The following is a 72,089-nucleotide window of genomic DNA, read 5'->3' as shown; positions in this document are numbered from 1 at the left end:
GAATCTGGGAAATTTTGACAGAAATATTATAATTCAGATCAGTACATTTACATATTTTTGTATCTATAAAAAGGAAGCTGACACACGCAAGACTTTATCAAAGGTGTGAGCATCACAGCAGATGCCTTTGTGTCAAAGTAGCTGAGGATAAAACACAGAAAAACATGAAGGTGATTTTCCTGGCCTGGGATTTTATAAAAATATTCTGCAGTACATCAAAAACGAAAGAAAACCATTAATCAACACATGATTGTAATCTGAAGTTACAGCAGTTTTATTAGAGACACGGCTAAGCATTTTGCATAATTTTAAAAAGTTTAAATTTGTTCAGTATTGAACCGCAGAAATTAGGTTTTCTTTTCGGAAGTATATAAAACGAAAAAAAAAAAACGTCGGCCGACAGCGCTGTAAACTGTAGTCTTGTGCATAACAAGTAAGCGAATAATGACGAAAACAGATTTTTAGACGGGAAACTGTTCTTGAAGGAGAGGGAGAGAGCTGTGCATCGTGGTCGAAGCAAAACAGTAAAAGTAAGAGTGAATACATGACAATGTTCATGTGAAGCATAGTTTGGATCTTCTTTTGCTGCTGGTTCGGTCAATATTGTTTGGAGAGACATCAAACTAGCAGCTTTAGAATCAGCACATAAAGGGCGTAAACACAAAGTGCGGACCCGCCGACAGATCAGAATCAGCAAGCTGTCGGCTTTCAGCCCCGACCGTGAGAAAGGCGACATCTAACTGATTCTGATCCGCGGGTCGCGCTGTGTGTTTAAGTCTTTGTGCAGAATCCGTGTTCCTGCTCTCATTTACTGTCTTAGCTGTTTGGTGGTGGTTGAAATTTTGTGAGATTTCACCAGAGATTTCGGGCAAAATAAATTTATATTAAAAAAATCGATTCAGGATTTTAATGAATCGATTTTACGTTATCCAAGCCAGAATCTTTTAATCGATAACTCGATTATAAAAACCCACCCCTACGCTATACAACATGTCACATTCACCCAATCGGGCCAAATGTGGCATGCCATCACATAAACAGTGCCATCTTACCATGCCAGAAGTCAGCCAGCAGTGCCGGCTTGACACCAGATCCAGGCAAGACCCGTCTGCTATGTGGGATGACTTGTTCTTTTGGCATTTTAGTTGTGGATTATGTTTGGGCTGTGTCTCTTGCCCTTTCAGTATTGTTTTCTTGTGCTTCTAAGTGTCCCTTTGTTTCTTTTTAGGTTATGTAGTATGGGTTAGAGATATTTTGTATGTTGTTTTTGTTTAATAAATCCGCCTTTTGGATTATTCCCTGATGTGCCTGAGTTCTGTTATTTAGTGTCACTTTGAAAGGACACACATCCAGCATTGGCATATAATTGTTCTTTCAATTTTTGATAAAGATTACAGTGAATTGAGATGAAACTTGGCCCAGAGATACAGTAGGGCGCCCAGAGTAAGAAAGTGTTGAAAGTTGGACCTCAACTACTATGGATGATTTTTAATGAATTTCTGAAATTTCCATAATTGTAGTGTATTGGCTGTATTGAATTGCATATAAATGTCCTTTAATTTTTGAGGAATTTTACAGTAAATCTGGATGAAACTTGGCACACAGGTAAGGTTGGGGACCGCTGGTCTAAGTGACTTATATATTACATTTAACCTGAGTAGCAAAAGACTGCGGTGATCTGAAAATGATGTGCTGGGAGTTGTGCCGGGAGTTGTGCCGTTCTCGGCGGCTTCAGTGACCCTCCAGCTCCCGAGCCGGTGGGTAGCAGATGTCTCCGAAAACGTCGAAGCACTTTTGCAAATATGCGATATCTTGATAAACCGAGCAGATATTTGATGTTAACACAGCTACATTCTCACCTGAAAATATCATAAAAGTTTATTTTGTGACCCAGAAAGATTAGTAAGAGTAATTTTAAAACTTAGTAGCTGCCACCATTATTGGAAATTGGAGTTTGGCTGGGCCACGCTATGAATTCTGGGATATGGTAGGCCACGAAGGACACACCCGACCCATCCTTCAAATTCGGGGAAAAGGAGGACGCATTTGTCGGCTGCATTCGGAGGATTCTACGAATTTGGACAGCCTTCAGCGCGTCGCTGTGACGCAATTGGTCTACAAATGCGTCTCAGGAGGATGCAGCCCATGAATTTGGACACGACCTTTATTTCAGCAAAGTAAGTATTCTAAATACCACCTTTTTAAATGGTAACTGTAACGGAATACAGTTACGTATTTAAAATACAAATGAGTAACAGTGGTACATGTATTCCGTTACTCCCCAAACACCACTCCTCCCACCTGCTGTACACTACGGCTGTGTCCAAATTGCATACTTCGATGGCCGCATTTGTGGGCAATGATGTCAAAGCAACGCGACAAAGGCTGTCAACGGATGTCCATCTGTATGGTGAACATGAGATATTTGTTATTGTGGGGTTGTGTTTTGTGACATTGTAACCAATACGTCTACTCACCAAAGAATGAGTGAAGCAATATGGATAACAGCAGAGGACAATTTATTTAGGGTCTGATGGCAATTTACCATCGGTGTCCAGCACTTTAAGGGATTGATGGACTGGAGCACATCTGTCCTTAACATACCCTCTTAAACATCAGCTTGACACTGATACATCAAAGGAAACTTAACAGACTAAGTGCAAATGTTTCAACCTGAACAACTTAAAACTTCTCTGGGATACAATGTAAACAAAGACAAGAAGAAGAAAAAATATTTCCATCAATAATCACTTCTCCTAACCAGGAGACAAGTGAATATATTATGTAGAGAGTCTTTTTTCTCAGTCCTGGGGTTGTAACACCACAACCTCCTCAGTCCGTAATCAGAGAGTGTCTATTTGACAATAACCAAAATGTCTTTGGATAGTCTTTGTGAATGCAAAAAGAAAAAAAAACAATGATGTTAGCTGGCCAGCAAAATAAAGAGACTGTATGGCACTGAGTGCGGGCGTGTGTGTGAGTACTTCAGTCCAAATAATTGAAGTCCGGATGGATGAATGGATGGCAGCCGCTTGTCCTTTAATGGCACCAGCGAGGCAGCACAGCAGTAAGGCATCTGGCAGGAGAACGAACAATAGTCTTTTTTAAGGCTACTGCAGAAGAAGATATTCCCCGCTAGCTCACCCAAGCTTGCTCTCTGGCACAGCTACAAGCCACGTGAGCTCATAGCCCCTCCCGCTAGGATGTACTACCACAGTCGACTGTCGTAAAGCAGCCGCAAACCAATAGCAATAAAAAAAAAAAAACCTCAAAATCATTGAAGAACATTTTATAACACCCAATATAGATATATACATATATACTGAATATCACACAATATCAGATAACCAAATTAACACTGGGTTAAACATCATCAGCAAATGTTAGTGCAAAAAGTGCAAGAAAGAAAAATACCATATCAGAGGTCGGCAGCCTATCTATATCATTCCTGCACTGTAAGAATCAGCAGGCTTTGAGGAACAATCAGGGAAAGTTTCAGGTCTTTTGTGAAAATCCATGTAGTAGATTGGAAATGAAGCAGTTTGTTCTCTTGTCTTGTTTTAAATCACTTTTTTTTCTTTAAGTTTTTTTTTTGAGGGGGGGGATGGGGGAAGCAAAGTTTGTGTGTGGATGTTTTGTTGTTGTTGTTTGTTCAGTTTATTTTGACAGTATGAGAAAACAAAGTGATATGAAGAGATTTTCTCTCACTCTTTGTACTTACAGTGCAAACAAGATGGAGAGAAGCGTTGTCTATTGCCTGCTTTGTAAAAAGCCCCAACAGTCCATTCGCACACACCTGAGCAGAGTGTGCTTGAAAGACTGCACACCACAGGAATGTGAGGAAGAAGCTTCCAGAGCCATTACTTCACAGAAGCTGTTTTCTACTGAAGGTAGTCTGGAACTTCTCAGAGCTCCAGGAGTACTGCAAGGATGAAGAATCTTGCATTAAACTCTGCACTCACCTTCAAACACGTGGCTTTATCATCACTGACAGTCCCCAAGCGTGCCCGACAGTCGTGCCAACAGCGAGGTATGTTGACCTTATTGCCACTTCCACATATTGGATGACACATACACACTTTCAATGATGTCTTACCTCTGTCACATTTGCAATAGGTCTGATAAGAAGGAAATTCTTGCCGTGACCAAGAAGGACATTGAATATTTCCACGCAAGGCTTTCAGGCGGTGATTGTATCCCCACATTTGCAATGACTACCTTCAGACAGTACCGCAAGGCCATCCTGATCCTACAACATGGACTGACAGCAAATGCTGTTCAAGAACTTTGTAAGTGCACCGCCAACAATAAAAGTGCACAATAAGTGAAATGACAGTTGATGCAAGTCTGTATTTCTTTAAGCCCCCCCCCCCACACACACAGGTAGAGGAATTGATTTTATGAGATATTTAGCATTGATTCCTTTTTTCTCTGGAGTTGTTGGACTGCTATTTTAAGAACATCCGTGCAGTGTCCTTGCAAAATCAAATTGCTGGCAGCGATGACAGGGGCAAGTTCTTGCTAGGAGAATGTGGGGTCCCACTGTCCAACCCAGTATTAGATGTACAATGCCTGAGAGCGAGGCGAGTGCTTGACTAGAGATGGCACGATACCACTTTTTTATGTCCGATACCGATATCATAAATTTGGATATCTGCCGATACCGATATGAATCCGATAGTGTTTTTTAATCAACAAAACTGTTTTTTAAATATCTTGCTGCATTTTGTATAAGTTCATACTCAAGTTTAAAACAACAACTACACTAAAGCTATTCTGTTATACCCCTATGCAAAAAAAAAAATATTTCATAGTTCAGCAATACTGATCAATCTAAAACTTAAACCTACACCATCCTCCCTATTCTGGTATTTTAAAGAGTACTTAGCATAAATATTAAGCAACCTAACTAATAGGGTTCCAACTCCCAGCAACAACAAAAATAAAAAAATAAAAAATAGGGAACCACCCCTCACGCTCCACCTCATGATGCTTAATCGACGTAATCAACCTTAATTTGATGAAGTGTGAAAAAAAATGCACAGAAATCAATTATTTTTCAAGAAATATTAAATAGATTCAACATCTTTCTTCAACAAAATTGCAGACTGCACAGATGGTACCTTCCCAAAGGAAAAAGTACTATAGCTTACTAGGGTATATATATTAGACTTAATAGTTACTATATACAATAATGGACTTCTATTCATTTTGCATCAAATTAAAACTTTGGGTGTCAGATAATTATTTATTAAAAGCTCGACATTTTAAATGAGAATAAGAAAGAAAAGTATGTCTTTGTGCCCCCTTTTCCCTGTTAATGCCCTATCGGCCCCCCTGGCTAAACTTTGCTAGATCCGCCTCTGCACAGTTACAGCCGTCAGCTGCGTAGAAAAAGATCCTGATGTAGAAAGTAATATTAAATAAATTCTAACAACAGCTGATCAAGCTTAAACGTGCTGCTGTTGTTCAGCCGCTGGTTTCCTCTTTCTGGTGCAAAGTGGGCCAAAAGCAAACAAGAGAGATGGACTCGCGACAGAAAAGCCGATCAGCTGATCGTTAAGCAGTTTCATGATTGAAGTAGCAGCAGGAGAGGCAGTCGCTTGTTAAGCTTAACGCAGGAATGCTTTACAAACATTCAGAGATGGACTTACACACTTGCTTTACTTCTCTCGGGATAACTTTGTTTGAGATGAAATGCCGGGTTGCTAGCGAAGCTCCAAATGCTATCCAGACCACCGACAGGTCCTACATGCCACAGCCGCTCTATCACGTGATGCATACTGCTCCGACGTGCTAACGTTCTGAGGTGAGTTACGGCGTGTTGCAAGTTTTGTGAGGTGCTTTCGTGATATTTAATGGATCGGATTACATTTTTTTATTTTTCTCCGATATCCGATCCAGTAATTTAGGTCAGTATCGGACCGATACCGATACGTAATATCGGATCGGTCCATCTCTATGCTTGACATAACTGGATCAAAAGCATATTAAGAAAGATTGTTTCTTTGATCTGACAGAGAAACCCTAACCCTGTACTCATAACAGTCAACCACATATGTTGCTGTATGTCAGAGATGTGGATAGAGGAGGAGACGGGATAGAGGAGGAGACGGTAAGTGACGGAAGTGACGAGTAAGGTAAGCGACCCATGTTGTAGGTGACGTCAGACGCCGGAGATTTGGCGGAAAAAAAGCGAATGGTAGCATAGAGTTTAACAAAGTTTTTTTCAAGCTTCAGTATTACCAAATATACTAATCAATTGTCATTTAACTAACAACATCTGTCCTATCATCTCTAACACCCTGGAGGACAACAGGGAGAGTTTAGACGCTCTCCAAGATTACATCGACCGCTGTTTTCAAGATTTAGTAATGAAGAAGGCCCAGAGTGCATCTTCCCCGGCCAAAATTGAGACGCCGTCATCGAAGAGATGTCGCCTGGCAGACTTCCCCGGTACAACATCGCCTGCCGGCAAAGACATCGCAGACATCCTGGAGTCAATCGACAAGCGATTGTCCACTTTCGATGTGAGGCTGTCCCTGGTGGAGATTTTACACCGGGAATTTAAATCTCTGAGAGAATCCCTGGAATTCAGCCAGCAGCAGGTGGAAACGCTTGCCGCTGAAAATGCCACACTACGGGAGTCGGTCAAATCTCTCACCGATAACGTGATCCAGCTAAACATTGAAAATAAAAAAATAAAAGAGTCCGTTATCGATCTACAAGCCCGTAGCATGAGAGATAATCTTGTGTTTTCTGGTATTCCAGAATCTGCCGGAGAGGACGCAGAGGCAACGGTGAAAAGCTTCATTAAAATCCACCTGAAGCTGCCAGAGGACACCGTAAAGAACATCGACTTCGATATAGTGCATCGCTTGGGGGGGCGTGCGGTCGCGGACCGGGAGACCACGGCCTATTATGGGCAAATTCGGTCAATTCAAACAGAAGGAACAGGTGAAGAGTCGCGGCAGAGAGCTGAAAGGAACGGACTTCAGCGTGAACGACCAGTTCCCCAAAGAGATCCTGGAACGACGCATGGTCCTGTTCCCAGTTCGACGTAGCTTCATCCAGAAAGGCTCCCGTGCTGTCATCGCCGTGGACCGGCTCTACGTGGACTGACAGCTCTACTGCGACCCCGGCACCACACCATGGTTATATTGACTGCACTCCAGATAAGAACCCGCTACACTCTTTTCTTATTCATTCACACTTTCTCCTTTAACATGGGTTTAACCTAGTAATATCAATATGATGTCATAGCAGATATAACACCGTCACCCTCCGTCATTACTTTAATTGGAATGTTTCCGTTTCGTTTCTTTTTTTGTTGTTGTGGCTCACAGTTCATGTGGTTTCTTTCTTTCTCTTGTCTTTCACTGCTGTGGTCACCTACTTCCCCACTCACCTACAAACAACACCCTCTATTTCTCCATATTTTCACACCACGATCACGCAAACACATCCGCTCAACGGCAGCACATTCACAACAGCCTCACAGCACGCACAGACTTGCAGGACACATAAGCAAGCCACGCTTGTTCATATTAGTGAATATTTACACACATAGTCAGACTTATGGAGCCTCTCACCACACTTTTTTTCCTCTTTCTATTTACAAACAAGGGATGTTTCCACATTCTCTCCACCTGTCTAAACGAAACACCCATCGTACATCATTAGACATACACACACAATTATGGGCATGCTGAGGTTTGTCACATGGAATGTAAATGGAGCTGGCTCCAGAGGAAAGAGGTTAAAGATATTTAACCAGCTTAAAAAAAAACTACAGGCAGATGTTGTTTTATTACAAGGAACTCACAGACCTGTCACAGGTTTAAACGAACTTAAAACACCTGAGTTTCCTAACGTGTTTGCAGCCGGTTATAATTCTAGACAAAGGGGAGTAGCAATTTTAATACATAAAAATGTTAATTTTACAGTACTCGATACAGTTATAGATCCAGAGGGTAGATTTCTAATTATTAAACTATCAATATTGAACAAAAAACTATGTATTGTAAGTATATATGGTCCAAATGTTGATGAACCCTCATTCTTCCACGGATTTTTTAGTGCACTCTCTGAACACCTCGATTGCACACTCATTCTTGGCGGCGACCTCAACCTTGGACTAAATGAAGAAATGGATAGGCTCAGCACAATTGGCAATCCACAAATAATCAAACAGTATAGGAGCGACTTTGGCCTTCGCGATGCATGGCGCTCCCTTCACCCCAACAGTAAGGAATATACTTTTTTCTCACATGTCCATCACTCCTACTCTCGTCTGGATTATTTTTTGGTCAGCAGCTCACTGCTGAGTGACATTTCAGACACTGAGATTCATCCTATAGCTGTCAGCGATCATGCTCCTGCATCTTTAACACTAATGCACAAGAATAATACTACGCCAAGTAAAAACTGGAGATTTAATACATCACTGCTTAAAGATGAAGACTTTATTAAATATTTTAAAAAGGAATGGACTTCATATTTAGACTTTAATGACACTCCCGGAATATCTGCTTCTGTTCTATGGGAAGCAGGGAAAGCTGTGATGAGAGGTAAAATAATTTCTTTCTCATCACACAAAAAGAAAGAAGAAAACAAAAATATTCAGGAATTAGAAAAAACTATCAAATCACTAGAAGAAGCCTACGCGTGCGACCAAGATCAGGAAACATTGAACAAAATACGCAAGACAAAACTAGAATTAAATGAAATTATTAATAAAAAAAAAAAAACCAATTCCTTATACAAAGACTTCACTTGCAGAATTTTGAACACAGTAACAAATCAGGTCGATTTCTAGCTAACCAGTTAAAAATAAAGAAAGAAAAAACAACTATATGTGCTGCTAAAGATTTATCGGGGAACACAATATATGACCCTGGAAGAATAAACAACATTTTTAGGGATTTCTATGAAACTTTATATTCACCACAAATAAACCCATCTAAAAATGAAATTGATTTGTTTCTTGACAACGTAACTCTTCCAAAATTACTAGACAGTCAAGCAATGGCACTGGATTCGCCACTGACGCCAGGTGAACTCCAGAAAGCCCTGATAAGTATGCCCAATAATGAGGCTCCAGGTCCAGACGGCTTCCCTGCAGAATTCTACAAAGAATTCTGGATAATTTTGGCACCAGTATTCCACGGAATGTTGCAGGAAATCGAGGAAAATGGCAGACTACCACCAAATATGAATTCTGCCAACATTAGTCTCCTGCTAAAACCAGGCAAAGACCCTTTTTTTCCCTCAAGCTATCGTCCAATTTTTCTTTTAAATGTAGACCTTAAAATAATCTGCAAAGCTCTCTCAAAGAGATTAGAGAAAATAACCCCCCTCTTAATTCATCCTGACCAAACTGGTTTCATAAAAGGTCGGCACTCATCAACAAATACACGTAGATTACTTAATTTAATAGACTACTCATACAATAAAAACATCGAAACCATAATATTATCTCTAGATGCAGAAAAAGCATTTGACAGAGTTAACTGGAAATTTTTATTCGCAACTTTACACAAATTTGGTTTTGGAAACTCTTTCATAAACTGGATAAGAATATTATACAATTCCCCAACAGCTCGTATCAGAACAAATGACCAGACATCCTCCAGCTTCTGTCTCCTGAGGGGCACCAGACAGGGATGCCCACTCTCCCCTTCACTTTTTGCAATTTTTATCGAACCTCTAGCAGCAGCATTTAGACAGGTTACAACAATTAAGGGCATAAAATGTAAGAACATAGAACATAAAATCAGTCTCTATGCGGATGATGTGTTGCTTTTTCTGCAAAACACACAAACCAACCTCTGAGGTAATTACTCTAATAAACTGGTTTTCAAGAGTTTCAGATTATTCAATTAACTGGCCAAAATCTACAGTTCTTCCCATTAACTGCTCCTTCCATTATTCTTCCTCTGCCCCACTACAATCTGGAAATATTAAATATTTAGGTATTAATGTTTCTCCTAAGCTTTCAGACTTAACTAAATTAAACCACATCCCACTTCTAAAGAAAGTAGAAGGCGATCTGACTAGATGGAAATCTTTACCCATATCACTCATGGGAAGGGTCGCCACTATAAAAATGATGATCTTGCCAAAAATAAATTACTTATTTTTGATGATCCCTAACAAACCATCACAAGATTGGAAATATATGAATCCAGAGATCTGAACCAAATTCCTTTGGAAAGATAAACCCTCGCTTATCAGCTTAAAAACGCTACAAAGAACCAAGGATAGAGGAGGATTAGATCTGCCTAATTTTCACCAATACTTCTTAGCCAACAGGCTTCAGTTCATCTCAGAATGGTTAAAACATACCTTCTTAGATGAGCCCTGGCTAGATGTTGAACAGGCACTATGCAAGGATCTAGAGATTTCAGACCTACCATTTATTAGCTCAAACATCAAAAGACATGAATGCTTTAAAAGTATCAACATCAGCTTCTCTCTGACAGCATGGTGGGAGTTTCTAAAAATAACAGTCTTCATTAATCCCAAATGTACACCTATCTGGAATAACCCTGACATATTACAAAACAATAATATGATTAATTTCCCAGAATGGAGTTGTAAAGGAATTAAATACTTCGAACATATATTAGAGGGAACAGAATTTATTCCATTTGACAGACTAGTTGCACAATATGGGATCAACAAGAAAAGATTTTTAGAATATCAACAAATTAAATCCATAGTAAAAAAGAAATTTAACCTCAGTCAAGTTGAATTACAAACACCACTAAGTGCGGCACATTTTCTTACTCTTAAATCCCCCAAATTATTATCTAAAATATACAGAACACTTTCTAAATTAGATGAATCAATATCCCTTCCTATTGCAAAGTGGGAAGTAGATTTATCAGTCAGCTTAGACCAAAACTTCTGGTCTCAGGTATGCTTAAAAACCTTTAAATTGATTAAAAATCCCAGTCTGCAATTAATACAATACAAAATACTACGTAGAGTGCACTATACAGGTCATCGGATGTTCAAGATGGGCTTTACATCTTCCAACAACTGCTCACACTGTCAAGGCAATACACCAGACAATTACATTCACGCTCTTTGGTTCTGTTCACCAGTGCAGAAGTTTTGGCACGAGATATGTGAAGACTTATCAAAGTGTCTGAAATGTAAAATTCCAACCTCCCCTTTAGTATGCTTGTTGGGAAAACTGGATGAGGTCACTACAGAAACTAATACAGTCCACATGGTTTTTACTGCCCTATGCATCGCCAAGAAAACTGTCCTCATGAACTGGAAAAATAAAAATAATCTTAATTCTAGCCAATATAGAAACCTTCTAATAGATCACATTAGTCTCGATATAGCCTCTGCCACCACATTAGATCAATCCCTCTGGGCTCCTTTGATCGGCTCCATCACCTAGCGGGGGTAAGGGGTCGTGGTTTGGTCCCGCCTTAGCTACTGTGGTTGATATGGAGTTGGGACGGGCTTAGGGCGCCTGGAGGACCCCTAGAGACGTGAGGGCTTAACCCGGGGGTTGTGTTCATAACCTGGTTAGTGTCTCTGGTCACTCTTAGAGGTTGTTCTCCTTGTGGCTGCGTGCAGCGGGGCTGGAGGATGGTCTGTACCGGTGGACGTAGGTTACTGGCCTGGTGGCCTGGCTGCCCCTGAGTGGATCCGGGGCAGGCGTGGGGGTTTGGGGTTCAGGGGTGCTTCGCCTCCGTGCTGGGGCTCTGGCTGGGCCTTGGGGGCTTGGATCCTCGTCGGTGTGTCACCGAGGTTGTGAGCGGGTGGGTGCACGGGGGCTCAGCCCTGGCGCAGGGGGCCTCTTGTGCATCGGCCTAACTGGGGGGCTCTTCAACTGGCGGGGAGGTTGTTCCATCCTTGCAGGAGTCCACTCTGCAGGTGGGGGAGAGACATAAGAGAGGTGGAGAATAAACTTAACCTGGGTGTCTGTTGTCTTGTGTAGTCTGGGAGACGATTGAATGTTGGGGTGGGTACAGTTTCCTCTGCGTGTCACAAGGGTGCAGGGGAGACATCCCCCCCTCTGTCCCCTTCTGGCCACCTGTACCTCAATTTTATCTCACAACTTAGACATCCACATTACTTACACTCTCATAACACAAAAAGGGGCCTGTTTTGAGTAAAGTCAGTCGTGGCTCTCAAACTGACAAGCCTGCCAGGCCTACTAAAAGGCTAAACCTGGAGCACAGTTGCTCAGTAGCACCCCGTAATCAGTGTACGAGGCCAACTAACCCTGAGCTGCCGCTGGTTGACCCTTTCTCCGGTTCATGTTTAAAACCACCATTCTGACCTGCACCCCTTGCTAACAGTCATGTCTGTGTCTCAGTGAAGCCTGCTAGCTGCCTGCTGGGTTCTCCACACGTGATGGTTCGAAGCCCTGGCTATCCCATGGGACACTGTTTCGAGGGTCTGGGGCCACTCTCTGGCAATGTTGTGAACCCACTGAGATGGGATTGGCAGTTTCCGCAGGAAATGCCTAACCGTTGTTATGGGGTTTGGTAGGTGGAAAGCCTGCAATATTCGTCATGAAACGGTTATGGACTCATTTTTGGTTATGGTAAATTGACAAACCATGGGTTTGCATTTATGGGAGGGGGTGTTACGGCCCTAGCAGGGCCTCTCTCTCTCTCCTGAGGGTGCCTGTGTGGGCGTGTCCCACTACCTCCTGCCTGAGGTGCCACCTTTCCCTCCTGTACAGCTGACTCCCATCAGCAATTAAGGGTATTTAAGCCCAGAGCAGGGTGAGCTCTGGGCCAGAGTGCCATTTTGTGTGGGTACAGCTAGTGAGCTGTGTAGTGTGTTGTCCAGCTAGTGAGCTGTGTAGTGTGGTGTCCAGCTAGTGAGCTGCGTAGTGTGGTGTCCAGCTAGTGAGCTGCGCTTTCCTTTTGACTTTTTGCTTTGTTTGTGTTTTGTTGGTGTTTTATGGTGATAACGGCTTGTCCGTCTCTTTTAATTGACTTACTTCAATAAAACTGTTTTATTTAAACTGTTTCGCCTCCTTGACTCCTTTTTCTGACCCGGTCACTTTTGTTACTTCCCCCTCACCGCCTAGACCCCCCCCACCCCCCAGGGGAACGTAACACACACACACACACACACACACACACACATATATATAGGGCCTTGAGGGTGGGCACGTTAACGGCGTCCAGTGGACAGTCTGTGTATTCAAACCTACCTCTTGCGCTGGTGCCCACCTCTCAATTTTAAATCCATGTAGACATTGAGGGTTCTCGGGAGGGGCCATGCTAACACCTGCTGCTCTCTGGCAGCAGCACCATGCTCTCCCTTGTTTTAAATGCACTTTAGAACAACACGCAGCAACACTACACACGAGCGGGAGGAGGGAGGTATGGGTTCTTCACACACCCCCGTTCTCTGCTAGCCATCGGGGCGGGGGGGGCTGGGAGGAGATGTTAGCTGTCCGATTGGCCTCCCTGCTGCTGCGGAGCCTGGGACGGTCTGCTTGCCTCCACCCCGAGGGGGGGGAAGGGTAACGTCTCTTGGGTCTGGGTTCTGTTTCCCCCTCTGGGGGCGAGGGTACCTGGACCCGGGGTATAGAGTATGTTTGGGGAGTGTGATTGTGTGTACATGTCCATTTATGTCAGTCCTTACGTTGGGTGAGTGCTGAGTGTTTGTATATGTGTGCATGAGGGTGGGAATGCATGTTTGTGTCTGTGTGTGCCTGTTTGTCTGTGTCTACAGTGGGGCAAAAAAGTATTTAGTCAGCCACCGATTGTGCAAGTTCCCCCACCTAAAATGATGACAGAGGTCAGTAATTTGCACCAGAGGTACACTTCAACTGTGAGAGACAGAATGTGAAAAAAAATTCCATGAATTCACATGGTAGGATTTGTAAAGAATTTATTCGTAAATCAGGGTGGAAAATAAGTATTTGGTCAATAACAAAAATACAACTCAATACTTTGTAACATAACCTTTGTTGGCAATAACAGAGGTCAAACGTTTACTATAGGTCTTTACCAGGTTTGCACACACAGTAGCTGGTATTTTGGCCCATTCCTCCATGCAGATCTTCTCGAGAGCAGTGATGTTTTGCGGCTGTCGCCGAGCAACACGGACTTTCAACTCCCGCCACAGCTTTTCTATGGGGTTGAGGTCTGGAGACTGGCTAGGCCACTCCAGGACTTTCAAATGCTTCTTACGGAGCCACTCCTTTGTTGCCCGGGCGGTGTGTTTTGGATCATTGTCATGTTGGAAGACCCAGCCTCGTTTCATCTTCAAAGTTCTCACTGATGGAAGGAGGTTTTGGCTCAAAATCTCACGATACATGGCCCCAGTCATTCTGTCCTTAACACGGATCAGTCGTCCTGTCCCCTTGGCAGAAAAACAGCCCCATAGCATGATGTTTCCACCCCCATGCTTCACAGTAGGTATGGTGTTCTTGGGATGCAACAGTATTCTTCTTCCTCCAAACACGACGAGTTGAGTTTATACCAAAAAGTTCTACTTTGGTTTCATCTGACCACATGACATTCTCCCAATCCTCTGCTGTATCATCCATGTGCTCTCTGGCAAACTTCAGACGGGCCTGGACATGCACTGGCTTCAGCAGCGGAACACGTCTGGCACTGCGGGATTTGATTCCCTGCCGTTGTAGTGTGTTACTGATGGTGACCTTTGTTACTTTGGTCCCAGCTCTCTGCAGGTCATTCACCAGGTCCCCCCGTGTGGTTCTGGGATCTTTGCTCACCGTTCTCATGATCATTTTGACCCCACGGGATGAGATCTTGCGTGGAGCCCCAGATCGAGGGAGATTATCAGTGGTCTTGTATGTCTTCCATTTTCTGATGATTGCTCCCACAGTTGATTTTTTCACACCAAGCTGCTTGCCTATTGTAGATTCACTCTTCCCAGTCTGGTGCAGGTCTACAATACTTTTCCTGGTGTCCTTCGAAAGCTCTTTGGTCTTGGCCATGGCGGAGTTTGGAGTCTGACTGTTTGAGGCTGTGGACAGGTGTCTTTTATACAGATGAGTTCAAACAGGTGCCATTCATACAGGTAACGAGTGGGGGACAGAAAAGCTTCTTACAGAAGACGTTACAGGTCTGTGAGAGCCAGAGATTTTCCTTGTTTGAGGTGACCAAATACTTATTTTCCACCCTGATTTACGAATAAATTCTTTACAAATCCTACCATGTGGATTCATGGATATTTTTTTCCACATTCTGTCTCTCACAGTTGAAGTGTACCTCTGGTGCAAATTACTGACCTCTGTCATCATTTTAAGTGGGGGAACTTGCACAATCGGTGGCTGACTAAATACTTTTTTGCCCCACTGTATATGTCAGGTCGGGTCTTAGACTCCACCTCTCTGGGAACTCCCAGGCCCTCCAAGGCCTATCTCCCCTCACCACACTCCCTGCCGGTGACTGATGCCCTCAGGGGTCGGTGCATTGGTGGTTCTTGGTGTCCGGGGCTGGGCACTCAGGTAGGTACCAGCTCACTCCCGGTGGCTACTTGGCAGGGCCTGGCGCCTGTTGCTCGGTCAGGCCTCCTCTGGGGTGCGGGGGGCCCTCGGGCATGTGGCTCGGTTCACTCTGGCACAGCTGGCTGCCGGCAGAGCCAGTGGGCACGCCGGTGCAGCCCCCTCTAGCTTCTGCTCGGTGGCTACTGGGTGACGCCTCGTCTGTGGATCCTCAGCCCTTCCCATGAGGGTGGCACGGATGCCCCTCTGGTGGTGCTCCTTGGGCTCTCGCACTCTGAGGCCTCTGGAGGTCTGGGGCCTGGATCTCCTCCATGCCTGCTTCATGCCCTGGGGGACTTGCTACATCCTCTTGCAGACCATTACATGTGGAAACCATTTGAATACTAGCGCGCTGATCCACACAGGTATGCACACAGGTGTTCACTGCTCGTAGACTTAAATTACACCTTTCTTGGCTGCTACTTCAAAAGCACATTGTGCGCTGTCTGTCCTGCGTGCTGCACAACAACATTGAATATTTAGTATTTACTGCTGTTTACACTTAGCTAGATTAATGCGATGGTGTTGTGTTTAGTATGTTGCTTTGGTGTTTTTTTTTTTTTGCTTGTTTTCTATTCTTCTCTCAACAGGTGATCCAGGAGATTTTTTTTCTCCCCCCCTTTCTCACTGTCCCTCTCCCCTTCTGTTTTTCTTTTCCTTCCTCTTTCTCTCTCCCTTTCCCATCCCTCACTCATGTTTGTCCCGTCTGTAACATCTGAAAATAAAATATAATAAATAATAAAAACAAAGGTCGATCAAATGGACCAATACGGCAATGCCACGATGATCCATTTGGCAAAGTAAATCCATTGGGTATCCCTGTTGGTCTTCAGACAACAATTCTGATGGCCAAAGAACCAAATGGGACAGACAAAAAAAAAGAAAAAAAAAAAAGAAAAAAAGCTGTTCGCCCCTTGTATTTTGGCTTTTTCATCTCTCCTGGCTCTAATTCATTTGCATGCATTAAAAACCACAGATACCTGAGCACTGAACCTGAGGATGCCATGGCTGAGTCAGCATCAAGCTCAGTAGGTGGACTACAGACAGACCAGGTACACTTTAAAAAAAAAAGAAAAAAGAAAAAAAAAAAAAATCACACACACTACCACAAGTCAACCTGTGGTACAAGTTTCCACATTTAAAAACTTTTGATGGATTTCCATCCCCCTTCTCTACACCTTTTGTGTAGTGCATCATCTACGCACCTGCCACTCCAAGAATGGGATGCCTTCCTCCAGGCCTTTCCGGTCACCCTGAATGGAGAGCCACCATCCAAACGCCAGTGTGTACAGGCTGGCTTTCCACAGCACAGATGCCACTACAAGAAATGGAGGGATATTCAGCTGAAGAAAAGGGTTGGGCATGTCATGTTAATGGAGCCTCTTCTGTTGCATTGATTTGTTTGTTTTGTGTGTATTTCAGAATGAAAATACTTTAATAATCTCTAAGAAAATTATGTGGGTTACACTTGTGTAGAGACAACAAGTAACAGACTGAACTAATTAAATAATACAATAGATGTAAGTACAACGCACCCAATGTTTCAGTATATTAACGACTAACCAAATTTATGGATGGATTATCTCAGCTGTTTTTCTCAATGAAGTTTGGTCCGTTTAAAGCACAGGTGTCGAACTCCAGGCCTTGAGGGCCGGTGTCCTGCAGGTTTTAGATGTGTCCTTGATCCACCACAGCTGATTTAAATGGCTAAATTACCTCCTCAATATGTCTTGAAGTTCTCCAGAGGCCTGGTAATCAACTGATCACTTGATTCAGGTGTGTTGACCTACGGTGATATCTAAAACCTGCAGGACACCGGCCCTCGAGGCCTGGAGTTCGACACCCCTGGTTTAAAGGATCCTGCCATGCGATTGCATTTGTCCCTAACCACCAGAAACCCTCACGTTAACTGAGTGTGTTTTTCAAAAAAAAGTTAGCGTTCATCCTCTAGCTTCAGTGTGTTTATATAGCTCTGTAGCTAGCAACCACGTAGTACATCATTACAGGGTGGGCCATTTATATGGACACACCGTAATAACATGGGAATGGTTGGTGATATTAAAGTCCTGTCTGTGGCACATTAGTATATGTGAAGGGGCAAACTCCTCAAGATGGGTGGTGACCATGGTGGCCTTTAGAAGTCGGCCATCTTGGATACAACTTTTTTTTTTCCCCCCAATACGAAGAGGGCCATGTGACACAAACTTATTGGTAATGTCACAAGAAAAACAATGGTGTGCTTGGTTTCAACATAACTTTATTCTTTCATGAGTTATTTACAAGTTTCTGACCACTTATAAAATGTCTTTAATGTGCTGCCCATTGTGTTGGATTGTCAATGCAACCCTCTTCTCCCACTCTTCACACACTGATAGCAACACCGCAGGAGAAATGCCAGCACAGGCATCCAGTATCCGTAGTTTCAGGTGCTGCACATCTCGTATCTTCACACCATAGACAATTGCCTTCAGATGACCCCAAAGATAAAAGTCTAAGGGGGTCAGATCGGAAGACCTTGGGGGCCATTCAACTGGCCCACGACGACCAATCCACTTTCCAGGAAACTGTTCATCTAGGTATGCTCGGACCTGGCACCCATAATGTGGTGGTGCACCATCTTGCTGGAAAAACTCAGGGAACGTGCCAGCTTCAGTGTATAAAGAGGGAAACACATCATCATGTAGCAATTTCAAATATCCAGTGGCCTTGAGGTTTCCATTGATGAAGAATGGACCCACTATCGTTGTACCCCATATACCACACCAAACCATCACTTTTGTTGTTTCAGTCTTGGAGGGATCCATCCAAGTTAGTGTCAGAACAATGGCGGTGGATTTGTTTGTTAACTTCACCATTCACATAAAAGTTTGCCTCATCACTGAACAAAATCTTCTGCGTGAACTGAGGGTCCTGTTCCAATTTTTGTTTTGCCCATTCTGCAAATTCTGTGTGTGCTGATCTGGGTCATCCTCGTTGAGATGCTGCAGTAGCTGGAGTTTGTAAGGGTGCCATTTGAGAGTAGCGAATATCCACCGAAGGGATGTTCAACTAATGCCACTCTCCAGTGACTTGCGGCGAGTGCTACGCTGTGGGCTCTTGCTGAATGAAGCTAGGACAGCCACTGATGTTTCTTCATTAGTGACAGTTTTCTTGCATCCACGTTTTGGCAAATCCAACACTGAACCAGTTTCACGAAACTTAGCAAGCAGTTTGCTGACTGTAGCATGGGAGATGGGTGGTCTCATTGAAATCTGCTGCAATGACCCGGTTACTGCCTTCACCAGATATCAACACAATTTCGATCCGCTCCTCACGTGTTAACCTCTTCGACACACCATTGTTTTTCTTGTGACATTACCAATAAGTTTGATGTGTCACATGGCCCTCTTCCTATTGAAAAAACAAAAGTTGTATCCAAGATGGCAGACTTCTAAATGGCCACCATGGTCACCACCCATCTTGAGGAGTTTGCCTGCTCACATATACTAATGTGCCACAAACAGGACTTTAATATCACCAACCATTCCCATTTTATTACGGTGTATCCATATAAATGGCCCACCCTGTATACTAGCTAACCTGACTTCAATAACCTTACAAACGTCATTGCTGTTTAGTTTCCCGTCTTCCTTTATGCCAGAAGTGATAGCAGGACAGTATGTTTTTAACTTTTCAGAAATCCCTCAATCATTACATGATATATTATTTCATCTTAGAATTTTTTGGGAGACTTCACGCATACCACTAGGTGGATTCCACATAGTGAAACGCGTACCACAATTTGAGAACCACTTATCAAATATACACAGATAGCTCAATTATAAATATAAGGAATTTTTCAAGGTACAAATATGTGATTTCGGCATTTTCTGACAATGCATATGGTTGATTTTTCATTTTTAAGCTGCACTAATCACTTGCATTTTTTCTTTGGACCACTTGAGCAGGTCAGTCAGTTGCCAGAAGAGGTAACCCACCTAAGCCTGCACGAGTACAGATAGCTTTGGACAAGGAGAAATGGCACACCAACAAGCCCACTGTCAATGCCATCTTGCAGGCCTGGATTGCTCCGCAACCCAGTATACAAGACAACGAGTCCCTCACGTCTTCGACTGCAGAGCAGAAGTGGAAGGGCCTGGCTTTGCAAGACTTTGGGGAATGGAAGGGCAAAGGTCAAATGCACACATCATTTAGACTACATGGTCTTTAAATTGCAAGTGAACGTTTCTAAGAGCCCTGTCATGACCGATGGTCTCTTTCAACTTACAGGTGTGATCGCACTTATGCCTTTCTGCAAAGGGGATGTCGTGTGCAATTACCACGGGACATACATCAGTAAGGCAGAAGGGAAACGGAGGCTCCAGTTGGGGTATCCGTTCTTCTTCAGGGCAAGTGTGACCGAGGTATGTGCATAGATACCACTGCATTCCCCTGTGCCTGTCTTCCCGACACTGAAACCTATGGAATGCGAATGAACCATTCCCGGAAAAATCCCAACATCAAGCCCCAGAAGTTTACAATGAACTTCCCTACAGGACCTTAGGAGACAATACTTTTCATTGCCCTGAAGGACATCACAGTTGGTGAGGAGCTGTTATGGGACAACGGAGTAACTCACAAATCTTATGGTGTTGAAGGGGAAGACTTGAAGTGGCTGGACAGCTGACTTTGATTTTATCTGTTTTTTTTTTCCTCTTTGCTTGGGTTTTTTGATGTAGTGATTTTATTCTTCCCTAAGATGGCAGTAGTTTGTTTAAAACAAATAAAAAGCTGTTTTTACATGGTCTTGCCTGTAATTTAAATGTGGTTTGAGGGTTTTTGTTTTGTTTTTTTAAATTTACGTATTGAAATAAAGTGTCATGTTTCCAAATTTCACTCAGTTTTACATTGTATTATATACGTTCACAGTTTCGTGTTTTATTGTGAAGGTCTTGTGTTTCCATGTTCAGGTGTCTTGTTTTGCTTCCCTTTTGGCTCCATTTTAATTTCTCATCTGTGTTCCCCGCCTCCTGACGACTTCCTGAAGAGCATGATGATTAACATAGCCAAGGCGATTATGAAACACGTCAGGTTTACAGCTGAATAATAATAATAATAATAATAATAATAATAATAATAATAATAATAATAATAATAAATGTGAGATACTAGCTCTACATGAGTGTCTCCTGCAGTCAATATGTAACATACAGAGGAAAGATGAGGTGAGATATCTAGGCATTATCTCTTGTCATTTGAAAGATTAACTATTAACAGAAAATAAGAATATCTCAAGAACAGACTTAGAATTTTCTATTCTACGTCAATTTTAAACAGGTGGCTGCAGATTGTTTGGGAGAATTTGGACAGTCTGTCTGACCTCTGCATTGACTCATACTTGTTTAACAGCCCAGGTCTGTGCTCAGGTGTCGCACTTTGGATAAATAAGAGCCGCTAAGCAGCTTAGCAGTAAATGAAATGCGACGAGAAGTCTGACATGAAAGCGGTTTCTCAGTAGTCAAGTACGCGAGTCCGTACAGAGCAATAGTTTGACAGTGTACTTGATGACATCTCTGTTACAGAGTTTTTACCTCTTAATTTAAATATGAACAGAAATGACAGATAATTTAAAAAAAAGTATCTTAAGCACGTTGAGATCATTCGCTTGCATGTATTATGAAACAGATGGTTTGGCGACAGTGATCCAGGTAAATGCTAGATGGACACCTGATCAGAGGAGAAGGGCTTAAAAGGTGTCTGTATGTTTATGTAATTGTATATATGGAGGACAGATAGCCGCAGTGATATGTTGCTCATCAATGACCAGCAATTAAGGGAGAGCTACGAAATGACAGTTTGCACAAAGATGGCATTACATCCCAAGCCACCACCGTCCCAGTAACAACAGATTACCAGCCTTCTAAAATCTCAGCTGAAAACCATATTCTCCATGGTAAAGCAAAAATAAATACATAAATAAAAAAAAAATAATAACAATAATGAAAATGTCATTCTGCTGCATTCAAAAGTTCCTAAAACTATACTGGCTGATCAGTTACTGTACAGTGACATACTGTTTTCTTACTCAAGCACATAAAGGTTGACTAGATTATAAGAGTGAAAGGAGAGCAGTCAAGCTGTTAGCGTGTTATTTGAAATCATAACAAATGCACTTTATAAAATAAATACCTAAAGGTTTTTCAGAAATCATTACATAGGATAACAAAGCCATACTTTTACATATATTGAAAACAAGAGAAGCTTTATATTAAATGTACATAGTATCGGGGTAGGGGAGCTTGAAAGGAGCATGAAGAGTTTTTGATATGCATGTTTCTTTTTTCACTAAGCCAAACATGGCCGTATTTATATTCCCGATTTATTGGTCCTTTCCCAGTGAAGCAATGTTAAATCCTGTTAGCGTTCTTAACATGAAGATGCATAATATTTTTCATGTCTCCCAGGTGAGGCGAGTTCACACCAGGCCTTTGAAAGATATAATAATCCTGTCACACACTACAATTTATTTCTGCAGAATAATTGTTTATTCTGTTCATTATAGAATCAGCTATTGTTCTACCAGACCTGAGAAACATGTCCCATCCTTTTTGTTCTGATTTGGCATATCTCCAGAACCTCAAGAGCCATCAAAATTGACCGGTCCTTGTTAACTGCTCCTAAATTAGCACAAAAACCATTTTCAACACCAATGCTATATTCAGCCTTCTTTAGCTGTGAACAATATCTCAAAGTAGTGTTTAACATGAATAAATAGAATTAGACAAAAAAAAAAAAAACTACAGTGAAAATACAAATAGGCACTGAAAATGTATTACAAAATGAACAAATAAAAAATAAGTTGAAGACCAAAGACTAAACTCAACATGAAGGTAGGTGTGTGTTAGGGCTGGGCGATATATTGAGTTTTTTAAAAATATCGATATATTTTCATACAAGATATAAGATGTGACAATATCGTTTATATCGATATAGTCTATGTTACGTTATAATTAAACTTGTGGAGCCGCAGGTTTGCCTCTCTTTCGTCCACTTTTGTCTCTACGCAACGTTACTCGGCCTCGCCTCTCCTTCACTGAACACAACTCCGCCTCCCCCATAGCTTCACCTGCAGGCAATGACAAGATGAAAGCGGAAAATCTCCGTTAGCGAGTTACCGTGCGTGGGGCTGGACGGCGTCAACGTGTTAGCGAGCTAACCGCGCTAACGACATGCAGCCAGGAGGGGCTGCACGGCCTAAAATCCTTTCATTTTCTCAAAAATAGACAGTGCGCTTTATGTATGAATTCTGGTTGTGCTTACTGACCGCGAACCGATTTTATGTGGTACACAGCGCTCAGCAATCTGTCAAAAAATGTTTTAATATGACTTTGCTAAGCTACGGAGCTGCACCGCTTGATGGATTGTCGGAGGATTACGGCTACCGAGGAGGAGCCTCGCGGAGTGATACGTACTGTGTGTGTGTATAAGGACCACAAATGGCACCTGTTCAGAGACGTGGTGCAGCTGTGAAATCTGTCTCTTTGTTATTATGCTAAGAGTCTAGTAGTTTACATTTTGACTGCACAATTGTGAGCTTTTTGTTATGCATAAAAACAACATTGTTTTCTTTTATTTATGGACCATGATTATTTAATAAATGCTGATAATTTATTTTTGAGTAATTTCTTCATGTACATCTACGCTGTATGTAAATAAAAGTGCCCGTGTGACATCTGGGACACAGTGTGACTAAGAACTCTCTTTTTGTTCTTAACTTATGGCTTTAAAAAATAAAAATAAAAAATCGAGATATATATCTTATATCGCCATCCAGCTAAAAAATATCGAGAGATATGAATTTTGGGTCACATCGCCCAGCCCTAGTGTGTGTGTGTGTGTGTGTGTGTGTGTGTGTGTGTGTGTGTGTGTGTGTGTGTGTGTGTGTGTGTGTTCGTTCATGCACATGAGTGACATGTGACACTCAGGTGACAGTGGGCCTTGCAAACATAGGCATCAAATTTTCAGCATCTAAGGCTTCTTTTGTTGTCTCTAGGGGCACAGAGGATAGGCACATAAGAATGGGAAAGACATGTGTACCTGCGTTTGTTCATTCAATGGGCTATTCAGTGGCTTATTCAGTGAGTGTCGTTCAGTAGCCCATTCACTGAACGACCCATTCAGTGGGATACCATTCATTTCCTTTGGCGATAACAGACAAAGGAGTGAAGATTTTGCAGAGGGACACCGGCCTGGCAAGTCTTCCCTTCTAGAAGAATGCATGCTTAAATAAAGATGAATAAAGTTTTTGTGAAAATGGCTACTGGGTCCGGTGCATCTCTGGAGGCCCGAGGAATTTATATTAAAAAAAAAAAAAAAAAAAAAAAAAAAAAAGAACCGGGGTAAAACTGATTTCCCAACGCATCTTAACAAAATTTGTTGAGTTGGTCAAAGACCTTCCACTGGAAGACCTGACCCACGCTGCAGAAGACCATCATTCAAAACAAGGGGAGCATGAACGTATTGTCGCAGGATCAAGCGTTCGCGCTCTCCAAACTTGAAGCGAAGAGGATGTTTTGGAGCATCCAACATTGGAAGTCCGGTTCTTCGTCTACAAATTTGGACACAAGACAAAGGAACCCTTCAATAGCTGACCCTGACGACATTGTGTGACGTTCTCTCCACGTGGCCTGCAACCTGATACCACTGGACCCTCACACCACACTTTTCTGGTCAAGAGCAGGACTGGAAAGGATGCTCTTCACGTGCATGTCCATTCACGAGTGTGTTAACGTGCAGACAGAACTCGACCAGCACCCACCGGATATCTTGCCAGCTTTGGCAGCAATTGCCACTAGGCCTTATGTCACCTTCTGGCAATTTTATGTGGACAGCCCACACACGCATTATATGTCCACATTCCGGCACCCGATTACTGGCTTGATCGTCACTGATGGCCTCAGTCACCCGAATTATGTTCAGGCGGTGGCCACCAGAGCTGAGGACTACAATGTCCACATGATGGACTTGGCCAGGAAGGATGCAGGTAATTATAACCTGAGAATAGAGATAGTGGAGGGGATAGAAGGGGACACATAGTTGAGGCACGCCTATTCTTCAACATGAGGACATTGCAGAAGTGCCTGACGGACTTCCCCCCTCATTGTCCCCTTTAAACGGGAACAGGAACAGCCAAGCGTGAATGAGATACTGTCTCGCTGTCTAAAGCATATGGCTGACCAGCTCCGGCAACTCTGGGAAAAGCACACAGGCAAAGGCGGCTTTCTCCCAGTGTGGAAGGCATTCCAACTGGAGCTTGCGCTGGAGGAGGCATTATACAGGCACCCCTTGTCCAACATGGACAGACAGTACTCGGCATCACTGGGGACTAGCTCGCTGCACGAGTTCAGTGCAACCAACATGAGGGGCTTCATGGGCCTGGGTGCAGCAACTGGTGCAGCTATTGACGACTGCCCACCTCCTCTGGCACACTGGGCAAGGGATAAGATGAAAAGAATCGAGAGGCTATTTGCTCTCACATTGAGTCTCGAGTGCGAGCCTTCCATGCTGGGACCTGAACTTGTAAAGCTTCTGCTGAAAGACCTCTTCAGGAGGAACAACGGCATCTTCATGTCAGAGCTGCAAGGGGAAAAATGCCCAGAGAATCTCAAAGGGACACATTAATCTGGCTGTACTGACGGAGAACCTGTCCACCAGAGACTCCTTCCTGACCCCATTCACCTTTGCCCGGGCAAGGAAGCTTGTTGAAGGTGAAGGCAAGAATGTACAAGAATGCCTGAGAGCAGGATTCCTCGAGCTGAAGATCAGGTGGTTCCCGGACATTAAGTACCGTGACATAAAGGGAACAAGGAGGGCTTCTTGGAACTTGATGGATTATGTAAAGATACATAATGACAACAGGGAGCCTTCCATCAAGTCCCAGGCCATTGCCATAGTGGGGGATGTGGCCATGGAGCGCCATGGACTGTGCTACGCCAGGACCCTTGAAAGGTACAGAGAGCATGGAATGCCATGGCTGCCCCAAGTGATCAAGAGGATTCCGAGGAAGACTGAAAAGCACACGCGGAACAAGGTCTTAGTGCTGGTCAGCTCAGTGGGACTTATGAATAAGGATTTTGTGTCCTATGAGAAACTGAAGGACCTACTCCTGAAGCTGAAGATGACACAGGCAGAGCTCCAAAAGTACAGGATCCTTTCGACATCAGTTTGTGAAAAAGTTTTCGGCTTCACTCTCTCTAAGCTCCACTATGAGATCCTTCGAATGGGGAAGATCTGAAAACTGCTGTTCACAAACGCTGTCCATCTAATCAGACTGAGCTGGAGCTGTTTTGCAAAGAAGAATGGGCAAGGATTTCAGTCTCTAGATGTGCAAAGATGTGGCAGCTGTAATTGCAGCAAAAGGTGGTTGTACAAAGTATTGACTCAGGGGGCTAAATAATTACGCACACCCCACTTTTCAGTTATTTATTTGTAAAAAATGTTTGGAATCATGTATGATTTTCGTTCCACTTCTCACATGTACACCACTTGGAATTCCACGTAAAATAAGAATACAAATAAAATTGATTCATGTTTGTGGCTGTAATGTGACAAAATGTGGAAAAGTTCAAGGGGGCCGAATACTTTTGCAAGCCACTGTAGATACTGCCCTCAGTCCTGAGACCAGATCCCAACCTGCACCAGGTTAAAGAGTCAATAAGGCTTAAAAAGTCCTTATGTATACATATAGGGCCTCAGGGCTGGGCACACTGAACGGCGCCTGTTCATTACTCTTATTACTATTCCTCTTTTACTCCTTACATTTTTAAACAAATATCTGAACTTTGTACTCCTCACATTTTCAGAACAGGCTTGTTGCTTCAGGTTTAGCTCATTTGGCTCGAGTTGTCATTTCATGTCACTGCGAGCCTCCAAACCAATCTGAGCCTAAACAGAAATCCTGTTCATTCATTAATCACCAGGAGATCGAGCATGAAAAGAGATGTGTGCCAAAGTCAGGGATTAAAGTGGGACAGTGTTGTTTTTTAAATTCTTTTTAATTCTTTTTTTCCCCACAACATCTGAAGGACTGCAGGTGTTAAGTTCAGTGCGCCTCTGTCAGTGCGCCCCAGGGCAGCTGTGGCTACAATGTAGCTTGCCATCGCCAGTGTGTGAATGTGTGTGTGAATGGGTGAATGACTGAATGTAGTGTAAAGCGCTTTGGGGTCCTATGGACTAGAAAAGCGCTATACAAATGCAGGCCATTTACCATTTAAGTTGTGTTTGTGGTACTTCAGCATCCAACCAGCCCTACAGAAGGAGGGAGTGCCAGGTAGTTTTTAATACAGCGTTTCTATCAGCTCTACAAAGATCAGCAAACACACAAATTGTTTGTGTGCAGTTTCTCTTGCAGTGTGTTGCAGCTAAAGGTCCAGCTGCTTATTTCACAGGGTGAGAAAAGAGAGCGAACTTCTTCGAACTTTATTAATCCCTCGGGTGGGTTCCTCCGGGAAATTCGGTTTCCAATAGCACAGCACCGACAGAAGTTACAGGATGCATGTGAGCAGAAATATACCATATATACACACACACACACACACACATATATATAAATACAGAGTATACGAAAGGAATAAATAGGAGTAGGAATACAAGGGAATTGCACATTTCAAGTATTGTGAGTCTAGTGCACCGTTGGATATTAACAAAAGTATTGTACAGTGAAAAAGCACTACAGCTCAGTTGTTCCCCCCTCCTTTGTCCTCCTGTCTCCCCTCCCTCTCCCCTCCAGAGAGGAGTTAAACAGTTTGATGGCGTGTGGGACAAAAGAGTTTAAGTCTGTTGGTTCTTGTCTTTGGGAAAAGCAACCTGTCACTGAACAGACTCCTCTGGTTGTTGATGGCCGTGTGCAGAGGATGCCCAGCATTGTCCATAATGTCCAGCAGTTTCTTTAGTGTCCTTTTCTCTGCCACTGTCACCAGAGTGTCCAGTTTCATGCTAACAACAGCCATCCTTCCTGATCAGTTTTTCCAGCTTTTAAAGCTCACATGTCCTCATGTTTTCAAATCTGTACATGTCACATTATGTTTGTTCATACTGTGAAATCCAACTGAGGCGACTGTGAGATTTAAAGGCTGCATGAAAATCCTCTGCAGGTTAGTGCAGGATAAACAGGTTAGTTTGCTGTGATGGTTTAAAGTAAAGAACAGTGTGTGACTGCTGCTACACATCATATGTAGCAGAGATTCAGATGACTTAGCTGATGATGGTTGTATAGTGTCTAATATAAAGACAGGATAAACTGTACTGTCAGTGTGGAGGATGAAATCAGGACAACTCATGAAACATCTGCTCACATCTGGTTGGATTCAGGTGTGTCCATCCACAGAGAGCAGCAGGTCACCTGATCACACTACGAAAATCTACTGGAGCTATTAATATAGCACAAGGTTCAGTGAGCTCTGAAACATCCTGCAAACAGCTTTTTTTACTTTCTTTCTCCGAGTACATTTCAGTACTTTTACTTGAGTAAAGAAGTTGAATCAGTACTTCAAATTCTACTACAGCACTTTAGTACAGAACGTGTATTTTTGCCTATGCTGGTATGGGGAGTGTATTCAGTCCTTTAACAGTAGTATGTGTACTGAAGTTACAACCTCTGTCTGAGACCTCCTTCAGTTCCACCTGCAGCTCTCAGTCTGCTGTGGAAAAAGGAAATCCAGGTGAGTTTCTCCTGATCACCTGAGGCCGTTATTACTGTGTGAACGTTACCCACACACATTGTTGGGAAGGTTACTTTTAAAATGTATTCCACTACAGATTACATGCCCCAGAATGTATTTTGTAACGTATTCCGTTACGTTACTCAATGACAGTAATGAATTCTGAATACTTTGGATTACCTATAATACTAGCATGCCTTTTACAACTACATGAATGTACTATTGCTGTGTAAATTATGACTTTTACTGAAGGTTACTCGCCATACCAATACTGACTACATTTTAAAATCTTAATATAAATGAGTAACAGTAGGGTGGACATTAGGTAAGGCTGCACTTTTTGCAGCGATCTCGTATAGAAAACTATTCCACATGTATATAAAACAGGTCCACGGCTCCGAACCGTAGTAAAGGGACCTCTGGCTAATACGGCGGGTTCATGTCGGGCTTGTAGCTGAAAACTAGCTTTACTTTGTTGTCTGGGTCAACTTTGCTAGCAAGAGAGAGAGGCGTTGAAAGGCTGCTCCAACGGAACTTATTGTTTGGGAGCAAAACACGAACACAGTGTACAGTTGAGTCTTAATAGCTTACTTACAACTGGGCTCGTCAGGCACTCTTTTTGGCTGCAGTGGTTATTATTATATTTGCATGCTTCCAGCTCCCGTTTCTGCTCGGGTACAGCTCGTACTTTTCCTTTTTTCTCCCTCCCTCCCTCGCTCGCTCACAGACACAACGGGTATGGCAGTCCATTCTCCCTGCAGCACGAACTACACTGCCCATGAGGCTACATTCTTTAGTGCGATGCCTGTAACACTCTGCCTATTGCCTTCATGTGAAATCATTTTTGTGAATAATTTTTAAAAATATTTCTTCACGTCATTATGCGGGGTGTAGTAGAGGTGACATGGGCCACGAGATTGAGACACAGGCCTCTTAATGCGTGTTTTGTTTGGGGCGTGGAAACCAAAAATAGAGAGGGCACAGCTGAACATATGAAACAGGAAAAGACCGCTGTGTAATCACTTTGGTCGTGTCCAAATTCATGGGCTGCATCCTTCTGAGGACCCGGTCTTCGCGGTCTACGTGGGCTGGGTGCTCAGAAGATCGGGTAGGCCGGAAGTAAATGGCTGGGGAAATTGGACGGTCTAGCCTTCTGCTGTCTCGGTGGAGTTTAATAAACTTAGCCGTCTGCTCCTAAAATATAACAGGACACGTAAATTCTCGACCATCTCACACTTCTGTTTGATGTTTATTCAGCTTTGTAAAAACCACCTGAGGGATTAATAAAGTTTTATTTTCTCTAATCTAATCTCATAACTTTAATTTCAGCCAAACCAATTTACTCATGAACAAATAAAACACATAAAAAAGCCAAACAATAACATTTTTAGGTTGTCTAAGTGACTTATATATTACATTTAACCTGAGTAGCAAAAGACCGCGGTAATCTGAAAATGATGTGCCGGGAGTTGTGCCGTTCTCGCCGGCTTCAGTGACCCTCCAGCTCCCGAGCCGGTGGGTAGCAGACGTCTCCGAAGTACTTTTGCAAATATGCGATATCTTGATAAACAGAGCAGATATTTGATGTTAACACAGCTACATTCTCGCCTGAAATTATGATAAAAGTTTATTTTGTGACCCAGAAAGATTAGTAAGAGTAATTTTAAAACTTAGTAGCTGCCGCCATTGTTGGAAACTGGAGTTTGGCTGGGCCACGCTATGAATTCTGGGATATGGTAGGCCACGAAGGACACACCCGACCCATCCTTCAAATTCGGGGAAAAGGAGGACGCATTTGTCGGCTGCATTCGGAGGATTCTACGAATTTGGACAGCCTTCAGCGCGTCGCTGTGACGCAATTGGTCTACAAATGCGTCTCAGGAGGATGCAGCCCATGAATTTGGACATGACCTTTATTTCAGCAAAGTATTCTAAATACCACCTTTTTAAATGGTAACTGTAACTGAATACAGTTACTCATTTGTATTTTAAATACGTAACAGTGGTACATGTATTCCGTTACTCCCCAAACACCACTCCTCTCACCCGCTGTACACTGCAGCTGTGTCCAAATTCAGGGGTTGCATACTTCGATGGCCACATTTGTGGGCAATGATGTCAAAGCAACGCGACAAAGGCTGTCCAAATTCGAAGAGTCCTCCAAATGTGGTGACAAATAAGTCCTTGTTTTCCATGAATTTGAAGGATGGGTCCAGTGTATCCTTCATGTCCCACCATAGGATTCATTGCAGGCCATACAGGAGATTTTTTTTCCTGATAGTCATGGCGGTCGAAGCGGGAGAGGAAATCACTTTCAAATGTAAATATATGAAAATCTGGTGTTAAAGTTAAGTATTTATAGGAGTTGTGTTGTTAGATTTTGGGCAGTTAGACATTTAATAGAGATTATGTATCAAATTTCAGGAGCAGGACCACGCCTCCAAACACGCTCCTTCTGGTTGTCATCTAAAGGTTGGGCCATTTATATGGATACACCGTAATAAAATGGGAGTGGTTGGTGATATTAAAGTCCTGTTTGTGGCACATTAGTATATGTGAGGAGGCAAACTCCTCAAGATGGGTGGTGACCATGGTGGCCATTTAGAAGTCGGCCATCTTGGATACAACTTTTGTTTTTTTTCCCCAATAGGAAGAGGGCCATGTGACACATCAAACTTATTGGTAATGTCACAAGAAAAACAATGGTGTGCTTGGTTTCAACGTAACTTTATTCTTTCATGAGTTATTTACAAGTTTCTGACCACTTATGAAATGTGTTCAATGTGCTGCCCATTGTGTTGGATTGTCAATGCAACCCTCTTCTCCCACTCTTCACACACTGATAGCAACACCGCAGGAGAAATGCCAGCACAGGCATCCAGTATCTGTAGTTTCAGGTGCTGCACATCTCTTATCTTCACACCATAGACAATTGCCTTCAGGTGACCACAGTGATGCGGCCGATCGATGATCGGTGACTGATTGTGATAATCCTCAGTGTCACCTGCTAAAATTGTGGCTGACACAGATCATCCCCACCCACAGATACTGTAACGGCCACGTGTTTGAAACGCACTCATGTACTCTGATCTCCACAAAGTCAATCACTTAAACATTTACAAAATCCAAATCCTGCTTTTTGTTAGGGTGTCTTGGTCAAAATTTCGAGTTGGCTCTGCCAATCAGTAATCTGCGTTAATGAGGTCACTTTCTTGTTACCCGGAAGCATATGGCGCAGAGGAAAGCGCGCTCAAAACCAGATCGCAACAAATTGGCTCTTTCGTGAGTATGTTTGCTGATAGTAATGCCATGTGATTCAGCTAATAACACAAGGACGTCATCATTTGTGAAGCCATGCTGAAAATACTCAGCAATCTGTGCATTCATGACTGGATGTAATACCGGTAGCTTAGCTGTAGCATTTGTAGCTGAGGGCTTTGTTAATCAATTGGAAAATCTAAATTGCCCATAGGTGTGAATGTGGGAGTGAATGGTTTTCTGTCTCTGTGTGTTGGCCCTGTGACAGACTAGCGACCTGTCCAGGGTGTACCCTGCCTCTCGCCCTATGACAGCTGGGATAGGCTCCAGCGCCCCCCGCGACCCTGAAAAGGATAAGCGAAAGCAAATGGATGGACGGACATTTATTTATGATGCGAGCTCACTCATGTGTCCCCGGTTCCAGGGACTCTGGGTCCGTGAGGAGTATGGACTGATTATTATTATCATTATTATATTATATGGGTGTATTTGCATCGCAGAGTCCTGCATCTTGGGTCCTCCTTCCCCACACACTTCCAAGGTTTACTATGTGTGTGTTTCACTTTGTGAGGGTTGAAATAAATAAATAAATACTAAGTAGCAAGGATTTAGAGGTATATAAAAATTGAAAGCAAAAGCATTAAGAGGTGAATGTAAGAGGTGAATAATTTCTTTGCTGATATCAAAATGCAAAGAAATTACATGAAAGTAACAGGTGCTATTGTATTATATCACAAGTGAATCCAGCAAAATGTATTAACCTGTTAATGTGTTTGTGTTACTTTGTTTTCAGAATGACAATGAGAAAATTAATTGGAGTCGGCCTGACACCCCTTATTTCCGCCTCCCACCGTTGCAAATTCGAGTTTTGAAAATGGGCGACCAGGTCAGAGTGAGGATGCTCTGCATCCTCCTGCCCCTGTAACAACTGTGAGGATGAGCTCAACCATGGGTGGGCTTATGACAGTAAAAGGGGAGATCGTTGAGGTTTTTGTGGTTCCATCAGAATTGATATTGCTTCAGCTTTGCAAGGAAAGCATCAGTGGTTTTATGTATATAAATAATAATATCTGTTGTCAAACAAACAGTAAATAGCGGGAACATGATCAACCACTATTATTCTGTAATTAGTATTTGGAAGTGTTTGTGGTATTTATGCAGTTCATGGTCATCACGCCTACATGGGCTTTGCATGGGCTGGATTACAATGAACAGTTTGTACTGTATATATCCTGTAGTCGCTAATAACAATTGAATGATGAGTTTATACAGCTTTGTATATAAATTTAGAGACAAAGGGGTTTAGTGAATGTAATGTAAAAATATGAGGTACAACGGAGGTAGTTTCATGTGGGAGACCAAATAATGGTGTGAAGGTAAAACAGTCAAGTTATGGATCAGCGCTGCACTCGATGTCCTTGACAAAGATTGAGGTATGAAGAAACTGTATGTTTGTTTCAACATGTAACAGCAATGTGATGTGAACAAATGTTTACAATCATAGGTTTGGAAATGTAAAAACACACACACACACACACACACACAAAAGAGATGTGTGGATTTTGGGAAACCGTGATGGCCATATTGGGGTTGTTTCTGGATGAAAAAAAAAAAATTTCAATTAGGAAATTAATTGGAAATTGGCCTGACACCCCTTATGCTAAGTAGTTGCTTGTTGTGCATTGACAGACCAAAGAAGACAGAGTGGCGGTGCATGTGATTGCCGTTGTAACCACTGACATGTCCAACCAGGTGGAGAAACTGTATATTGAAACGGACATGTGGAAGCCATTTGATAAAGACCTGGAAAAGCCCACTGTTTGTGTAACGATCAAATGAAAGGCAAGCATATTACTGAAACAGAAAAACAGATCATGAGTAGTGAAAGAAAAGCATTGATTTGTGTGTGTTGTTAAAATATTCAGAAAAAGATGGTAGTGATAGATTAAAAATGACAAAAAGTTGACAACGGTTTGAAAAAGTCAGTTTACAGAGGTATTAAATGTGTATTGTTTATCTGAAAACATTAAGAGCTGTAAATACATACAGTGTCATGTTTATGAAAGAATCTGAGAAGCAGGGTTAATAAAGACAGGTTTCAATGAAGAGTTATACTCCAGGTTGTGTACATATTTAAAAATGTCATGGCAACAGGTTTTCTTCTGTTTGTTGTTGTTTTTTTTTTTTTTAACCAGTTGTTAAGTGAAGAAAATGAAGTATAGAAAACTTTTTTTTTTACAAGGTCAAAAGTTGTCTATCTGTATGGTGAACATGAGATATTTGTTATTGTGGGGTTGTGTTTTGTGACATCATGAGCAAATGTTAGTGCAAAAAGTGCAAGAAAGAAAAATACCATATCATCAGAGGTCGGCAGCCTATCTATATCATTCCTGCACTGTAAGAATCAGCAGGCTTTGAGGAACAATCAGGGAAAGTTTCAGGTCTTTTGTGAAAATCCATGTAGCAGATTGGAAATGAAGCAGTTTGTTCTCTTGTCCTGAGTGTGAAATCACAGGAGGACAGATTTGGTACCCTGAATCAAACGTAATTTGTAAAGCTGAAATACTCTCATACCACTAGAGGGAGCCAACGCACCACGAATAATGCACAGACGCAGACAACCAATCACACTCACATTCATTTCCGCATTTTCACACCTATGGACAAATTAGTGTTTCAGATTAACCTATCCCCACTAACTGCATGTCTGTGGACTGTGTGAGGAAGCCGGAGTACCCGGGGAGAACCCCCGCAAACACAGGAAGAACATGCAAACTCCACACAGAAAGACCTGATGGTGGAATTGAACTCAGGACCTTCTTGCTGTGAGGCAACAGTGCCAACCACCGTGCCTGGATGTTAAACTTAATTGTTACACGTGGTAGAGCAGCCACACTGATCATTTTATTAAAGATGAAAGAATTTCAACTGTTTGCTTCAGGTCCCAGTCAAATAATCACTGCGGCATCAATGAGAGTTATAGTTTGGACCGGGAAATGGCTAATGACGGCAGACTTAAAGACCGGATATCCTTTTTAAAGAGTTCACAGATACTCTGATGATGCTTACATTTATTCAATGAAACCTTTACACAAACTTTATGACAAAGAAAAAAAAAAAAAAAAAAAAAAGCCTAATATGTTTCCAAACCAACTTCATTCTAAGCCAAAGACTAGAAAATATGGTGAAGCATATCTTCCCTTTGGCTTCACCTGCACAAGTGCCGAGGTAGGTCTCCCCTGCAGAATTGGTTTTCCCTTCGTGGGGAGCAGCACCTGGCTCTCCAAATCACGGACAAACAGTATCCCACAATCTTGATTTTTAGTTCACAAACACTTGTTGTAATGACTAACTACTCCTGACATTTTGGAGATATTAGCTCTTTATACAGTAAAGTTACAGCGGGATACAAATAACATCAGGCTTCATCCTGCCACGATTTGTTCCCCCGTTCAAATCACGGACAAACAGCATCCTACAGCTGTTTGTTTTTAAACCCATTTTGCACAGAGGCATTTTTTGAAAATTGTATTGATCGCAATGTTGAATATTATTACACAGGAAAATAAGCTACATGTAAAAATAATAATAATAATAATAATAATAATAATAATAATAATCTCACCGTGACACCTCTGCTTTTCTAAATGGAGGGACATTGCGTGACAAACTCTGTATTCCTCGTCCACACGTAAACGCAAAAACCAAGTTTTTAAAAGTGAGTTTTTTGGTGATTCAAAACACCGTTTACGTGGGGACGAAATGCACTGCGTTTTCAAAAACACCCGTGTAGGTGTGGACGTAGTATAAAAGAGTTTATTTTATTGTTACCTGTAATTTATTGCAGTTTAGTAAACAAACTAATAAAAGTAAAGGTTTGAGGTGTGAAATAATCTGCGATGGAGTTTGAAAACAAAATACGGCGTGTGTGTGTGTGTGTGTGTGTGTGTGTGTGTGTGTGTGTGTGTGTGTGTGTGTGTGTGTGTGTGTGTGTGTGTGTGTGGGGGGGGCGAGAAGATTTTCTTGTAAAACTGAAGGGGACCTAGCAAAAATGTTTGGGAACCACTGCAATAAATTTAATTCAATTCTCAATTTCACACAGAACATTCATGACATAAATTGATAAATTGAATCTTTAATAAATAGGAACATGCTAACCCCAAACCATACGAGTACAAGCTCCACAAAGATGGTAAGGTGGTCACAGCACTTTACATAGTGATTAATTTTCTGGTTCTCAGTCGACATAAATGACATAAAACATGTCAGGAATGAATCTACCGTCATGAAACTTTAAATGATGTTTGACTCTCAGAGTACAAAAGAATGCCTTTTGACCTGAAAGAAACCTTCATGTTCAGCGCAGCTGCAGCAATGAAAGACATGCTGTTAGGGTAGCAGCCATTTTATAGACTTGGGCCACGCCCACTCCAGGTGAAACCAACCAACTCAGATGAATCTTTAACCTCAAGCAGTGAAGTGACTGAGAATGCACATGTGTAATCTGTGTGGAAACATTTTCAGCTGTTATGAATGAAAGGCACACAAACCTCTGCTGGAACAATGAAGGAAGAAAGTACAAATAATTGTTTGTCTTTCTCATTTGTGGGTCCTTGTAGTTTTGCTTTGGGTTTGTGGGTTTGAATGCTCGTGCTTGGAAGGTCGGGCGGTTAAATCATTACATCAGCTGAGAAAATACAGTCAGTGAGTGACACTCAGTGATAGAGACTAACTACATCTCAAACTTCTCCAGATAGTAAAATGTGCTACCACAAAAGAACATTAAGAGTACATTTTTAGCTTTGCTCCTTTTTTAGTTCAAAGCATATATTATGATGCATTCTTGTCAACTATAACCTCACTATATGAGAAACATTTTCCTTTTATGAAAATCAGTAGAAAGCATCACAGATCAAATAAGGCATGGATCACAAAGGGGATTGAACATGTATGTTAAAAGACAAATAATCTATATAAGAGATTTATAAAACAGAGGACAAAAGATGCTGAAATAAAGTAAAAGTCATATAAAAATAGATTAGTACATATTATAAGAACAAGTAAGAAAGAATATTACCAACCATTATTGGAGCAAAGCAGGAGTAACACAAGAAACATGGAGATTATTAAATAGTTTAATCAAAAAGGGCTCATGAAATAAGGATCATCCAGAATGATTGATTGTTTGATTGACTGAATCTTTATTTTGAACATGTTGAAAAAGTCTGTACTTAGTCTGTTCCACAGCTTCACTCCACATGCAGAGATGCAAAAACTTTCTAATGTTGTACGGATACAAGGATATTTTAAATTTAATTCTACCCTCAAATTGTACCCCCCTTCCCTTTTAGAAAACTGTTTTAGAATACTGTCAGGAAGCAGGACGTTTCTAAGGGAATTCCCAAATAAGATTATTTTGGTTTTACTTAGATTTAGCGATAGTCTGTTCCTGTTAAACCATTTTTTAAATTTTGCACATTTCTGAAGTAATTGTATCCAGCAGCTCCTTTAGATTCCCCCAGAACAAATTTTTTTTTGTGTCATCTGCAAATAATACTAATTTTAACATATCAGATGCCTTACAAATAGCATTAATGTAAATAATAAATAGTTTTGGACCCAGTACAGAACTTTGTGGAACACCACAAGCAATGTCCAAGCATGATGAGGAATGGACACCCAGCTTCACAAATTGTTTCCTGTCACTTAAATAATTTTTCACCCAGTGCAGTACAACCCCCCTTGATCCCGTACCGTTCCAGTTTATTGATTAATATGTCATGTTTCTGATCTATAGCATTTGTAATCTCATCAATTGATTCAAATAATGCCAGAGATGTTGATCTTTTTTGATCTGAATCCATATTGACTGTCAGAGAGTAATTTATATTTATCTAAAAATTTGTGTAATCGTTTATTAAACAGGTTTTCTAGGATTTTGGAGAATTGTGGTAGTAAAGAAACAGGCCTGTAATTTGTGAAGTGGTGTCAATCCCCAGTTTTATACAGTGGCACAACTTTAGCTATTTTCATTTTGTTTGAAACTTTTCCAGTCTGAAATGATAAGTTGCAAATATATGTTAGAGGTCCTACAATTCCTTCTATGACCTTCTTGACGATTTTCATTAGTGATGGGTCGGTCGCGAACGAAATGGCTCTTAGAGCCGGATCTTTGACGTGAACAACGTGAGCCAGCTACTTATCGCGAGCCGTGGGTTTGTGTTTTTTTCTTTGTCTCACCCTCTCTCTCACACTTTTTTCCGCTTCACTCCACATGTGAGCCTTGTGCTTTACGCTGGGAAGAGGGGGGAGGGGCGGTAGTTAAACTCAGTAGTAGTGATGTGCGATACCACTGATTTTCTTTCCGATCCGATACCAAGTAATATTCAGGGTGGTATCGACGATACTGATCCGATACCGATACAAAAACTTATTTTATTTAGTGTATCTCAAATTATAGCGTCATAATGATTACAGGACATCAGATTACTTGTTCTTATCACTTAATAGTGCAGAGTTCATCATACAGAAATGAAAAAAACTGAAGTTGTGCCTATTTGAACACCTTGCCTGCCTGCATCACTAAAGGACTCCATGAGAGACGTCTGTCTCGCCCTAGCAGCACCTGTCCCTCTCCTCCTCTTCAGTTCGCCTCAACATACGCTCGTCATATTCTGTGATACGATTTACTCTGGGGTGTTTGACAAGGTTAGTGATGTTGCCACAACCATACATGCCAACCCTCCTGATTTTTCCGGGAGAATCCCAAATTTCAGTGCCCCTCCCCAAAATCTTTCCAGACCCACCATTCTCCCGAATTTCTCCCAATTTTCAATTATTTATTTTTCCTCCATTGCTGTGAGGAACATTGAGTTAGGGTTCCTATCGATCAGGCATTCACTACAGTCTACTGATGGCAGTGACTCAGGAATTTGTTCTGCCAGATTTGGTCCAATATTTACAAAATAATGATTAAATCTATTGACCACATCAGTAGTGTTTTCCATAACATTGCCATTGTCAATAAATTATTGAGGATAACTTTGTTATATTTTTAATGATACTGTTTAAAACATCCCATATTCCCTTCATATTATGTTTATTGTTGATCAATGTTTTACTATAATACTCCTTTCTACATACACGTATAATATTGGTCAACTTATTTTTGTATTTTTTATATTTATTTTCAGCATCTTTCGTTCTTTGTTTTAGGAATTCCCTATAGAGTGTATTTTTCTTTTTACTAGATTTTGTAAACCCTTAGTGATCCATGGTCTATCTGAATATTTGTGCTTTCTGTTCTATTTTATTGATGACAGTGTTTATCGTACAATTCCATGAATATTCTTAAAAATATGCCATATGCAATATCAATATCAGCTTCTTTGTACACATTGTCCCAGTCCTGATTTAATAGATCGTTCTTAAATGCATTCATAGTTTCTTCTGTCCTTACACGTCTGTATCTCAGTTGTTCTTCATGCTGATTTTTCTTATAATTAGTGTCATAAACTGCAAAAACTGGTAGGTGATCACTGATGTCATTAATTAATAATCCCCTCACAATATTGTTTTCGATATTGTTAGTGAAAATATTGTCGAGTAAGGTGGCACAATGTGGTGTAATTTTGCTAGGCCTGGTTATTTTAGGATGTAAACTCAAGCTGCACATAGTGTTTAGAAATTCGTCGGTCATTTTATGCTTTTTTGGATTCAACAGGTCAATATTAAAATCACCACAGATAAACGTAACTTTTTTATTTGTTTTAGAGAATATTTCTTCTATGAAGTCATTAAATACTTGAATACTAGAGCCAGGTGTTCTATATATACAGCTAATTATTACATTTTTCTCTTTTTCCTTATAAATTTCAATTGTTATACATTCTAATAAATTACCAATTGCAGTTGTCATACTTTCCACCACCTTGTAATTTAGGTTTTCATCCACATACACAGCTACTGCCCCTCCACTTTTGTTCCTTCTATTTACAAAATTCACATCATATCCCTCCAGTCCAAAAAAAAAAAAAAAATGGCAATAATTCCAAATGGATTTGTCAACTCATTTAGATATTCCTTTTATATTGTTGAAGTTGGCATACAGACTTCTGCTATTAAAATGGATTATTGATAATTTGTTTTCCGTGTTGATGGTGTGTTTAAACTGTTCATCAGTGAAGTAGCAGCAGTTATTGCTGATGTTGTAGAAGAAATTATTTTCCGGGTTTATGTCCTTTTCTGAGTCTAGAACATTATGGTCTGTGTATCGAAATGTTCTCAGTTCCAGATTATCATAAATAGAATTCCAATGAGTTATATTGATATTGTTGCCGGATGCAGATGAAGTTCTTTTAGACTGAGCCGTGTGTTGTGTGTCACGTCACATGTTTATTCATACCTCCAGTTTAAGTTGAACCTCAGTGTAAGCTGAACCCCCATGTTTTAAAAAAGATAAAGATGTTGTGCTTGATAAAACTGAAGAGACACCAAATGAATTGAATGATTTCTTTGTGCATGTTGGCTTATTTTAGTAAAAGAAATTCCAGATCCAAGAAATAATAATGAGATAAAAACACTTATTACTCATAATGTGTCCTCCATGTTTATTGGTGCTGTGAGTCATAGAGAAATACTTGACATTGTGAAAACACTTCAAAATAAAAAGTTCACTGGTTGTTCTAGCATTGACATGATATTAGTTAAAATATTATAGAATATATAGTCAAATCTTTCACATACATTTGTAATCTGTTCTTGCGAACTCGTGTGTTTCCTTCCAAAAGGAAAATGGCAAACGTTATTCCCATCCATAAAAGAAGAGAGAGAGATGCCAGTTTACCAATTATAGACCAACATCACTGCTCCCACAGTTCTCAGAAATGTTAGAAAAATTAAATATAATCTCCTGAATGATAATCTTTACAGCTTTAGAGCGAAAAGGTCCACTTCAATAGCAGGGATGGAACTTGTAGAAGGCATATCTACTGCAACAGCTGAAAATGTTTCCACACAGATTACACATGTGCATTCTTAGTCACTGCCTGAGGTTGAAGATTCATCTGAGTTGGTTGGTTTCACCTGGAGTGGGCGTGGCTAATGCCTATAAAATGGCTGCTAACCTAACAGCATGTCTTTCATTGCTGCAGGTGCGCTGAACATGAAGGTTTTTCTTTCAGGGCAAAGGTGTTCTTTTGTACTCCGAGAGCCTTAACTAGTGATGGCCAAATGAAGCTTACTGAAGCTTTTATTGAAAAACTGTTCATTACTCGAAGCTTTTCAAAACAGTTCTCTCTGGTGGCCAAAAATATGAAGAGCAGCTTGAATCCATAAAATAAAACCAACTGCTTCATTATGATTGCCCACTCTACTGAGTGGAATTCTGTCTGATATTGGGCCACCGTTGTGTTGCGTTGAACGTGTATTCTTTGGTGGTTAAAAAAAATGTGGTTTATTTGTTTAATAAATAATTTTGACCAGTAAACTTGTTTAAACATGCACCATTGTGTGGTCTTTCTTTGCTTGTGACTTCTTGATGTTGGTAAATACAATAATTGAAAAATGCCACATTACATATAACATACATTTGATAATGTACAACACATTATGGAGTATTCTTCTGCTCTGAGATCCTGTCTCCATGCACTTATGCAATTAACCGCTAGATGGGTATATTTATAAATAATATTATATTAGGGAAATTTTCCCAGACATATTTTTGACCTGGGGGTAGAATTGATTGTGAAATGGAAAGGGAAAATGCTTATGAACTTGCAAATTAAAAACATTATGCATTTAAAGTAGCCCTTTTTCATTTTTATTTAAGAAGAGAATTTATTCTAGTGTGCGATGGCCGAACCTGTTCCTTTTTGTGGAGATAATTTCTCTTGCATTAAGGAAAATCCCTTCACATGGCACAGAAGAGGCTGGAGTGCAGAGAAACTGGTAGAGATGCAGTTATACATTCTACCTGGGCCCCACAAACTATCAGATAAAGAGAATAAAAAAAAATTCAATTGCTGCACATTTGGCAGACTAACATTTTCAGATTAATTAAACAATAAAATATATATTTTTACAACATTACATGTAAAGAGTCAAGTGGAAGTTTTTCTAAAGTTATTTAATGATATTTATATTATGGAAGCAGATTTTACCTTTTTCCGGTTTTCAGATATAATAAACATGCACAAAACAAAAGCAAACGGCCAGAACACAAAGCTGGAAAACCCACCCGATTGACGAATATCAACTCAAAATTCTCCCTGTATACAGTTGTATACAGTTGCAATCAAAGCTGTGACTGGCGATTCAACCTTTACAACAACAAATTCAAGGTCAGTCACATTTTGCAGGTATTTTCGAGACTTCTGTAAGAATGATCTTGTAGTACATTGCAACTCCAGAGCCATTTACCTTTGCCATGTCTGTATGGTTTGTTTAAGAGACGTGTCTGTTGCGTGTGGCCATGTTGTATTGTTCCACCTGGAAGTGGGGAGAAACCGATGATCCAGACAAGTGTTTCTGTTATACATAAAACATCAGCAAGGCTGAGATCATGGTGGCATCTCATGTCCTCCATGTGAGTTGGGAGACCTTGTGCATTGTGGTGGATAATTGTCAACGTGGGGACTGTGGGAAATACTGATTTTAAGAATTGCAACAGTGGTCTTACATTCTCAAATGATGCATGTCTCATATTTTTGAGTGCATCTGTGATGGCAGGATCAGCATAGATTTTCTTTTCATCAAAGTCTGTGATGTACAGTCCTTTAAGTGAGGTTGTGCGGCTGAGTGCAACATAGGCCATTCCAGGTTCAAAAACACGCTTCAAGCATACTACTGCTGACTCCATTGTCATGCTTTGTACTTTGTGAGCTGTACATGCAAAGGCCAACTTCATTGGAAATTGCCTGCCAACAGCTCCTTTTTTACTTGTGCATTCTTCACATTTCTCAATATATACCAGGTTGTCTGAGGATCCTTGTATTTTTTTTGGTGAAATTTTTGTCCAGAATTTTGATTGTCCAGCGTAAGTTTCACAGTTTTTGGTCCATCCTGTGTGGCTGTCACAATGTTCGTGATTGTTCCAAATGTCCCATTAACAAGCCCATCTTCAACATCCAAATTTCTAATAATCATAACACGCACTCCAGGTGCAGCTTGTATGTTATCAGGTAAATCTCTTTTGTTGCCTTTCATCATTTCTGCCAGGAGGACCATCTCACCTGTTCGTGGGTCTTTTCTGTAGTCTTCTGCCTGAATACTTATGATATCAGAATGAAGAGCAGTTACAGTTGCCGAATTGTGTTTGTCGACCTCTTTGTTTGTAGCATAAATGTGTAATACATTTGATGGACAGTCTTTTATGTCATGGATAGCCTGTGTGAGCAAGGCTTTGTCATCGGCGTCAAGAGGATCTGTTTTTTGCTTCACTCTTATCCTGTTCAGAACTTCAGCAAAAGAATGATCATCTTTCTGTCGCATGATTTCTGTCAGGTTGACCATGTGGAAATAGTATTTCCAGAGATCAAGGACATTGTCCTCGTACACACAGAGTGGTTTGGCTTTTTCAAGGGGTGGCAGCTGGTAAAAGTCTCCTACTGCAAGGATAGACATCCCACCAAAAGGTTTCTTGTTTCCTTTGATTTGCTGAAGTCTCCAGTGGATGTAGGCAAAAAGCTCTTTAGAAACCATAGATATCTCATCAATGATCAGAATCTCTGCATTTGAAAGTGAAGCTCTCACTTCATCCAGTGCATCCCCCAGTCCCTGATAAGGCGGTTTTAAAGATTCTGGCAGCTTTAGCAGAGAGTGCAGTGTTTTCCCAGATATGTTAAAGGCTGCAGTGCCAGTAAATGCAGTCAGCAGTACTGCAGGGTAGGATATGTCTGCTTGGTCACGGAATCTGGGGAGTTGGTGCAAAATCTTCGTTGCCTCCTCATATATGCACTTAATAACATGTGATTTTCCACAGCTAGCTCCTCCAGAGACAAAATAAAAGAACTGCTCAGGACAGTGACCCCACACAAGTTTGAAACATCACTCACGCACTGTGTAGAATATAGAGGCTTGGGTTTCATTCAGACTTTGATACATCTTTCTGACAAAGTCTGAGCTCAGCTTTGGTGCTATGATTGCTGGCATGGTTCCACTGCTGCCACCACTGACTTGGTAGTCAGGAACAATGTCCAGTTCATTTTCATCAGTGTCATCTGTGCATTGTCGTTGGGCAACACACTCTAAACTATCTACTTCAACCTCAGGTGCAAAGGTGTTCCAAGCATTGATAAGTGGGCCTTGTTGTTCAATCTGTTCCAGTGCCCTTTCCATTGTTTTGCCATGGCTTTCATAACGCTTTTTGTTAAAGGTAACAATTGGCCGTACTGCAAAACCATGTTTTCGTCATCATTTGATTGATGTGGAAAATAAAGTTTTAGTAGTCTGCTATAAAACTTTTCTGGTTTCTTTTCTGAGAACCGAGGATATCTGACTATTGCAGTTTTCCCCATTCTTTTTTTTTTTTTTTTTTTTTTTTTTTTTAAATATAACCCATGTTATTCAAGAGGGATGGCATTTTTGGACTCTGTTTGACAGCTGTAGAGAATCCTGTACTCTGAAGCAAATTCAGCCAAACACATTCTTTCAAACTCCAGTGTTCTGGGTCTGTTTGCATATTTTTCTGGCAAGCCGGACATCCACACATTTTCAGCATCTGGTGACATACTCTGCAACCTGCTCATCGGGAGACTCATTTTCAGGGCATCATCATCAGTCTGTATGAAAACCACACTGCGTGAACACTTTTTTTTTTTTTTTTTTTTTTTTGAAGTGACAGGCTGCATGTCCTTGCCACTGATTCTTGGGCACTGACTTATCTGTGTTTAGCATATGCCTGCATTATCTGTTTCATTTCATCGCTTTCATTGACACTGGACTTTTTTTACCTCCTGGATGACTCCATTAAGAAATTGTGTCATCTCAAATTCGGGTTTAGAGACACAAGACATGTACTTACGGCAGCTGTAGTCATCAATGACATATTGGATGTCCATGTTCTTATTCCAGGCCCTCAGCAGATCTGCATTGTACGCATTCACCCAGCAGTCATTAGGGTCACGCTTTAACAGGATGACATGGCCATTGCTTAAATTGAAGACACAATTCAAGTATTGCTCATAAGTTAATTTGCATTTGTGAAGCGGCTCAGACAAGTCTTCAAATGAGGAATTTGGGTCACAGAGCAAATCTCTCAATGGCTGGAGTTTTTCTTTGGCCTCTTTCTGGTTTTTTTTTTTTGGGCAAGAGCCATTTGTCTATTTTTATTTTTTGCTTTTTGTTTTTCGTTTGTGCCTTTCTTCTTACTTGTGCTATGCTGCTTATCATTGTGGTCATCGTCATCATCTGGGCTTGGGAAAGCGATCATTGTCTGGTCTATGGGTAGTTTGGGGAACCCAAACCTACATGACACATTACCTGTTTTACAGGATCTGGAGTGATTTCTGCTGTGGACTTGAACACAATTTTGTGAAGTTCAGGATCGGCATTTTGGTCAGGCATCTTACATGTTATGTACTTGTCAATAAATTTGTACACGAGGTCTTCAAGGTTCTTCCAAATTTAGGTGCATCTTTGACCCAAACCAGTAAATGGATATGAGGGCTACCTCTGGCCTGAAACTCCACTCGATAAAAGTAATCTTCTACTTCACTGATGGGCTGTGCCGGGGACAGGCTCAGTGTTGTCATTAGTGCATCGACTTTTTTTTTTTTTTTTTCTCTTCAAACAATTGCATCAGTCACAGGGTTGCTTCGGAGAATTTCACACTTTGTGTTCCAGTCGTGGAAAAATCTTATGTGAAGTTGTGAAAAATCCACCTTGTTGAGTTTTTATGACCTCAACAACCTCAGGCCATCTCATTTCAGCAGCTGAAAATGTCAGGAAAAAAGTTGGCTTTCCTAACTGTCTGACCATAGCATGGAGATCTTTCAGTGCCTTCTCCCAATAGGCTGGAGTAACTTTCAGAGGTTTCATGAAGCGTGTTGCATCTAGGGCTGCACAATTTTTTTTTTTTTTTTTTTTTTTTTTTTTTTTTTTTTTTTGGGCTTAGAATTGAGATCACGATTCTCTCACGATTTTCTTTTCCAGTATAAATATTTATTGCACTTATTAACTGCACATCAACTTCGTAACAGTTGAGACTGAACATAAAAACAATAAATAAACATTAAAACAACAAATGTCTCACGTTTTGTTGTTGCCGCAAAATGTTGTACTGCTTGAAATTCCGTCTCCACCGTTGCTTGACACTGCATGTATAGAGCAGGTAGTGCAACAATAGAAAAATAGTTGCGGGACGGCACTGTGTAGCGTTTGTCTAGGGTGTTGATCATTTTCCTAAATCCCTCGTTTTGCACAGTGTTGATGGGAGCCATATCTTTGGTCAGGTGATAAGTGATAGCCTCCGTAATTTCTTTGAGTTCGACGTGTATAGGGAAGCGCTGTATAAGGTTCCGGCTATTGGTGTTTGGGTGGTTGACCGGAACAGATTTTCTCCTGTCACTTTCTCGTCATCCCTGACGTGCTCTCCGTTGTTTTTTCCCTGCTAATTTTAGCATCACACGGCACAGCTTCTGTATCACGTGGTATAAGGCTCCGCCCTTGTCATTTGTTGAGCAGGAAGAGTGAGCGCTTGTTTTCATGCAGAGTACGTCCTGGATCAAAATGTGGTACAGTCGTCTTTTTTTTTTTTTTTTTTTTTTTTTTTTTTTTTTAAATCGTTGTCATTTGGAAATCGCACATAAGTATGAATCGAGATAGCAATTTTCTAACGATTAATCGTGCAGCCCTAGTTGCATCTTTGTTATTTATCAGTCTCTCCACTTCGTCTTTATTTTGAAGCATTCTGTTACAAATTTTACGTCCATCCTTGGTGACTGCCTTACCGGTGGTTGCATACAGGTGTCTAGAACAAGACCAGGTTGAAGTTCATCCTTTTCTTTCTCCATATCTTGTAAGGGCTCTCCATTTGACTGTTCAGGCTTCATTAGTTGGTTTACATAATGACAGCAGTCCAGCTGTTGTATCCTCAGTGGTTCTTCTTTCTGGTACATTTTGCTGGTCGAAGTTTCTGGGCAGTGCATCTTGAATATCTGAATCAGCAGTGTCATGTTCCGTCTCGATTATCTGATTATTTGTGGGATCAGCAAAAGTAGCTTCATCATCAATAGATACATCTTTGTATTCTGAATGCATCTCTTTTAGCTTTGATAATCCTGCTAACACGTTCTTCATGTTCACAGTGTAGAAGTGTTTTGGTAATGCAATGATTTTGGCAAATGGGAGAATTTTAGCAATCAGTTGTCGTTCTAGTACATTTAATTGACTCAGTTTAATTGGAACGGGTGCTAAATTGTTTGCCACTGCGATGGACGACATTTTTCCTTGTTGTAGGTCAGTTGTAGCAAATCCACTCTTTCATTCTTTGTTTTGGAAAGGTACAATTTGCTGAACATTCACTATCACAAACATGGACAAATTTTCCTGTCAAGCAAGTGTCAACAATGTGACTATTTTTAACATATTTTGATCTTTTGCAGTGTTTAACTTGATTAGGAAACGGAGTTCTGTAGCACACTGTACAGACATGGGTGGGTCCTAATTGAATTCTTTCACAGAAAGCTAATGTGGCTGCTTGCATCACACTGTTCACTAGAAGCTGGGGCTGTGCTTCAGACTGTGGACCTTGCTGGAATTGTTATGAGCTGTCTGTATTTCTTTATTCTCTGTGCACAATGCAGCTCTTTTTGAATGGCGAAAGATGCAGTGGTGGCCATTTTGTGTCTCTGGTACTGGGCACAGCGCTGTATATGGTGTAGTCTGAATCGTGGGTCATTGTGATACCTGGCATAAATTGTTTTTGTTTGTTTCTGAAGTTCGGATCAGATGCATACTTATGTATGCTCTCTTCCTTTCTCTGACACCATCCTCTCTGTATTTCTGGCCCATGTATTTTTTCTGTCTGCTTTGAAAGTCAGGATCTGTGGTATATCTTCTGATAATGTAGTCTCCCTTTTTTTTTTTTTTTTTTTTTTTTTTCTTTTTTTGTTGTTGTTGTTGTTGAAAATGAGGGTAATTTTGGTATCTCTTCACATTGTGGGCATTTATCTTCTCTTGAATATGACAATTTGCATAATAATTTTTGGCTGATAACAGTTTTTGTTTATGGTGATGATAGTTTTCAGCATATTGAGTTTTCACAGTCTGTAATTTTTTTTCATTTGAAATTCATGACAGCAGGTATATCGTTCCTTTTCTTGTTTATCATCTTTGCCACTTCTTCAGATGAAGATTTTTCTTTAGCTTTTACATGCTGCTTTTGAGTTTGACGAATAGCTTTCCCACGTCGTCGTTTATTTAATTTGCACACATCTCTTGCTTTTTTGGGGGTTTTATCCAGAGGCGGTGCCAGACATTTGAAACACCTGGGGCTTAGCCCTAAAGGATAGTGTGCATGTGGGATTTTTTTTTTTTTTTTTTTTTTTTTTTTTTTTGGGGGGGGGGGGGGTTTAGAAATGACTGAAAGATTAATAGGCTCTGTTTTGTTCAAAAAAGAATTACTTCATATAGGAAAAACAATATATCACATATGCAGGACACCTTAAGCTAGTTTTTTAATTAAGCAGCAAGGCAGAACAAGGTCAGGGCTGTATCAAGACACGGGGACTAAACCCCAACTCAACCAGACCAAGAACTGATCTGGAATTAAAACAGGACTACAACAGTTCAAAATCAGGACTACTGAGGACTTAACCAAGACAGAATCAGAACTAGATGATAGTAGCACTAAAAATCATCATAGACCTGCACTACATTTTATTTTTTAATTCTACTGTAACCCAACCAGTGCAGGGGCCTCCCTACACCCCAGACTCTGCGTTGTGTAAGTTTGTGTTGGATTGGGGTGCACAGTAGAGAGACCAGTCGGACACAGGCGTTCAATTTGTGGCTCGGACCGTGCCGTTTATTCAGATGTTGGGGCAAACACCACTCCAACTCTGCTGCTGGCCCTTTGCAAATCACAGTAAACACTGCGTGATTATCAACATAGTAAAAGCCAACAATATATGTATAAAAAAACACATTAAGCAAAAATAATCATGTTTTTACAAAATTCCACGGTCTCAGGAATGAGTATGACACAAAACTAACATAGCAGGATTACCAGCAAACTGCAGCTGAAAAGCTAATGCTTCATCTTGCATTACTTTGCCCGAATGGGTGCTCTACTAACTAGCGGTAAGCCCGAAATTGCGGCATATATTACCAAATGAAACATGCACACAAACTGCTCATACTCTCATCAGACAATATATGAACCTCCTCAATAAACAAAATATATGCTCGGCTTAAATGACAAACCGCTATTTTACACAGTGGAACACTTATTTTTAAACAAAACCAATGCAGTTCGCCACTGACAGTGCTTACCTTTGCAAATCACAGTAAACACTGAACCAAGATGGCGCCCGCACGAACGAGAAATCTGAACTACGGTGTCCTGCAGAGGACAAATGGTCAAAATTGCTAAAATTTACAACATATATGCAGCACAACAGCGACACCTTGTGACTTATTCCAGTCACTGCCTTACACTACCAAAGTACACTATTTAGATTCAGAAAAGTTTATATAATTATTTAGCCTTGTTGTGCAAACAAGCCTGCATAACTTAATAAATGTAGAATTTGAAAAATAACAAACCTAAAAAGAAACACTAGGTACGAGATACATGAGTACCTATTATACAGTGATACTTTTGGTAAACAACCATTTGACTAACATGTGTCTCACCTGCTCATGTTCCATCTCTGTTCTGTCCCCATTCTCCTCTCTCTCCCTCTCTGTGCGGACAATCATCAAATATACAGTTGAAACCAGATATTTACACACTGTTCAGATAAAAACACTTTTTTAATTGTAACATAAAATCAGACTAAATGTTTATTTTTTTTAGATTGATAAATATAAAAACATTAACTTTAAGACTAAAGGGAGAAACTATCTGTATTTCTTAATTGTAAATGGCACCAAATTGTATATAAAATTGAGCCACACTTATGGAGCTCCACAATTCTTTTCCAGGTGCTTTGGTTGACATTGTGGAGATCCAGAAATTCTTTTATTGCTGCCATATAACCTGCATCATTATAATTGCATTAATAACATTCTTTACAGCATTATTCCATTTAATAGTATTTCTCACAGTATTGATATTGCATTAAAGTTGTTTATTGAAGATGTCCATTTGAGGATCCTTCCATTATGTTAACTTTTATTACAAGTACGGTCAGAAGTATTTTATACACATTGCATATCTGTGCTTATTTTGAGTTGATGTTCGGTTCATTAAGGGTCTTAAGCTTCACTGGTGTGACTGTCCAGGTGATACATGCTGAGGGAAACTAGAACATAGAATGGAAATTTGAATCAAAGCACCCCAAAAGATTTCTTACTTTTTTTGACAATATTTGCCGTTTGTGTGACACACTAATTTAAAAAAAAAAAAAAAAAAAAGCATACAGTACTGTACTTGTTTGAGACGTAACATTTTAACAACAAAAGTATAGAACCCCCCCCCCCCCCCCCCCCCCGTCCCAAAATGGTTTGTTCCAGCTCTCCCCTGCTCTGGCTCTAGCGCTCTTGCTGCCAGAGCCATGGTGGCTGAGACACAGCGGAGCGGAGGTGTAAGTGCCTGGCTTAAAACAGGACATATTAGCTGCATTTAACCTTCAGTTACTCTTTATATAGTTGGGTAGGAGTCAGACCATGTTTCTTTTTAGCTGAAAAACATTACACCCAGGTAACCTGCAGTGTTGAAAGCGTGTTTTCGGACAATGTTTGCTACCCTACAATCCGTCCTGCTCTGTAGTAAATTCAGCGACATTTCACCGTCCTGTTGCTCCCATTGAAATGTATACAGCCTATTTAAAAATCTAAAACTTTAAATTTTCTGTAGCCTAAAGTTATTACCATTGTACTGTTTTAAATGGATACTAACTAGCTAACTGACTGGATGCCCATTAACCTTATAACTCCTGGTGTGTGTGTGTGTGTGTGTGTGTGTGTGTGTGTGTGTACAGAGAGACAGCCAGGTTCATAATGGATATGAGGAAGTTTTTTTTTTTTTTTTTTTTTTTTTCTTTTCAAAAAGACACATTCAGGTAAAAGTGTAAAATCAAATGATCCGTTAACCAAGAATAATGTTGGATCAGTGTTTCAATGTTTATCTTTTATTAGATGTTCATGTGGTTTGGTTATTTGCCTTTTGGTTGAAAGTAGGCCTACACTGAGAGGACTTTTTTTTTATTAGTGATCTTAATAGTATTTTTTCATATTAATTTAATTTTCATCTAATTGAATACAATCTATTTGTGTATGATTGTCAGTCCAAAGAGGGAGAGAGGAAAGAGGGAACGTGAGGAGAAAGGGCAAGGTCAGGAAGAATCAGGCAAGAAAACAGACAGGGAACAGTGACAGGCACAACAAACTGTTAAACTGACAAAGAGGAAAAAAACTAATTTTCTGGAAGTTGTGTTCTCCCTATATTAAAGCTGCTATACAGAATCTGCAAAACAAACTGGGTTGAAACATTTTGACCCTCTTTAACAACATTCCAACATAACATTATAACTGAGTGGGGAGATTAAAATTAATGATATATTTTTATGTGGTTCAGCCACAACTCTACTAAAACCTCAGCCAGTAATAGGTAGACCAACTTTTGGACTGTCCAGTTGTCTGTATGACTGCCGCAGTACGTACGTGAGGAGCTGTAAAGAGAAGCAGAGTGCTCTGTTTATATTCTAAAAATGTTTTAAGCTTGTTTCAAAGATTCTGTACAGCAGCTTTAAATGTTTTCCAAAAGCACACATACACTTATCAGTGTTTCTCAAACTTTTTACAGTGTGTACCACCTGATAAAATGTCAAGCTCTCCTAAGTACCACTATGAAAGAATGAAACTTGTAAATCTTACAACAGAAAATTAGTATTATTAAATTAGTAAAATTAGTATCTGCATACATTGTATACATTCTACCACAGGCAAAGTTGCCTCCATTTTTAGTTTTTTTAAATATTATGTAATAATTTATTTATAACAATTTATTCTGTTTCGGGAGTGTTTTTTTTATGTATATGTATTATATTATACATACACATTAAAAGTGAATCTCTGTCCAAAAAATGCACTCAGTTTACTTCTTACTCACTATGAGCATCATTCATTATTCTCCCGCAGTAATTAAGGTTAGGGTATGTATTATTATTATTATTATTATTTTTTTTTATTCGAATCCATTCTTCTTTTGCAGCATTTAAATAACCTTGATCAGATTTGATGGTTTTGTTACAGGCTTTTCTTTCACAAATGTGGGGATTCAATTGTGTTAAAATGTACAAAACAGTGATGTCATGTTTTGTGACGAGGACCCAGGCACAGAGAGACTTGATGAATTTAAGAATCTTATGATTTAATAAAGAAATTTGCAAAATTACACAGATGGTAAAATTATGATGACTGATAATGGAGATGAATACAACAGACGATGAGGACAGGGAGGAAGAGGGTTTTTTTTTTTTTTTTTTTTTCTTTTTTCTTTCAACATACCAAATCAAACCTCTGCAATTTTATATACATCTTCAAGCTTTGTTACTACTGAATCCATTTTTTCTTGGTTAACAATCATATCCTCAGTTGCATCCAATTAATTGAATGCATTGCTAATTAACCTCTGATGTAGACTATCAAGAAAATCTTTTGTCTAGTCTGGCCCTCATTATTCTTTAAATTTATTTTTTCCTTACTGGCACTTCATTTGTAAGCTCAACACAGATAGGACAATGCTTATAAGATGACAATATATCCAAAAATATCAACTTCAAAATCTACCACATAAGGGAGAAATGAGGATGACATAATTACATAATCAATAACACTGCTATCACTGATGAACGGAAGTTGAGGCCTTCTGGTTACATTATCAGAGTCAGTTAATGAGACGACAGGATGGCAGTGTCAGCTCTGGTTTGTTAAACTGCAGAGACTTTCATTCACAGAGCGCAGGAGAGTTGAATTCTCCAGGTATTTCAACGTGAAATGAATTCCTTTTTTTTTTTTTTTTTTTTTTTTTTTCTTTTTCTTTTCTCTTAATACGGGACAGACTTGACTGGGGGAAAGAAGGGGAGAAAGAAAGAGGGAAAGAGAAACAGCTGAGAAGAGGGACGGGGGAGAAGGGCAAAAGACAAAAACCAACAGAACGGGCAGAAAAAAAATGCATATATCAATCACCTGGATCACCTGCTGAGAGAGAAAAAAGAAAGCAAGCAGAAGAGAACAAGAGTAATAGAATAAACAACATCACAATGATATATGGGAATATGACAGTAAATACTAAATGTTAAACATTATTGTGCAGCACATAAGATCAACAGAACACAGTGTGCTTTGAGGTAGGAGCCAAAAAGGGTGTAGTTTGTGGGTGTGATCACCCGTGTGTACACCTGTGAGCATGGACGCGCTTGTTTTTTGTTTTTTTTTAAAAGGTTCCTTCATGTAATAATCTGCTAGAGGGTGTGGGGGGGCCACAGCCCCGTCCTCCAGGGCGTGAAGCAGGTGTGGAGGAGATCAAAACTCCAGACATCCAGAGGCCCCCAGAACACAAGAGACCAAGGAAGACCAACAGAGGGGCAGCCGCGCCACTGTCCCAGAAAGAGCTGAGGAGAGTCCCAGATGAGGGCTCACTCAGCAGCCGCGGAGCAGAAGCCAGGGGGAGTTGCAGTGACGCGCCCGTGAGCTCCGCCGGCAGCCAGCTGCGCCTGAGTGACCGAGCCCCAGGCCGAGAGGCCGGGGGCACCCCACCTCCGAAGTGGCCCGAGCGAGCCCCAGGCTCCAGGCCCCGATAAGCGGCCGCCAAGGAGTGAGCCGGTGTGTACCTGGACGCCCATCCCCGGACACAAAGAACCACCAACGCACCGATGTCTGAGGGGGTCCGCCACTGGCAGGGGAAGTGGTGGTAGGGGGAGATAGGGCTCCAAACCTTGGAGGGCCTGAGATGTCCCCAGAGAGGTGGCGCCTGACACCCAACCTGACATATAGACACAGACATACAGGCACACACAGATACAAACATCCATTCCCACCCTCATGCTCTCATATGCACTTACTCCACACTCAACCAACGTGGAGACAGACATAAAGAGACGTTGTACACACGATCACACTCCCCAAGCGTACTCTACAAACCGGGTCTAGGTGCCTTCGCCCCTGGAGCGGGGAACTGCACCCAGACCCAGGTGGTGTTTCCCTTTTCCCTGCGGTGGGGGGAGGCAGACCGCCCCGACTCCGCAGCAGCAGGAAGGCTCCACACTCCAGACCGCAGTCGGACGGCCAACTCCTCCTCCTAGCCCCCCTGCTCCAGCAGGTCGCAGAGAACGGGGGTGAGAGAAGACTCCAAACCTCCCTCCACCCGCTCATTGTAATGTTGATGCATGTGTGTTCTAAGGTGCATTTAAAACCCAGGAGGGCATGGAGCTACCTGCCAGAGAGCAGCAGGTAAGCGCATGGTCCCTCCTGCTAGCCCTCAATGTCTACGTGTATTTAAAATTGAGAGTTACAACATGAGTCGCTTACCTTGTCCGTCACTTACTCACCTGCTCCAAAAGCTCAACACAGATCAGAGGAAGAGGGGTTTAAATGCACCAAAGTGACAGTCAGAGAGAACTCGGGACAACATTTAAGGATGCAGGGACTGACAGAGACAGGTTTATCTTGCCTGGCTGGGCAGCTCTCTGGATGCTCAGCACCCCCAAAGCTCTGATTCTAGAATCGCCCCTGCTACAAATGCTGTGTGATCTGCTCTGTGATCTTTGAGAGTGACATCATAATGAAATGGCTACAACCCTGCTTCTTAAAACAAACTGACATAATGTGCTTTAAGTTATGCAAATTCTGGAAAAGATATTGTGGAATGCTTAAAATCACCTTTTTTCAAGTCTCTTTTAAAACAGCATTTTTAAAACGAATACTCCATTACAATAGTAATACTGAAACACTGTTGGAAGCTGTGATTATATGCCTGTCCATACCTGCTGTGAAAACATCCATTCTACACTGATCATAGTGCAAGTAAACAGGGGTAAAGAAAGTTTTCTTACCTCACAAATGTGCAGCTGAACATCATATGATGTATCCCCTGGATAAAAAGATAATTTGATGATCAAAAAAGGAAACACTGAAATCTCAATTTTGCTTCTTTAGGGTTTCACATCTCCTTTCTTTTGCACCCCATTCTTAATGACCATTGTGTACAATTTTCTTTGTCCTAAACTGTGTAGGTAGTTCTTCAGAATGTCATCTGACCAAAGACAAACGAGGCCCCCTTTCTCTGAAACAACGAGACTCCCTCATTATGTGATTCAAGCTGTTGAAAATACATTACAGGGAGTGTTTTACATGATCTGGGTTTGAGGTGATTCCGAGGAGATTGCAAGCACATTATGGAGCCACTAAAAATGCTAAAATTATCAGTATTTTGTGAGCATTTGACATAATTTGACATAATACCATCCAATGATAGCATACATCTTCTCAAATAGGATGGCTAGTTTCTCTCACTCACTCACTCACTCACACACACACACACACACACACACACACACACACACACACACACACACACACACACACACACACCTCATAAGGGTATTCTGCAATTGATACATGATCACGTTCACATACTCACTGATATATCACAGCAGGGCTGCTGTACAGTGAATGACCAGCAGATGTCAGTATTTCCAAATGAGCTGTTGAACGGGGCTTCGTGTGATCTGCGTTTGGGCGAAGCAATTGGCTGGAAAGATTCGACATATTCACGGGGCTTTATCACAGCGTCAGTAGTACTGTAGTCAGTGTAATGACACCCGATTACAGAATAAGCAAGGTGACTGAATGTGAAACGCATTCAGTGACATCAGACTAAAGCAAAACAAAGCCCAAAAAAAAAAAAAAAGATCACGTGAACGTTTCCACATTGAAAGGAAAAAAATCTTTGTCGTCACTCGGGAGATCTCGGAGTGCTTTACTACTATTGTTTAGTTCATAAGCAGATTTGGTAAGTCAAACTTTGTTTCATATTTTCTCTCAAGGTGTTTATTCATCTCATACCTGTTTTTAAAAAATCTCATGAAGCTTTGGGTTTATGTCCAGGCTCAGTGGGCTTTATAAAATAACATTTTCTTGTATTTTAAGTGATTTCATTTTTGTATGAAAGCTTTACTCACAGGAGTGTTCCCAGATTAATTTATCAAACCTCCGAATCGTGCAAAGTTGTTTTTATAAATAGTTTTGGATATTAGACTGAATCCATGTCATACTGTTGCAGTGCTTAACACATTTATTAGACCAGCTGTCATTAAAAACAATAAAGCAAAAATATTGTTTTTAAATCTGTGAAAAACTTGTTTAAGACTCTAAGTCAAAGTGAATTCATGTTTTTATACCCATATTTTGGCCTGCACACTGGACCAGTCTGAGAATTCAGAAATTAATCAGACATAAAATTCAATTATGAAAACGATTTTTTAAAATAAAGCAAATAAATTAACTTCTTTAATATTTGTTTCTACTTTTTTTTTTTTTTTGTCAAATGTGAATGTGAAAATCTTTGGATAACAAAAATAATTGTATTGTATGATTGAAAGTATCATTTTAATTAAGGGGCTTATGCTTGCCAGTAGATGAAATACGTACAGGACACTTTGCAGTGAATGAGTTTCTACCAAATCTAAAAATGTGCATACAGCGTCAGTGAATAGAACTGAACTGAGATGTCCGTTTAAAGTAAAAGAAGGCAAAGCATCATCCTGTTTCCTTGTAAACGTGCAGCTCAAGACCAAATTAGGCTGCAGCATTGTCCCCTGTAGTGATAGCACTAATCTAATGTATTTGAGAAAAATCATAATATCAGAAGATTTAACATCTTTTTTTCTAATTCATAAAGAAGTTAATGGTTGCGTCTCTGTCATGGTTTGTCTATATCAATACAAAAACACATCAATGCAAAAAAGTCTACTTAGACATCAAAACATGAAAAAAAAGGTTTGCCTGGGCCATGAAATGCCACCAATGGACTGCTGAATAATGGAAGGTGTTATGGACTGATGAATCAAATGTGAAATCTTTGGTTCATCATGCAGGATTTTTGCACACTGTTGATTAGGCAAAATGTTGGTTCCTTACTTTGTGGCATCAAATGTCAAACATTAAGGAGGAAGCATGGTTTGGGTGTTTTTGTTGGATACAGGTGACTTTTACAGAGTGAGAGGCATCCTGAACCAAAATTGCTACCATAGCATTCTGCAGTGGCCTCTGGTATGCACCTAGTTGGTCAGGGGTTCATCCTACAGCAAGATAATGACCCAAAACACGAGTCCAGGCTATTACAGATCTATCTTAGGAAAAAAGAACAAGAAGGCAAGCTTGACAACATGGAGTGGCCAGCACAGTCTCCAGACTTAAACCACATCAAGCTGGTTTGGAATGAGCTGGACGGAAGAGTGGAAGCAAAGAAACCCAGAAGAGCCACACATTTATGCAACAGTTAGGAAGACATTTCTGAAGAATATTTGGCTTCTGATGTAGAAAGAAGGGCATAAACACAACTGTTATATCTGTTAAAGGCAGCTGCTTTGATGAGTCAGAAGATTAGAAAATGTTTGTTTATAAATAGATTCTATGATTTATTTTTTAACTTAAAAAGTTGTTTATTTGTTCTGTGCTTTAATTCAGAGAACAATGAGAAACTGAAGTGTCAGTTTCAATAAAAAACTGGAAGAACTGGTAAGTTCTCATACTTGACCAGTATTGAAAAATTACAATTACATTCATTGACTGCTTCCTTTTATATCCAGAATGCATGATGTGCAAAACTGTAATCTTTGGTCATTTAAACATTTACAGCACTATGGAGAAGCACTTGAACATCAAAGATTTAAACAAGGTGATGTAACATGAAAGTATCTTATATAATATGGTCTTTGGTGTGTGGTCTAACTTACTGTTGTGATTAGCACTTTATAAAAATGTGAATTCATAATATATGTGTATCAGATTTGTCTATGTAAGATATCATTTGATGATCTTTTTAGGGAAATACAATCTTTATATTTAACTCACCTTAGACATAATGTCAGTAGGCTGGCCAGCTGCCAGTGCTTTGGTCAAAGGCAAGGTGACAGAAAATTTGACCTAGCATGAGGCACAGTGTTTACTCACCGAAAATCTGAGACCAAGTCCTCCAAAACCCTCTAAGTTTGTCTATTTTTTGTTCATTTCTCTTCACACAGGTGTTTAATGATCCCATCCATGGCCACATCGAGTTACATCCACTACTTGTCAAGATCATAGACACACCTCAGTTTCAGAGACTACGAAACATAAAGCAGCTTGGGGGCGGTTATTTCGTTTTTCCAGGAGCATCGCACAACCGCTTTGAACACTCAATAGGGTATGTCCACTTGTTTACAGTCAGATACACTAGTAATGCTTTTCTTTCAGTGCTGCATGATGAAGTGTGTGTGTGTGTGTGTGTGTGTGTGTGTGTGTGGTTTTTGGTGATACAGGGTGGGGCACTTAGCAGGAGAACTTGCAAAAACTCTGAGGCTGAAACAGCCAGAACTCGACATCAGTGAACGAGACGTCCTTTGTGTGCAAATTGCAGGTCTCTGTCATGACCTGGGTAAGTGCTGCACGTCTTTCACTCTAATAGCATCAAGTTTATAATACTAGCCAGTGTAAAATAAAACATGCTTGGTAAAATGAAAAAGGCAAATGGTCAGTGTGTGTGTGTGTGTGTGTGTGTGTGTGTGTGTGTGTGTGTGTGAACTATAACAGGAGGCTTTAATTATTATTTTATTTTTTTTACATTTGTTTCTCCATGAAGGACATGGACCTTTTTCCCATCTTTTTGATGGAATGTTCAACCCCGAAGCAGACCCAGAACATAAAGACTGGAAGGTACGTGAAAATTTTTTTTTTTCTCTACTGTGAGACGCGACATAATGGCCACCCACAAAAATCAAATATATTTGAAAACACTGTCAGATGCCATCTTGAGGAAATAAAGTACACATGGCACTAAATGATAGAAACAACACAGTGTTAACAATTATCAGCACAAACAAACATCATTTTCTGCTAGAAGAAGCCATACCACTATTATGTCCACGCTCATCATGTCTGACTCATAAAAGTTGAGAACCTCTGGTTAAAACTGGAATACTGACACTAATTACCTCTATTAAGAGATGGTCATGTGCTCAAATTTGATTCTGTATGTTGTATCTGATCATTTTAAACTTTCAACCATTTGAATTCTGTTCTTAATATAAACAATAATAATGTATCTCTTGCAGCATGAGGATGCCTCTTTAGAGATGTTTGATCATCTGGTGGTGGCGAATAGTCTGGCACAAGAGATGGAGCGTTATGGACTGATACTCCCACCTGACCTGACATTTATCAAGGAGATGATTAAACCTCTAAAGATTGATGACGCTGAGGTACTGGCCAGTTACTGTCTGAATATTATGAAACCATTCGTTATCATCGCTGTCACGAACGTCAATTCTGGTGTCGTCTCCACAGTGGCCGTATGAAGGTCGAGATGAGAATAAATCCTTCCTCTATGAAATTGTGTCAAACAAGCAAAATGGGATTGATGTGGACAAATTCGACTACTTTGCCAGGTGGGACTTGTGTTGATGACAAACTCAGTATTTCTATCTACAGCAAGTCTTAAAGGTGTTTTGGAGGGTTTACCATAATAAATGTAATTAAATTGATGTAATTCCTCACTCGTATCTCAGGGACTGCCACCACCTGGGCATCCAGAACAACTTTGACCATCAACGCTTCATCATGTTTGCCAGGGTGTGTGATGTGAATGGGAGGAAGCACATTTGCTCTAGAGACAAGGTGTGGATCCCTGCTTTTTATCAGTTTTTAATGAGTAATTCATTATCTGATTGGCTGTGACTAAACTATAGGCGATGGTCTCAACAGGAAGTGGCAAACCTGTATGACATGTTCCACACAAGGAACTCTCTCCACAGAAGAGCCTACCAGCACAGAGTGACCAAGAGTGTAGAAATTATGTAAGTACCAACTGTGTAATTCTATTGTAAGACAACATTTATTTCATCTACAGAGTTCCCATAAAGTCATATACTGGGTCTTTTTTTTTTATCCAGGATCAAAGACGCCCTCTTGAAAGCAGATCAGTACATCCTGACTAAAGGTTCAGGAGGGACAACGTTCTGTCTCTCCAAAGCTAAAACTGACATGGAAGCCTACACAAAGCTGACAGGTAGTGGAAAACATGCTCTACATATTTCATTTTATATACCGTATTTATATATATTATTTTATATATTTCATATATATTTTATATATATTTCATTTTCTATTCAGAAACTATTAAAGAAGGTGGCTAATATGTATGTAAATGAATTAACAACATCTGTTTAAAATACCAATGATTATTTTCATGTTGGTTTGAAATTGAAAAAAAAAATCTCACTCTGCTGTTACTGCAGTTTATTGCAACTTACTGCAACTTCTGCATTTGTGGGTTTTTTTTTCACACTTTGGAGATGCACAGCATGGAAAAAAAAAAACTGTTGACTGGCGTGACTATTACAGGATTTGCCATGATGTCAGGTTGATTCTTCAGTATGACGGATACGTCTCTACTAGTTTATAGTAAACTGTAAATTTATTTATTTAATACTGCAGTATTACTAATGCTTTGCTTGCTTTATCGCTTGCTTATTTTGTTTTGTTTATTAATGTTAATCAATTTTTTGTGTGTCTTTCTTTATATGACATTACTGATGAAGTTGTGAATGTTTCTTTGGTTTACTTGAATTGACCTGATCTTAACTTTGTCTGTTTACTCTGCAGATCAAATGATTGAAAGAATACTCCACCCTTGTTCTTGTTCAAATGAATTCACTCCCTCTCCTCTGGAGGAAGCAAGGATGATTCTGCAGAGGATCATGTCTCGAGACCTGTACCAGTTTATGGGTGAAGCCAAGGTGTGCAATCAGGGATGGACTGGGACAAAAACTTGGCCCAGGCTTTTTTGGCCCACCTACCTCTGCATATCACCTTTAAAAACTATTTATCTTGCTTTGCTGTCATTTGGTATCATTCTTTTCAGCACAACCTCATATTTCTGAATTTACAGTTAGTTTTTCATTTTGACACAATTACCATAATTGATCTAAAATCAGACAAAAAACATAAGATCTGAGTAGAAAAGGTTATATTTTTTACTGTAACAACCACAAACATGTTTAACAGATCATAACTTGAAATGTAAATATAAATTGTAAATTTATAAACAAACGACAGTTATTGCAAATAGTTATTTGCAATGGGATTCTTTTATGGCCATTTCAAACTATTTACAGAACAATCTGGTGTTCTGCATCAAATAAGATGCCATACAAATTATTTGTGCCACTCCAAAAAATATTTTTTGTCCACTATAAGACAGAAGACATCATCTCAAACCTGATACCTGCTGGCCTGACTGCACGAGGTGTATCACTCATCCCATTTTCCACCTAGAGACAACATTTACACTGTAATCTGTCTCTGGTGACTTTTTAGCTGCAACTGTGACATTCACCAGTCGCCTCATTGTTCTGACACACACACACTAACTACACACTCCAAACACATTAAATGTCACAAATCTCACATCTCAAAACTCTCACTCTCTCTCGCTCCCGTCACTCTAAAAAAATTACCCTTCTTCCTAAACAACAAATGCCCCATGTTGCCATATGATTTTTTGATTGGTTGACATGGTACATTTTTCCACCAATAGGAAAGGGGTGTTTTTTATTTTATATTTGTTTGGTCATAAGCAGAGAGTGCTTGCTAGCGCTGTCCTTAGATGTAAATTTGACAATAGCATTCAGGAAAAAAAAATGCGAACATTTTTTATCATGGCTCTGGTTTTACGTGTTCTTGTCAACACAATTTAAAAATTGGTATATAGTCTGAATACCTCACTTTAAACACAAAAATGGACACTGAGGCTTGTCTTGGGTTCACATGACATCTTGTTGCTATGTCATCTTAAATTGGTCATGTTACCATGGTTTACTAGTTTTCTTTCTCAGCCAATCAGCAGCACTTGTGCAATTGTTTCGCCCCCATCGCTCCAGGTAAATGGTAAATGGCCTGCATTTGTATAGCGCTTTTCTAGTCCATAGGACCCCAAAGCGCTTTACACTACATTCAGTCATTCACCCATTCACACACACATTCACACACTGGCGATGGCAAGCTACATTGTAGGTAAGCTGTAGACAGCTTCAACTGTCTGTGTGTTTACAAATAGTAATGTGTCCGTGCAGCATTTTCTTTTTAGTAACGGTAACAGCATTCTAACAGTAGAAATAGTAATGAGTTAGATTACTAGTTACTGAAAAATGCTGTTATTCTCATCACTGCTCTTCTCTTCCCCACCTCTTCACAGCTGGGGCAGCAGCTAACATGGTGGTTAGTTTGACACATTTTGCTGCATCTGTTAGTTTATTTTTATTGTTTTCAGGTGTGGACCAAAACAACTGCACCAAGACCCTGTGGCCCCATCAGATGATCTCATGACTCATTGAGTGACACCACTGACCAGTCAGTTGGTGGCATGAGGTCTGACCACATCACATTTTAGTACCTGCTCAGATCGCTTTGAACTCTGACTGAGCAGGCGCTGTTTTAGTACCTGGTACAAGGTACTATGACCTAATAGAAAACCCTGAAAACTGTGGCGAGTAGATCCAATTAGGTACTAATAAAAAGGGGCTTTTGGAGAAGGTTCGTTTATGGTATGAACATAATTCAAACTCGATCCCAACAGACTACCAGGTGTACATTGAGAGTTTGAACTAAAAAGCTTCTGTAAGATTTACATTAGAAAAAAGGCAGGAAATTACTGTAGATGTGTAAAGGCCTGTACAGGCTAGTATCTAGCCGTAAAATAAATGGAAATTGTCCTCCGGGAACTGCCTGCATACTCCCACCACATCAGGACTGATATTGTCATGCACCAGGAGGAATCCAGGACCCAATGCACCAGCATAGGGCCTGTAAGCGTGGGACTTCAACCCAAGATCTGTTGCATAACCTGTAGAGGTTTGTGTGTCTCTCCATGGATATGGCTCCCCAGACCATCACTTATAAAACCTCAAACTGGTCATGCTAAACAATGTTACAGGCAGCATCACATTTTCCATGGCTTCTCCAGACCCTTTCACAGCTGTCCAATGTGAGCCTTTCTTATGTGTTCAGCTCTCATCTGTGAAAAGTGCAGAGTTCCAGTGGTAGACTTGTCATTTCTGGTATTTAATGGCAAATGCGTGGTGCAAAAGAGCAGATACTGCTCTGGACAGGACCTTCTATGGCACTTTCCTGCTCTCCTAGAGTTACTGCTGTTAATGCCCTGGATTCTCCTCCATTCTCTTGAGACTGTACTGGGAGACACAGAAGAACATCTGGCAGTGGCTTGTATTAATGTGCCATTCTGGAAGATTTGGACAGCCTCTGTAGGGAACATGTATTGCATCAGTCTTCCAGTAGTGACACTGACCCTTGCCAAAAGCAAAACTAGCCAAAAGCAGTGAGCCAGCCTGACGCAGGGCTTATGCAGGGAGACAGACAACCATACCCACCTGCGGGCAATTTAGATTCCCCACTTAACCTAACCCCACTACTTACATGTCATTGGACTGTGGGAGGAAGCTGGAGTACCTGGAGAAAACCTCCAAAAGAACATTAAACTCCACACAGAAAGGTCCTGGCCAGATGCGAAGTTGAACTCAGGACCTTCTTGGTGTGAGGGAACAGTGCTAATCACCACGCCACTGTACTGCCCGATGTTCTCAATATTTGAGACAGAGTTAAACTGAATTCATCGTAGCTGATCTTGATACCATTTTGAAACCATTTAAATCCTAAGTGAGTCATTCATAGTCACCTACATAATAGCTTATTAGCTCAGTTTAACCTGCATTTTATTTTATTGCTGTAAAAAATAAAGTTGATTACAATATTTGTGGTGTGTGAGTGCGCTAAAAAAGAGAGATGATGTGACTCTTCTCTCCCTTTCTCAGCTCAAGAAAGAAGACCAAGAGGAAATAAAAGTAAGAGTGAAAAGTGATCATAAAAAGAGATCAGCAAAACAATGATAACACAATGACAGCACATGTTCTTTCCTCCATCTGTCAGAAGATGAAGGACAGCTTGGAAAATGAACTGGTTAAAGTCATTCCAAAAGACAACTTTGAAATTATAGTGAGTTTTTATTCTAATTATACTCAGTAATTAATTCTTAAAATCTTGGCTTTTGTTTTTTTAGCTAAATTGTGTTGCCAACCTCGACTGAGTCATAATGTACATGTGAACACTGCTCGTTTAGGTTGTCACTTTGGACTATGGGATGAAAAACAAGGACCCCATCAATACCACATATTTCTACACTAAGGCTAAGCCTACTGAAGCATTCAAGATTTCCAGAGAACAGGTCAGAACTACTGCATGTCTTTGCATGAGCTGTGTGTTCTTTCTGAAGATGTCTCTGTAAAACAGCTTTTATGTTACTGTCCTTGTTGTCAGGTGTCCAAGCTTCTCCCAGTGTGCTTTGCTGAGAAGATCCTCAGAGTTTACTGTAAGAACTCAGCGAGTCTGAGAGATGCTAAGTTCTGCTTTCAAAGCTGGTGTCACGAAAATGACTTTCTAACTGAGGTAACACTTTGTTCTGTTTGATGGCAGTGGGAGGCATTACCATGTTACAAGCAATATGATGAGAACATAAAGAAGAAAGCTGCAGTTAAACCTGCATATCCTGTCAGAGCCTCGAGTTAGCATTACACTTTTGACCTTTTGGTTGTACTAATGAACTTGTCTGTGTCCTTTTATATATACAGGATCGAGACAGAGCAACTCCATGAAATGAAGATGGGAAACACTGAGAAATTAGGTTTTTTGTGTTACTGCTAGGGATGGGTACCGGTGTCCGGTGCCATGATGGCACCGGTTCTGACATAAACGGTAGTAACCAGACCGAAAAGCAGCGCACATTTCGGTGCTTTATTTCGGTGCTTTTTTTTTCCTGAGCTGTGATACACTTCTAGCCAATCATTTTACGTTTCCCAGGATAGTAGGCGGGGCCAGGTACGTACGTTCAGTTAGAGCAGAGCTACAGATTAAAAATGTCCAAGGCGAAGCGGTCAAAAGTCTGGTTGTACTTCACAGCAAAATATGCAAACTCAGCAGCCTGCAACAAGTGCTTTAAGCTGATACTGTGATACTGTCAAAGGAGGTAACACCTCGAAACTGATGAAACACCTGGCGACGCATAGCGGGTTTTTTTAAAAGCCGAGAAATGCGCCGTATTTGATAGCTTGCTGCGAGACCTCACACTGTGCACGTCGGGTGGGTTGCCAGTTATCGGACCCGGAGCAACATCCCCCAAAAACCCGAAGAATAGAGTCCTGGCCCCTAGCCCTGCCAGTGTAGCAGAAATGATGAGGATGATGATGCAGCAGCAGCCGTTCTTCTCTGCGTGAGTAGCTAAATGTTGTTCGTGTGTAATTTACGTTGAGTAGGCTAACCACGTTATTACATTAATGCATGTAAGGTGAACTAGCAAACATCATCATAGCTACATGCGGCTGTCTTCTTGTTTGATGGCAGATACTCCCTTCACCCTGGACAAAAAGGCTAAAATGACCAAAGAAAAAGTGGGAAACAGCTGAACATGAGAGGTTTTTGGACAAAGTTTGTGTTTTTTTTCCATTGTTTAAGCACTGCTTCCAGCCAAGAGTGATGCCATATATGCCCCATAGCTGCAGAAAAGGCACACATTGTTATCTTTTTACAAAAAACAAACAAAACAGCTGAACATGAGAGGTTTTTGGACAAAGTTTGTGTTCTCCATTCTTTAAGCACCGGTTCGAGCACCGTTTAAGCACCGGCACCGTTTCAAAAGTACCGATTTGGAACCGGTATCGGATAAAACCTAAACGATACCCATCCCTAGTTACTGCAGAGATTTAAAAACAGGTAAATCGACAACCTAAAGTAGTTTGATGATTAAACTATTTATCACACATTTTCACTATAATCAGACTATATAGCTCAACTTGCCTCAATGGTTTGGATAAAGGCTACTGCTATGATTTGAAAAATCATTATTTATTATATAACAGGTCTCTACATGACAATTTACCAAAGGATAACAGAATCTTTCTGCTTTTTCCTCTTTGGATTTGTTTACTGTTGGTTTCTGGTCCATTCAAAATAAAGTTACTTTTCTCTTTGTTGTGTGTTATTTTAAAGTAACGGCTTTTGGAACATAAGAGGGAACTATTATAAAGATACTATATTCTTAAAAATCGCATAGATTTCACTATGCTACTCATCCCTGCTGGTTAGTGTTGGAAAAAAGCATCTAGAATGCAAAACCTAATGGAGCCGGGTAGCACGAGCTCTCATTATGAAACTGACTTAACAGAAATTTATAGCAATTTACATTGTATGTAATTTTTCAGTGGTCCATAGTGGTGCTCTTGGAGGAGTGGAGTTTAGGTAATAATTACTATTGTTCAGAGAGATCAAGTCCATTTGCTGTTAGCCCTTTTGCCACAGCTGAGGTTTAGAGACACCAGAAACCTTTGTAAACTTTGTAGGAAATGAAAGATTACAAGAACTGTGTTGAAGAGAGGCTGGACAGTGTCACAGGACAGCCACAAAAGCTTTTGGCACACTTTAGATGGTTGTGCTCCAACTTACGAGCAAACCAGGTGCACTGCAGTCACAAAGTTGAGAAGAATCTTTATAACACATATATCAGACCACATGTGTTTTGTAACATGTTTTTGTTGTAAAATTTCAATATTCCTGTGATCTGTGGCTGATGTGCACTTACAAGCTCTTGGCCAGAGCTAGTGAATGCCAGGTGCTGGATCAGTAAAGTGTGTGGTGCTGATATATGGAAAATCAAAAACTGCTACAACCATCAGTGTCTCGGTGTCATCCAGGTGAGTAAATCCCAAAAAGTTCATTCTGTTCATTCTTTGCACAGTGACTGAAACAAACCCACTGATTAAACAATGGGCTGTGAGGTCAGTTTCTTGATCATTAATATGCAAATTGTCATGACTATTGATCAACAGCCACTGATTAACCACTGATTTTGTTCAAATAAAATATGAAACTCTCATATGAGAAGGATGAAGTAAATATACAAATGTTGATACATAAATACCCAGTAAGTCCAAGCATCAAGTTAAGTGTACACGACTCGTTTAAAACACGTGTATGAGCTTAAACAATTGGTAAAACAAGTCTGAACAACGTTGGACACGCCCAATGCATGAACATAAATAGCAGTTAAAGACTGGAAACACAGGATGAACACAACACAACGGACCTTGAGTGACTGTTCTACAAGTATTTCTTGTTTTATACTCAAGTCTTCCTGATCATCATGTTTTCTGTTTCCTTTTTTGTTGTGAAATCAGACACAACTTAAAGAAACTCAGGAGAATATTTTCATAGCCATTTAATCAGGTGAAGAAACTGCAGAAAGCTGAAGAAAAAATTGGTTTGAAAGAGTAAAAGGAGAGGCAGACTGATTACAGCTAGCAAAAATAATTTTTCAGTGATTATTTTGTACTGTTGAATAAACAGAATTGAACAAAGTTGGACACCTAATGCATGAACCAAAAAAATGATGTAGAAAAACTGGACACAGTATTAATACAACACTTAAATATTTAGGCAATGAAGACACCAAGTGAAGTGTTTCAGGTGTAATTTTGTGCCATTCTTCCTGCAAACAAGTCTTAAGGTGGGCAACAGTACGGGGTCTTCGTTGTGGCATTTTGTGCTTCCAAATACGCCACACATTCTCTATTCGAGACAGGTCGGGATAAACTTTTACACGATGGCTCAGGACAAATTTAGCTCTTTTTAAATTACTGTTGATCTCCACAAACTAAAGAATTCAAGTCAATTTCCACAGCTATGGGCCAGTTATGTTTACAGTTGACATTTTTATTCATTGATTTAGCACACAACCATTAGGCTGGGCTATTTAGATGCTTTTCTCTTTACTTATGTTAGTAAAATGATCAGGGATCTAGGGAAGTGGTCACTTGCAATGTTGAACCTTGAACAATGTCAGAGATTTACAGTTAACAAACAGTCAGGTGAATAAACAACACTGAGACACTCGAGATATTTAACGTGCTGCACGGGTGAAATACTCAGAGAGCAATCACACCCAGTGTAAAACTGAAGCTCTGAATTTACCATTACCTATGGTCGTGAGCACTGGGTAGTGACCGAAAGAACAAGATCGCAGATATAAGCGGCTTTGCCTGAAGGGTGGCTGGCAAACACCTGGCCTGTCTCCTTTAGAGATAGGGTCAGGTGTTTTGGCCATCTGGGAGGGCCTCAGAGTAGAACCGCTGCTCCTCCACATCAAAAGGAGCCAATTGAGGTGGTTCGGCATCTCACTATGATGCCTCCTGGGTGGGGTGTTCTGGGCATGTCCCAGCGAGAAGAGGCCCTGGGGAAGACCCAGGACAAACTCAAGAGAATCTATCTTTTGGCTGGCCTGGGAACGCCTTGGTGTTCCCCCGGAAAGGCTGGAGGAGGTGGCCCAGGAGCGGGAGGTCTGGGTTTTCTCTGGTTAGGCTGCTGCCCCTGCGACTTGGCCCAGGACAAGCAGAAGAAAATAGATGGATGGATGTCCAAACAGGGACTCAGAAATGCACACTATCTTGGTCGACTGCTGCATCTAAACTTTCTCCCAGACCTCTCAGACCCAATGTCCTGTTCAATATCTAATCCAAAGTTTATTTAGCATACAGACTGGAAAATCTGGGATTGATCCACTGACTTTTCAATTTGTAGGCGCTACTACCTGAGCCACAGCCCTCACCAACACTGCATGAATTTAGAAACTCCTTTTAAGTCTGCAACACATGGAAAATGTGTTTGTTTATGTGGTAAACAAAAAAGTGTGAAACAACTCAAAACATATTTTAGATTTTTCAAATAACCAGGCTTTGCTTTGAATACAGCTTTGCACACTCTTGGCATTCTCTCGTTGAGCTTCATGAGGTAGTCACATGAAAAGGTTTTCCAGCAACCTTGAAAGAGTTCCCAGAGATGCCGAGCACTTGTTTGACCTTTGGCCCTTACTCGGTCGATCTCATCCCAAACCATCTCTATTGTGTTTAGATCAGGTGACTGTGGAGGCCAGGAAACCAAATACTAAACATACTAAACCAACTAAACGCAAACTGGAAAGGATGGCATGTCGCTGTTGGTGCTGCTTCAGTGTGCCATTTTGCGACTTCCTGCAATTTTAAAATTACATTGATTAAAGTCATATTTAGTTTTGTTTTATAAATTCTCTATTTAAGCTAATTGTTTGGAGGAAATAACCCTTTTGCTTGGAAAATGGAACAAATGTACAGACCTATTTGAACTGGAAGACACTCACCTTCTATCAGTGTTTGCAACCTTATGATTGCACAGTTCTGTGTTTCTCTGTCTCTGTTTTTGTATCCAAGGGTGTGGTGCTCCTCCCTCCCAGCTACCTGTTTGCACACCTGTCATCGATCATGACAGTAATGCTGTTATACTGCTGTCCATACAATGTATTCACACTTTCATAAACAGAGTATTCATAATAATTCGTTAATATCTTAAGTTTCAGTGTGCCTTCAATTTTGAATAAACCCCCAACAGTGTCACCAGCAAAGCACCATCACACCTCCTCCTTCATGCTTCACGTTAGGACTCATCCATGCAGTTATCTCTAGCCGACTTGATTACTGTAACAGTATCTTCACAAGTTTACCTAAAAAATCAATCAGACAAATGCAGCTGATCCAGAACACTGCTGCTCATGTTCTCACTAAAACCAAGACATCATGCAACACCTACGCTTTGATGACAAGTCCACCCGCAGTGATCGAGCAAAGACTGATAAGTTCGCTGCAATTTCCAGTGTGTGGGGATCATTTGTCACCAACTGCATCACGTGCTACAACCCTGGTCTACATATCACCGTTGATGAACAGCTTTTCCCATCAAAGACTCGGTGCTGTTTCCTGCAGTATATTGCAAGTAAACCGGACAAGTTTGGGATCAAGTTTTGGGTGGCCTGCGACCTAAAATCCAAGTACATTTGCAATGTCTTCCCATATCTTGGCAAGGACCCCAATCGTCCCACTGGGGAGAGACTTTCTGAAAATGTAGTAATGAGGCTGATGGAACCATTCCTAGACAAGGGCAGAAATGTTACCACGGACAATTTCTTCACATCGCTTTCACTTGCGCAAAAACTTCTTGGACGGAAAACCACCATCCTCGGCACAGTCAACAAGATTCGCAGGGAAATTCCTCAATCCACTAGGCAGACAGATCGCAATGAATTCACCACTCAGGTATGCCACTCCACACCGAGCCCTGGAAAAAGGGCCACGTGTCAGGTCAAACACAGATGCAAAAAAAATCAGGCCACTGTGCGATGTGTTCACTGCTACAGGTACACATGTGGTAAATGCAGACGACAGATACCGTGGCAGTGCCAGGATTGTGAGTGATTGCTGAAAATGTTGAAATGTACTCACTCACTTTTTATCATTATTTGTAAATATGTGTACAAATGGTTGGTTTTTTGTACTGTTTTCATCAATAAATGTCAGCAACAAAGGACCTACACCCATGTGTGTTGATTTCTCCCTAAGATGGCAAACTGAAACACTCCACTCCCCCACCCCCTCAATCACACACCCCCACTCCCCTCCCTCCAGAATTCCTAGGTAACGACCTAATATACATATGAATGACTAGCCAATTTAGCTTCCACTTCCAGCATTTGACTGCTCTCCGGCTTTTAAAGGTAGAACGGTAGAAGCCTGGAAATCCCAGTGCATCCCAGTGATGCTCATGCAGGAGTGGAGTTTAGGTAATAATTATTATTGTTCAGAGAGATCAAGCCCATATGTTGTTAGCCCCTTTTCCACAGCTAAGGTTAAGAGAAGCCAGAAACCTTTGTATAGTTTGTGGGAAATGAGAGATTGAAAGAACTGTGTACACTAGGAGTCCCAGGCTTCTACCTTTCTACCTATAAAACCCGCCACCAGCCAAATGGCTGGTAGGCTTTTAGCTAAGCTTTAGCTTCAGCCAAGTGGAAGCTAAATTGGCTAGTCATTCATATGTATATTAGGTAGTTAAAAAGGAATTCAGGAGGGAGGGGAGTGGGGGTGTGTGGATGAGGGGGTGGGGGAGCTGCTAAAAGCTGTGAACTTCCTTTTGTGTTTCATCTTGATGCATTCTCAATCATCCAGGGAAATAAATCTCCAAAAGTCACCAACTTGGAGTGTTTCAGTTTGCCGTCTTAGGGAGAAATCAACACACATGGGTGTTTGTCCTTTGTTGCTGAGATTTATTGATAAAAACAGTACAAAAAACCAACCATTTGTACACATATTTACAAATAATAATGAGAAACAAACTTACTAATAAGCTGTTGAACTGCCGGTCAAACAGATATTTCTACTGTGTCAGAGATGATGAATGTTTCCGTGTTCCTCTTTATATTTTCCATCAGTACACACACGTCATGACATTGCTCAGTCAATCAGCTGCACAATATACACAATATAGAGTTTAAATGTAAATTAAAAATATAAAAATGTAAAAAGCATTGGTCAACAGAAAGCTTGTTTGAACAGTAAAGTTTTTAACTGCTTTTTAAAAGATTCCACAGAGTCAACCAAACGTAGTTGTAGAGGTAGACTTTTCCACAGCATTGGTGCCACAGACCCCTTTCGTCTTCAGACGTGTTCTGGGAGAAACAAACAAACTCTTAGTCTGTGAGCGGAGACGGCGAGCAGTAGTGTATTTTGTGAGAAGCTTGGATAAATAATCTGGGGCTTGGCCATTTAGTGCGCTGTACGTTAAAACAATAATTTTAAAACGAATTCTAAAATCTATTGGGAGCCAATGTAAAGAACATAAAATAGGAGTGATGTGAGCTCGCTTGCTAGAGCAAGTTAGTAGTCTGGCTGCTGCGTTTTGTATAGCTTGGAGGCGAGAAAGTGATGATTTATCCAAGCTGGTAAACAGGGAATTATAATAATCTAAACGCGATGACACAAATGCATGGACAATTTTTTCCAGTTCAGCTAAGGAGACCATATGTTGCAGTTTAGAAATATTCCTTAAATGAAAGAAACAGGAACAAGACAGAGATTTTACGTGTATATGACTAGTTAGGAGTGAGAACGTGTTGATGTAGCATGTAGTGGAGGTGGAACTCCTTTCTAAAGCTTTTCTAACATCAGCTACAATCAACAAACAACAACAAAACAAACTGGATGAGCAGGATTCCAGTGAACTTACTGTGATCATGGGTAATGCTGCAAACCTTTATCACATTTTCACAGAAAAGAAACTAA

General features: G+C 40.7%; 1 protein-coding gene across 1 annotated transcript; it reads left to right on the top strand.

The window, feature by feature from the left end:
- The first annotated feature begins 57,493 nt into the window (after nucleotides 1-57,493).
- LOC146611133 (deoxynucleoside triphosphate triphosphohydrolase SAMHD1-like) lies at nucleotides 57,494-64,553 on the top strand. The gene is made up of 15 exons (XM_085344042.1): nucleotides 57,494-57,529; nucleotides 57,876-58,036; nucleotides 58,152-58,267; nucleotides 58,472-58,545; nucleotides 58,944-59,090; nucleotides 59,176-59,276; nucleotides 59,397-59,505; nucleotides 59,593-59,684; nucleotides 59,781-59,896; nucleotides 60,493-60,626; nucleotides 63,717-63,746; nucleotides 63,832-63,897; nucleotides 64,022-64,126; nucleotides 64,219-64,347; nucleotides 64,530-64,553. The coding sequence occupies exons 1-15, from the start codon at nucleotides 57,494-57,496 to the stop codon at nucleotides 64,551-64,553; spliced, it is 1,440 nt and encodes a 479-aa protein (XP_085200168.1).
- Nucleotides 64,554-72,089: the final 7,536 nt, after the last annotated feature.

Source organism: Diplotaxodon limnothrissa, linkage group LG20 (assembly GCF_057381915.1).
Source record: "Diplotaxodon limnothrissa isolate DT_005_m linkage group LG20, D_limnothrissa_male_GT1.1, whole genome shotgun sequence".
NCBI classification, from domain to species: Eukaryota; Metazoa; Chordata; class Actinopteri; order Cichliformes; family Cichlidae; genus Diplotaxodon; species Diplotaxodon limnothrissa.
Note: the sequence above shows the minus strand (reverse complement) of the source record. Positions and strands in the feature narration are given on the sequence as shown.

What these genes read in the sequence shown, in the direction of transcription:
- LOC146611133 (XM_085344042.1), top strand. Translation starts at nt 57,494, where the DNA reads ATGGAGAAGCACTTGAACATCAAAGATTTAAACAAG. An exon ending in AAATTCGACTACTTTGCCAG is followed by an intron (nt 59,277 to 59,396) that starts GTGGGACTTGTG and finishes CTCGTATCTCAG; the next exon opens with GGACTGCCACCACCTGGGCA. An exon ending in AGCCTACACAAAGCTGACAG is followed by an intron (nt 59,897 to 60,492) that starts GTAGTGGAAAAC and finishes TTTACTCTGCAG; the next exon opens with ATCAAATGATTGAAAGAATA.